The 50,859-nt window shown below is 37.4% G+C and overlaps 1 protein-coding gene, 1 long non-coding RNA gene and 2 other non-coding genes across 6 annotated transcripts; 1 reads left to right on the top strand and 3 right to left on the bottom strand.

Moving 5' to 3' along the window:
• Positions 1-4,187: 4,187 nt before the first annotated feature.
• Positions 4,188-5,366, bottom strand: LOC116735174 (uncharacterized). Its single transcript, XR_004342338.1, has 4 exons — positions 5,269-5,366; positions 4,685-4,724; positions 4,450-4,491; positions 4,188-4,292 (listed from the first exon to the last, which is right to left on the bottom strand). It is a non-coding gene; the product is annotated as an uncharacterized LOC116735174 (long non-coding RNA).
• On the bottom strand, positions 4,556-4,647 carry LOC116736315 (small nucleolar RNA SNORD88). Its single transcript, XR_004342525.1, has one exon. It is a non-coding gene; the product is annotated as a small nucleolar RNA SNORD88 (small nucleolar RNA).
• Positions 4,794-4,884, bottom strand: LOC116736316 (small nucleolar RNA SNORD88). Its single transcript, XR_004342526.1, has one exon. It is a non-coding gene; the product is annotated as a small nucleolar RNA SNORD88 (small nucleolar RNA).
• Positions 5,367-8,784: 3,418 nt separating the features above from the next.
• On the top strand, positions 8,785-31,928 carry LOC116735157 (protein kinase C and casein kinase substrate in neurons protein 3). Of its 3 annotated transcripts, XM_032586815.1 has the most exons (11): positions 8,785-8,972; positions 9,119-9,349; positions 15,150-15,217; positions 21,360-21,516; positions 21,589-21,824; positions 24,808-24,963; positions 25,951-26,126; positions 27,124-27,244; positions 27,332-27,402; positions 28,153-28,232; positions 29,161-31,928. In XM_032586815.1, the coding sequence occupies exons 3-11, from the start codon at positions 15,158-15,160 to the stop codon at positions 29,268-29,270; spliced, it is 1,167 nt and encodes a 388-aa protein (XP_032442706.1). In that variant the 5' UTR covers positions 8,785-8,972; positions 9,119-9,349; positions 15,150-15,157; the 3' UTR covers positions 29,271-31,928. The 3 variants fall into 3 exon arrangements, with proteins under 3 accessions (XP_032442706.1, XP_032442705.1, XP_032442707.1); XM_032586814.1 differs by lacking the exon at positions 9,119-9,349 and having other exon boundaries at positions 8,786-8,972; XM_032586816.1 differs by lacking the exons at positions 8,785-8,972; positions 9,119-9,349 and adding an exon at positions 13,553-13,763.
• Positions 31,929-50,859: the final 18,931 nt, after the last annotated feature.

Raw genomic sequence — 50,859 nt, 5'->3', positions numbered from 1 at the left:
GCAGAATAGGTCACCTTTAAGAACTTGGTAAAGTCCAGGTTGTTTTTTTATACTTCCTGATCCATTAAACTCAATAATCAAATGAGGTTGTACTTTCTTCTGACAACAGCTTCCTCATCTTTCCGAGGAGTCCAGGGAGCAGACCGGTGTCTTCGCTGTGTGTGTGTGTGTGTGTGTGTGTGTGTGTGTGGGGGTGTGTGTGTGTGTGTGCGTGTGTGTGTGTGTGTTTATCTGGTTGCGATTGGTCACGTCTTGTTTTTTACCTCATCACCGGCAGGGCTCTGTCCTTACTATGGATCCTGTGTGCATTTTTTGTTTTTTTCCATAATAGCTCTTTGTCATCCTTTAGCGACGTACGTTCAGACTGGTCACTGTATCACAAATTTGTAGCAAAAATAAGTGCCCAGACCTACATCATAAAAAGAATAAATGGCTAAAAAAAAAATATAAATATATATATATATGCACACAGTCAGGCACCCATGTTACTGTTATCCATGCCTGCATGCATACACCAACATGTAGATAAACACAAGCACTCTGTGTTTGTGTCAGAGTTTATTTAACACCTTATATATGTAAAGACGCAGAGATCCGAGACGCACCTGAGGACAGATTGTGCTCTGGATCCAAGAGAACGCGAAGAGAAATCTTTTTCTTCCGGAGAACAACTCTGCTCAGACCTTCTGGGACGAGGGACACTTGAAAGGAGACGGGAGGGGTAAAAGAAAAACTGCCATTATCTCCGTCTTTTCCCTCCCGGTCCTCCCTGCTCCTTCCTGGAGTGGCCTTTCTCCCCCCTCCCTCCCAACGGCGAAACCCAAGAGAGAGAAACGCTCAAATCAAATTTTAATACTACGATTGTTCTTACAGTTTTTAAACGGGGAAACACTGGAACTGCTGTTGATATGAAGAGATTTGTTGCTACTGCTTATCGTTACTATCATCGTCCTTACTGTTATTCCGGTTTCTTCCTGCCTCAGGTGGTTGGGTGTTGTGGAGACGCTGAATCCTCTACATTGTTTTAAAGTGAAAAGAAGCCTCGCGGACATAAGGTGAAGCACATCGATGGATATATTTTCCCTTTATTATGTTAACATGGTAACTTTAAAAGCCTCAAACTTTACTTTTCTCCTTCAAAGTTTATTCAGATGCTGTATCGATGTAGCAACTGTTACTCTGGGGAAGCCCAGAACATATCAGTGATAGAAGTTTAGTATATCTAGCCCCTGTTATAAGATCTGTGTGTGCCATGTTTTTCATTTTACTTCTCCATCAGCTTTCATGGCACATTAACCTCTGAGATGGAATATAAGGGCTCTCTCATGACTTCACGCTTTCACTTCTTTCACTGCTGCTTTCCGAGTCCGAGAACACATCGATACATCCCATACGGGAGTTGCTCTCCCCTCTGCTGTCTTTGAGTCTGGTTTTGCAGGGAAAAAAAAAAACTGTTTTCATGCATCTTGTTGCACATATTTTCACTCTGTCGATGTGAAATTTGCAAATGGTGATTCATTTTTGTATCTGCAGAAGGTCAGGGGGGAGATTATCTTAGAATGCATAAGGAAATAGCAATAAGGACGATGAAAATAATGGTCATTAAACAGTTTAAGATGTAAAAAAAAAAGTCTCAAAAGTTCTACAGAATCTCTGTCTTCCAAATAATGTTTATCATGAAGATGTATTTATTTAACTGTTCTGCTTTCTATACAGTTTGACCCGTTCTCTGCATCTTCCACTGTTAATGATCCAAGCTCCGCTCTGGTCGTTCTCTTTGCTCACGTGTGTCGGTGCGATCACAGTGAATTATTTCTGTCATTTTTTGCATCAGTAACACCTTACAAGGAAATTTGAGTAGCAATGTGTAATACAGGCCAGAACTTTGGTGGTACCAACAGGAAGCTCCTACTGTTCTTAGAGGTCACTTAAAGGGCGCCTGTAGGTGAAGTACCAACGTGGAATCAGCTAAATTATCAACAGCAGATTCAACGGCAAGATTTTAAACCTATAAAAACTTCCAGGGAGGGGGTACCATTGGGCACCTACAGATTACTTAAGGGGAATCTCTAGCCAGTTTTTCTAAAATCCAATCCTTAGCCCCCCGTGCGCTGAATGTTTTAGATGTGTCTCTGTTCCAGAACAGCCGATTCAAACAATTGAACGACCTCTTCTGCAGGCATCAAGTGCTGCAGAGGCCTGTTAATCACCCACGGATTCAAGCCAGGTGTGTGGCAGAAGGGAAATACCTAAAACAATGCAAGGCAGTGGGCCACTGCTCTAGGTTATTCATTGGGAACTTGTGGAGTTCTTACAAGTCACCTTATGGCTGTATTCATGAGGTATCTGTGGAGTTCATTGGGGTTATCTTATAACTACTTACAGGGAACCTACAAGGTACTGGGAGAGGGTACCAGTAAGGTCCAGATATGCATAGTACACCTATAAGTTACTTAAGGATGTTTATTGGGAATCTATGGACTGCTTACAAGTCACCTTATGGGATAATTACATGGTGCCTGATGAGTTCATTGGGGTTTCCTTGAAACTACTTCTAGGGAACCTGTAAGGTACTTAGAGATGGTACCTGTGAGATCCAGATACTCATAGGGCACCTATAAGTTACGTTGGGGGAAACCTGTAGGGTGTTTATTGGAAACCTATGGAGTGCTTACAAGTCACCTTATGGGGGTAATTATGACGTGTCTGTTGAGTTTATATGGGTTGCCATGGGGCCTGTGAGGTTATTTAAAAGGTCCTTATTTAGTACCAAATAAAGTTATAGGGTTTCACCTTGTGTTAAATCATTTCATTCTCTCTTCTATAAGTAATTAGATATTAGTGTTGCAGCTTGTTTTGGTTTTTATTAATAAAATGTAATGCTGACCTTACATTTCAATGAAAAGTATCTTAGAAACTATCTCTACCACCCCTATTAGTACCCTGGAGGTTCTCATTGTATTACATGTTGCTACCAGCGTTTCTTAGTGAAGGTAAAAGTTTTTATTAACTATTCAACAGCCAGATGTTTCTATCAGATCCACAAAATGTTCACGTAGTGTAAATTTAGTAAAACAGGAACTCATCTCTCTTCTTTTGTGACTCTTGAGAAAAATATTCTGGACCTTTTTTTTCTGGATTTCTTATTTAAAACTGAGTGAGTGGCTCACACATCAGCTGTCAGGGGTTAAAGGTCACAATCTGAGGTGAATCGGTCCGACTCTATAGAAAGCATTTCTTTTCCTTTAAGAGATCTTTAAAAAAATGAGTATGAACTGAAGAAAGGTATCTTACAGAATATATATATGTATATGTGATATGCATATACACACATTCATATAAATATATATGAATTTCAAATGTTTTAAGAGATAATAAATTGTTAGAATTATAATAAAGATAAACAAAGCTCTAGTTTATGGTGGTTTATGTTCCTGTGAAGAAAAATTTTGCTTTTCAGGTTTGTCTTCAACCTTGCAGATACAGATAAGCCTGAAACATTTTTATCTGTGATAATTTGAGTTATTTACAGAAAAACATCCGACTTCTGAAGTGTCATCAGTAAATAAATGGACATTCATACGAAGTGTGGAGTACTGAGCAGGTAATCTGCAAGTTTGGGTAAGAATATGAAATAAGATGAAGGAAAAACATTTTATGCGTAAAATTCTTAAGGAACAAATTTGTGTATATATATTTTTCACAAAGTGACACTTATTTCTAGTAACCTGCCTTTAGATCAGTTTTTCTTCTCAGTTTGGAATAAATGTACTTTTACTTTTCAATCCCAAACAAAAAATATTCATCCTTGACAAAAAAAAATTTTATCCTAAAAATTGAAACAGAAGGGCGGTTCTTTAAAAACATGTTTTCAATGGTGGATATTTCTCTAAAATTATAAGTCTTATTTTCAGAATGTCGTGCGACGTTTGCAGCTCTTATGTTTTATTTGGCTGGTCTGAGAGTAAAAAAAAATTACTTTAGGTTGTAGTTTGCAGAAATACTTTGTTCTGTAAAAGACATTTAATTCTCAAAAATTTAAAATGTAATTAAACTGGTCTCCAGGCTACAATCTTAAAAGATGTCTGTCCAGCTCTAGTCAACTATTTCTGAATTTAATAAGTTCCCATCAGGTTTAAATCTAAATTTTTAACTCAACTTTGAAGGATACATAATCACACACAAAATTTCAAATCCAAGTTTTATTTGTTAACTGCAATTATATACATATCAAGTAAAACTGAAAGAAATGTGGCGTAACTTGGTGAGGAAGTCTGCAGGAATCTTAGTGTCTGAAAAGAAAAGATGCAGCAAAATTAACTTTCATGATTCGACAGGGAAGCAGATAAAATCATTTGAATATTGTTTCTTCAGACTCTGTCTTGTTACAGAGCCCAGTGCAAACATCACAAGAAATCACAGAAATTTAACATGGATTTTAACACAAACCTCTTCAATTACTCGTCTGTCTGTTTCCAAGTGATCCACACCCTAAAAATAAAAAGAAAAGTGTAAGTTTGAGATTGTAATCATTAGGAGGACGTCATGAAGTCGTTTTCTCCTCAGAAACTCTGGCTTGTCAAGGCCAAAGATGCACTTCTGTCTCCATACAGACTCAGAGCCCAGTGCAAGTCATCAGGGGAAAAGCTTTTAGATTCTCATTGGACTTGAATGTTTGACCCACCTAGAAGAGTCCATCTTCATTTAAGTCATTTCTGCATTACCTACAAATGAAAAGGATAGAGTTAACTCTATGATGCATGATCACTTAAGCTCAACAAGGTTTAGCTTTTATTTTCCTCAGAAACTCTGGCTTGTCAAGGCCAAAGATGCACTTTGTCTCCATACAGACTCAGAGCCCAGTGCAAGTCATCACAGGAGGGTAATTTAAAGCTAACACACACTAAAAATCGCTCGCGTTTAACTGGCACTTTGAGCATAGCATCCTAGCCGCTTATGCTAAACACGTGGCGTGAGCTCCACGTGGTTGAAAACCAGTCTCCATAGAAAAACAGTCAAATTTTATATTTGACTGTTTTCATAGCGCGTAGTATAAACTCTGTGAGGTAGAGATTGGTAAATTCACATAAAGACTTAAACAAGTTAAATTCGGCTCACAATTTATCCACCGAAGCATTTAGATTTCGGGAAATATATTACAAAATAAGCCAATTTACAAATGATGAGTGACAACTGGAGATAAGCTAAAATTTGTAATCTTACAGTGAATATTGTATAATATTTCTGATAGAAGTAACGTTAACTCACCTCCTCATCGAAAAGTGAACCGTTCCCCTACGCTTCACTAACGGTTACTGACCGGTCATAACGGAGGCTGCGCAGTTTGACTACTGGCAGCAACGTAACTTCCGCTTTACTTCCCCCTGGTGGACGGGAGGAGGAATAAGAGTTACCGTTAAAAATTAAACGGAAATACTATTTGTGAATTTCCACTTAGTTCTATTAATTTGAAATCAATAAAAACATACAGCTCCAGCCTCCTGTAACTAATTGAATAAAGACAGAGGAGTCTATATAAATAACAAAACGTTTTGATGTATATATTTGTTATACATTTATTTATGTGAATTTATAGTATATATATTTAGAAAATTTTAAATAAAATTGCAACAAATATACAAAAAAATCGAATCACATCTTGTGGATATTGTTTAACTATTTTGATTTTAAACAAACAAAACCAAATTACTAAATTACTGCTACTAATTAACATTTTTACTTTGTATGTTATCTATTTTATTTGTGCATTTATTTTTTGGAACCAGGGGAAATTAAATAACTATTCTCATAGGATGTCATGCTACATCACAAGTCTGGTCGTTTTTCATTTTTAGCCAAAGCTATTAGGACCAAGGAGCTGCAGGTAGCAGTGACAGATATCTAATTTTACAGCAAATAAAAAGAAACAAATGTAAAAAAACAACAACAAAAAAACCCACAACTATCTAAACGGTTGAATTTTTATTTTCTTTAAAAAAAATAGAACATTTATGCATAATTTATACATTTATAACACAATGCCCTGCGTCTAAACACTGGACGTGTTTATATGTGAAGTTACTTTCTCTGATCACCAGAGGGCGCGCTCTCCCGCTCCAATATAAAATCATATTCAGTAAATTAGAAGATGCTTCTGATGAGGCTCGTTAGCTTGATTAAAAGTACCTTTGGAAAATTACATTTAATAAGGTATTAAAACTACTTTTCATTAAACCCACATTTCTGTATTGAAATGTTTTTTTTTTAATTAGTCTGCTGTAATATACTAATTATAATGTCATGTTTTTACATCGGAAAATCAACGTAATTTCCAGGAATAAAGGCTTAAAACATCAGTTTGTGTGGTATAAACTTAATGAATTAAGCTACTGAAATAAATTCAAATTTATTGATTATGAGCGTATATTAGAATAATTAACATTAAACTCTTTGTGTAGAGAATTGAATGTTCTATATTATGATGTTAGTGAACATGTCTGATTTCTGGGTCCCTCAAGCCAAAACCATGTTGGTTTAAGTGAAGGCTCTGAATCACGCTGGTATGTGTCAGTGGTTGCTTATCTCCTGTGATGGACTGCTGTCCTCTTCAGGATGAATTAAATCTACTTGTCAGAGTGACTCCAACATCAGGACAATGTGACATCTGTACGACCAACATGCCGGGCTGCTGCAGCGAAAACCACCTGGCGTCTTAACAATCCTTTCAGCAGAAACTGGCTTGCTCTGCACTGCTCCTTTCCCCAAAACATATCTGTATTCTTAGAAAAACACAGAGCTGTTCTTGTGAAATCACATATTTAATCAGGATTACGTACTTTCAGTTTACTGTGGCCTTCATCCAAGTTTTAAGAATAATATCCCCTCAAATCCCTCATTGAAATATGGATTATCATTAATTGTAATTTTAATAAGATGAAGAAAAAAGTTTTTGCAGGTTAGTCCTGGAGTTTGAAAGTAATTTGTGACTTCCTTTAAGGAGATGATGATCCAAATAAACACAGAAATGCCCAAAAAGTAATAATAATAATAATAACAATTCAACGTTTTTGCATGACTCGGGATTCGGCATGTAAACCCCAATCGATTAATTAATAAAGTCCGCTTAGATTTTTTTCCCCAGCGTTGTAGTTTGGCCTCCGTCCAGCAGAGGGCGCCGCTGGTCATCCTTAAAGCGGTGCCGTTTGATTCAGAAACGAAGATGGCGGCGATTTCCAAGAGCGCAAAGAGAAACGGTCCAAACGGAGTCCGATGTGGGATGTAAGATTCACTTTATCCGTTAATGTTACGAAATATTAAACACTCGACCAGCTGCGGAGTTGCCGTCAACTTCTCAACCATAACTTACAGATTTGCTACGAAGGTGTGAACGTTTAAACAAAAAACGGAGGATATAAAGCAGAAAAACTATAACGTGATAGACAGACATGACGTCAATAGGCAGGGTTGATTTTAAGGGCTGTTTAACTTTAATCAGCTGAAATATCCACATTTTTCTGTTTATTTCGTCAGTATTTAACCCTTTCAATCATAGTGGTCACTACAGTGGACAGCTATCTAAAAGCCATTTTCTTGTGCTTCCTGTGGATTTTTATGTTATAAATGCACACAGACCACTGAAGTGGACACTAATGCATCATAAAATATACCATCAACTACTGGCCATCAGCTGCAAATGCAAGAAATTATTTTTGTTAAATACAATATGGCCGACAGACAAAAAAGCATGAGAACCGACCCGGTCCCTCCTTCTATTGTAGACGACTCTTGCAAGTAAAACAAATATTGTGACATCAGATAACCCCTAAGGAACAATACTACTGATGTATTTTTCAAATAACAACTTTGTATTTGGACAAAATTACAATTCATCACATAAAAAAAAATATATATATTTTTACAAAAAAAATGTTCCTACCTTTTTTTATGCCTTAAGAAAAAAATTTTTAAAAATGGAAAAAAAATTCTGACACAAAGGATCATAATTCATGCATCAAAGGGTTAACACAGCTGACACAAAATGTTTAAATATAATGTACTATTTAAAAATTCTTTATCTTCTACGTTGTTAAGAGCACTATATCAACTCGTTAATCAATAACTTTCCATTTTTAAACAATATTTAGTGAACTGAAATGACAGAAAAGAAGCACATGGGTGCCAGTAAGTGTGGAGGACAGAGTAAATTTCACATTTTGACATTTTTTCTCCAGCCTCATGTTGTCATTTCCTTCTACTGTCCTTCCAGAGTTGATTACAGGTTTCCTGAGAGCAGGTTGAGCAGCTGCGTGCGAGCTCTGCAACACACACCTATCTAGTTATTTACCTGGCATGCCCTGGCAGGTGGAAATGTCATGACTAATTGCCACAAAGTCAGAAATATGTGAGTGTGTGCAGTTGTTTCACTTTAAAGCTTCTCAGAAGTATATATTTATATACGAAAAGCAGACGTAACATCCAGCTGTGAAGGCTGGCCTTCCTAAAAATCCCAGAGGAATGTGGATGAGAGAGGGAGTAAGGGGGTAAACTAAAGCACAGATGTGTATTTTTGCTGGTGCACATTCAAAAACTAAATCTAGTTTGGTGAATCAGCTTATTTCAGACACCCAAAGTTCACTAAATCATAGAGACAACCTCCAACAAGTGGTGACGTCCAAAGAACAGGAGAAAAACCTTTCTACAGCTGTGTTGGTGAGAAAAGGAGGAGATAGGTTTAGTAAAATGGGGGAGGGAAGAGAAGAAGAGAGGAGGAGGGAAAGAACATTGACATTAACAGTGGGGCAAAGAAAGGGGAAGAGCAGCAGCAGCGTTCTGGACGGGTGGAAAATCAGCGCTGGAGAGGGTTAAGAGGAGGAGTTGGACAAAGACAAGACAGCGTGGAGAAGCTTTCAGAGACTAACTGGAGAAGAAGAAGGAAAAAAAGCGAATCGGGAACGTCTGCTTTGCTGAAAGAGGTAAAGAGCTCTGATGGTTTTCATTTAGAAGGGATCTCCTGGAATGACGAGGCTCCTGTTTCTGCTCCCGGTCCATTTGTTGCTATATATTTCCTGCATGCAACGTGTGTGTGTGTGTGTGTGTGTGTGTGTGTTTCTGTCTTGAGTTATGCGTGACAGATGAAACGAGGACAGAGGGAGGGAACGAAAGTGTGAGCCAGGATTCAAAAGGGGGGGAAGACTTTGCTCTGCTTGGAGCTTCATATGGACTTTGACAACTCCAAAGATCTCAAGAAACTCAAATGTCTGGATCCATAATGGACATTTGAAGAAAAGAAATAGTAGGAAATCAAATTCCTTTTCTGGGAATGCAAAAAGTGAGGATTAAAAAGTCAGGGGTAAGTCATAAACCTTCATTGTACTGAAACAGCATGAAGATTTATTGAGGTTTCTGCAGTGAAAGAATGAAAACTCCAAACATGGTTATGTTTATGCTCAAAAGTTACCAGGATCATGGAATCTGGGTCAGTTCCCTCCTCCTGCAGGATCTTTAATCTCCCAAAAGAAGCGATGAAGTTCTGTTTATAAGAGTTTGACACCAATTTAAGGAGAAAGTTCTTCTTTAATGCTTCTGAAAAGCTGCGTCAAACTTTGCAGAATAGTTGGACGTAATTGGTAGAGGAAGACAAAGGGGCAGAACTCCACGACCTTTGGGTTCTCCTGGGAACCGCGCTATGCCCCGATGAGAGGCGGCCAACGTTGGGAAAGCATTCAGGAAGTGAAGGTCAGGGGTTAAAAGGCAGCCTGCTCGTTATTTCTGTGATCTCCTGCAGCTTTCTGTGTTGTGTAACCCCCCACCCCGGCGGCGGAGAAGATTGAGCCTCAACGGAGGAGCATGTGATGTCCCGTGAACAAGCAAGACGTGGAGGGAAATCATTGGATCTAATTGTGCGCCTGAAGAGGAGAGATGGTTGCAGGGAGGAAAAAACTGACGTCTCTGTCTGGGTGGAGTTCAGCTTCACCAGCAGCTGTGGGTTAGAAACACCAGAAGGCATAACGACTGCTTGCTCTAATATTAAACTGAGAAAAGGTTCTGTTTTCATATGAGGACAAAGTCACACCCTGCAGACCACAACACAAGACAGCCCTGTTCTTCAAAACAACCTTCTGTATCAAAAATATGTGACCAAACATGAACTATAACATGCATAATATGAACTTACTTTATTATTTATGCAATAATGCTGGTAAAAACCTCAACTACCACGGTGACTTGCTGTCACTAAGGTCATAGGACAGTGGACACGATCTCAGTTGATGGAATTTAGGTTACGTTCACACAGCAGGCAAATGCGACCCAAATCCAACTTTTTTATCGGAGTCTGAACGGCACAAATCCGATTCGTCCCACTTCCATATGTGGAACTAAATTGGATACGTGTCCGATTGTTTTCAAAATGTTAGCATCCTGAACAATTGTGGCATTTTATCTGACTTTTACATTATTGATGTGAGACATTCGTCATAATTCTGCACTGGAAGAAGCAAGATGCAGTAAGTCCAGACGTAAATGTTGGCTGAAAATCAAAAATTAAGTCCGCTTTAATCAAACTCTCGTTTGTTTGCCGAAAAAATCCAGCATACACATGGGGAGATGTGAAAGAGCAATCAAACTCTGATGCAGACAAAAAAAGTGAACTCTAGTGCAAATGTATACATCAACTGGACTCCAAAAGCAGGAAGTGGATCACAGTGCAGGGCGTTCTGGGTAAATACAACTAAACAAACATGAGAGTCTATCGCTAGCGGGAGAAATGGCTAGTAGACTTTAACAAAAGACAAAAGAGAAATTCTACAACCTCTAAAATCTGACTCTTCTCCTTTTTAGTTTACATTTCCTGAAGAAGGAAATTGAACTTGGTGTCTTCAGAGGTTTTTGTGTCATTTCCTTCTGCAGTTCTTGGCGAGGTTTTTCAAAGGCTTTGATTCGTTTGACTCGGTGTGAAAGAGAACCACAGCAGCTGAAAATGTAACATGTTGGAAATTTGGGACCCAATGGAACCAAGTCTACTGGACTGTCAGGTGTGAAAACACATTTAGTGTCATGGTTTTGGATTGTGAGAGGAGTACCTGGAGAGAATCCACACAACCACGGAGACCGCATACAAACTCCAAGCAGAAAGATCCCATGGCGCCACCATGCAGCTCAGATTCAAAGAAAAAATAACAATTTGCCTTTGTAATAATACGATCATGTTTGACATTTTTGCTTCAGATCTTTGTGTCAATACAAAAGTAATGCAAGAACTTGGCTATAAAACCATGAGAATCGAATACCGATCCATCACTTATTGAGGTACATCATACTGAAAGATACTATATTTTACTTTTTTACCCACTAAAGAACAACAAAAGCTAAGGGGCAACCTTTGATATCGGAGAAAATATCGCAAAAGCACCAATGGGTTCCATGCAGGTCTTTCTATAAAAACACCTTTATGAAGATGAAGGATGTTTAAACCAGATTCACAAAGGTTGGAGTTGCGTTCTAAAACCTTTTACCATCTGAGAATGTGTCTGCATTGGAGAAATCAAGATTCTCTTGTTGTTTGCCAAAGTTGTTGTTGTGCAATAACTGCAAGAAAGAAAATGAAACTGCTTTTTAAATGTAATCTACAAGAATCTTAGAGAACTTTGACGGAAAATGTGTTTAGTGAGTGTGAATTACTTCCACTTTACAGTGCAACACCTCTGTTGTTGCCACTTGTTGCATGTTTCTATTCCAAGTAGTTCCCCAACTTGTCCTACCACTAAGCTACATTTTTAAATGTTTAACCTAATTTCTCTATCTTCAGGCTGCAAATACACCATATACACTGCTCAAAAAAATAAAGGGAACACTTAAACAACACAATATAACTCCAAGTAAATCAAACTTCTGTGAAATCAAACTGTCCACTTAGGAAGCAACACTGATTGACAATCAATTTCACCTGCTGTTGTGCAAATGGAATAGGCAACAGGTGGAAATTATTGGCAATTAGCAAGACACACTCAATAAAGGAGTGGTTCTGCAGTTGGGACCACAGACCACTTCTCAGTACCTATGCTGTCTGGCTGATGTTTTGGTCAGTTTTGAATGTTGGTGGTGCTTTCACACTCGTGGTAGCATGAGACGGAGTCCACAACCTACACAAGTGGCTCAGGTAGTGCAGCTCATCCAGGATGGCACATCAATGCGAGCTGTGGCAAGAAGGTTTGCTGTGTCTGTCAGCGTAGTGTCCAGAGGCTGGAGGCGCTACCAGGAGACAGGCCAGTACACCAGGAGACGTGGAGGAGGCCGTAGGAGGGCAACAACCCAGCAGCAGGACCGCTACCTCCGCCTTTGTGCAAGAAGGAACAGGAGGAGCACTGCCAGAGCCCTGCAAAATGACCTCCAGCAGGCCACAAATGTGCATGTGTCTGCACAAATGGTTAGAAACCGACTCCATGAGGATGGTATGAGGGCCCGACGTCCACAGATGGGGGTTGTGCTCACAGCCCAACACCGTGCAGGACGCTTGGCATTTGCCAGAGAACACCAGGATTGGCAAATTCGCCACTGGCGCCTTGTGCTCTTCACAGATGAAAGCAGGTTCACACTGAGCACATGTGACAGACGTGACAGAGTCTGGAGACGCCGTGGAGAGCGGTCTGCTGCCTGCAACATCCTTCAGCATGACCGGTTTGGCAGTGGGTCAGTAATGGTGTGGGGTGGCATTTCTTTGGAGGGCCGCACAGCCCTCCATGTGCTCACCAGAGGTAGCCTGACTGCCATTAGGTACCGAGATGAGATCCTCAGACCCCTTGTGAGACCATATGCTGGTGCGGTTGGCCCTGGGTTCCTCCTAATGCAGGACAATGCTAGACCTCATGTGGCTGGAGTGTGTCAGCAGTTCCTGCAAGATGAAGGCATTGAAGCTATGGACTGGCCAGCCCGTTCCCCAGACCTGAATCCGATTGAGCACATCTGGGACATCATGTCTCGCTCCATCCACCAACGTCATGTTGCACCACAGACTGTCCAGGAGTTGGCGGATGCTTTAGTCCAGGTCTGGGAGGAGATCCCTCAGGAGACCATCCGCCACCTCATCAGGAGCATGCCCAGGCGTTGTAGGGAGGTCATACAGGCACGTGGAGGCCACACGCAATACTGAGCCTCATTTTGACTTGTTTTAAGGACATTACATTAAAGTTGGATCAGCGTGTAATGTTATTTCACTTTAATTTTGTGTGTGGCTCCAAATCCAGGCCTCCATTGGTTAATAAATTTGATTTCCATTGATGATTTTTGTGTGATTTTGTTGTCAGCACATTCAACTTTGTACAGAACAAAGTATTCAATGAGAATATTTCTTTCATTCAGATCTAGGATGTGTTATTTGAGTGTTCCCTTTATTTTTTTGAGCAGTGTAGGAGCAAAAACTGTTTATTTCTGTTTGTAGAAGATGCATGTGCATGAAGAGTTCAGTCATAGCCCCAATTTATTTTCGGATGGCTCATGTTGCAAAGCTGGGAATGCTGGGAGGCTCCGTCTCAGTGTAGTCGTCAGAGCTCATTATTAGCAGCCTCCCATTTACTGTAAAACTCGCCCCGAGGTTCAAATTTACAACGCAAATCATCTTCCAGCAGCGGCTCCAGCTCTTTATCTTGCACACAGAACCTCCACTATACAACTCGGGAACTGACATGTGTTGTAGCAGCTGCGTTTCCTCATATCGGCCCCGACGGAGAGCAATGGTCTGAAAGCTGGATTTCTGATTTCCTGGTGAAGTAAGAAATGGAGCTCTACCAGCTGACGGTCTTTGCTTTGAATAATTGCTTAAAGTTTTAGAGTTGCATTTAGAAAATGTTGGAGAAACGCAGCTGTATGGCACTGGCAGTAGCTTTTGTCTTCTAATTTCACAGGAGTTAAACTGCAGTATTTCTGCTGTGGCGGTAGAAAAACGAGTAGTGGCCAATAAAGTTTTACTGGTAGGGAAACCAGTAGGTTCCATGACTCATTAGTCAATGACTTAACACAGTATGTCAGTCTGACACATGTCGACTTGGGTGAGGGTTTGCAAATCTACACAGTCAAAAAATTAACAGCAATAATTTGGGTTATTTAGTCATAAGAGAGGAAAGTGGTTAATATTTTTTAAAGACTTATTTTCACCATGTTATTTATTCATTTATAAATGTCATAGTTTCAAACTAAATGTTTAATTATAAACAAACAGCTAAACAATTAGCTCGCTAGCCAAATATTTAGCTAATAGGACAACTCACTTGCCGATAACCTGGAAGTGGACTATCAAAATAAGAGGGGTGTCTTTCGAACTTCCTGCTGCTCAGCGGCCGCATGTTAGTGTTGCTGTAGACGTCAGTAATGTCATTAAAACTGGTCATTTTGTGTTTTAAGCTGAAATATTATATATGACGAGAGGAAAAGAAACGATTACATGAGCAACTATAGAAGTGAATCAGCCACGCCAGCAGAAGTTACCCCGCTTTTATTTTGAAAGTTGTAGTTCACTTCGGTTATCGGTAGCTGAATTTAGCATTAGCTAAATATTTAGCTCTGCGCTGAATACTTATCTGAGTTAAACATGTAGTTTGTAAATTAAATATTTAGCTTACACGTTAAGTACTAAGTTTGAAAATGTGACGTTTATAAATGAATGATTAACATGGTGACTGAAAAATAAAAAATAAAAATGTTCTGTTATGACAAGCTAAGTATCTCAAAGCTATTTTTTGTCTAACTTTGCAAATTGGAGAATAATGGCATTTTTCTTACAAGTTGGACAATGTGTTACTCATTTGTCTTTTTTTAACTAACAAACTATTGAACTAGTTGTGTAATTTACCAATTTATGATGCCACGTACTGATCTACCAGGCAGAAATTATGGTTGGTGTCAAGGACATTAAATAAATACGGTTATAAAGCTACATATTAAATGTTAAAAATATCAAAATAAAGACAATTACAATTATTTAAAAGTACTCCCTGTTTTATTTTGTCGTAGCTATATGAAGCAGTTTTATATAAAATGTTCCTCTGTGGGCAGTTAAGCTGTTTCTTTTTTTTTTTTTTTCCAGAATCAGCTTGCAGATAAACATGCAGAATGACAACACAGTCAGAACTAATCGAGATGCCTTTTTACTTTCCCAGAGAACACGATGTCGACGTCCTCATCAGAAAACAATCCCGAGGATGTCAACCATCGCAGCTTCTGGATGGTATGTGCAGTGTGTGTGTGTGTGTGTGTGCGTGCGTGTGTGGGTGTGGGTGTGAGGGTACCGGGAGATATGGCTTCCCTTTCTCAGTCTGAAGGCTGTGTTTCTTCCAGTCAAAACAGAACAAATAGTTTTGTTGCTCAGGGAGCAGACCTTCAGAAATGAGGCGTTATCTCCATTTTTAAATGTCATCAGTAACCTGTAGGCTTTCAGAACTGCCTTAATTAGAAGTTTTTTAATGATTATTTTTGGCAAATCTTGTCTTGTGCATTCTTACAGCAGTGCTGCATATTTAAACAGGACTTTATTTTCACCGTTTTCTACACAAAAAGGTGAAAGTTACACACTTGAATTAGTTCATCACAGCGCATTTTCATAAAACATATATATAATTTTTAATATCCAACAAAAATAACTCTAGTTAATACAGTTTTGATATTATGGCAGCTTTTCTTTGCTTTATAAATGATCTAAACCGAGGATGTTCAAAAAGGGTGCGGGAGCCTTTTGCGGCCCCTGTACTGATTTTGTGCGGTGCCCTTGACCACAATCCAAGATTGAATTAAATAAATTCTGCTTTCAAAAAATGCTGGATGCAACACGAAGTTATCATCTTTTCCCAGCTTTTTAATTTCCTTCTGTTATCACAGTAACTAAGATCACATCTGCACTCTAAAATACACCTTGGTGCACCCAAATCTGCTTTTAATTGCTGTATTAAAACTTGGCTAAGAACAGAAAGTGTTTTCAATGAAGACTGACCTAGATTCTGTTTTTATAGCCAAAATTTTTTATTTTTTTCTATCAAGTACAGAATAATAATCAGACAGTATGCCATTTATTTAGTAACAGAAAAAAATCTGATTATTTGTTTAATTTAAAATAGTTCAGGCTTAGTTTGTAGTTGAGTAAAAAATGATTTCATAGTCTGTGTTTTGATTTTAAAAATATTTTTTTCACTCATAAATTAGAGTTGAAAATTTATTTTGATTTCTGTGACGAAAAGTAATGGTTCCCCTTTTAAATCAGAAATTATCCAATGCTAAGCACATTTTTTTGTAAGCTGTGTTCAGTTTTACTGATACTCAAGAAATCCCCCAATCAGAATCAGAACCTCTCTGAACGCATGAAGTAGGTCAAGAAACCTCAAAAAACAACACATCCCCCAAAAAACAGATGAGAAACAACGTCGACATCTATCAGTTTAGAAATGTTTGCAGAGTTATTTCTGAATATTTGAGACTCCAGAGAACCGCAGTGAGAGAAAATATGAAACGGTTAATATCAATGTTTGTGATTAAAACATAGAAATGGGACAAAAAGAGAGCACTCTAAGACCAAAACCATCGCAGAACAAAAACAGCACAAAGGCCCGTCAAACTGTTAACAAAACAATTTTGCTTAATAGTCACCAAAAACTTTCAGAAGAATGGTCTCCAGACCGATGAGACACAGGTTGACCCTATTTTAGAAAGTATGTGTCCCATTGCGACTTTTGTAAAAATTAACAACATTTCAGGAACAAACAACATACCAACAGCCAAACCGCGTCTGCTTTACTGCTTCAGGACCTGGACGACTTCCTGTAGTTTATGGATATTCAGCTCTCTACCAGAAAACCCTGGAGGAAAATATCCAGCCATCAGTTTCTGAGCCTGAACTCAAGTTCATTTTGGTTATTCAGAACCACCTTAAAATGTTTCACAAAGAATAACGAGATTTCAAGTGTTCTAGTCAAAGTCTGGGTTTACATCCAATTGGTGACCAATTATGCTTCCTAAAACAAGTCAGATTAGGTCAAAGGTCGGAACAAATTGTGTTCATTACATTGTTTTTTGTACAAAATCATTCTTGGATAATGAGATTTCTATCTGCTCAGTTCAGAATGGGCTGTTTTAGGGTGTCTAATCACTTCAAATCAAAATGAGCTGCTGCTGGCCACGCCCCCAACTCAACGTTTACACTTACGTGAAAATGGCTGCAAACAGATGTACAATTATACAAACGTACATCTTTGAAAAGCATTAGTAGCGCCTCCTGTACAACCAACAAGAAAGCAGCAAATGGTTTCTGGATGGTACGTCAACAACAAAACTCTTGTCTTTTCCAGCAGCCATTGTACAGCAGTAAAACCACCTGACCAAACATGCTGGAGCTCTGCTTGGGTTGCTAGGTAACGTGTGGAACTCTCGTCATAAAACAGCTGAGCTGTTGTTTTTTCTGTGCTGGGTTGATTTTAGAAGCAGTTGAGACCCAAAGGGAAGAAAGAAAGTTAACTTTGCATAATAGTTCTCCTTTAAGTCGGCCATTTAGGCTTGCAAATCTTCTATTATGGCTGAATTGAAACAATTTTGGCCAAAAAACAGATACAATTTTTCCACAGTGGTGTAAAACACAAAACTAATACAAAAGCTTATCAGGTTTAGGGGGTAATTACTTTTTGACATGATCTGAAACGTTTTGGAAAACGAAGGAAATCTAAACCATGTCATATATTTAAACCAGTTTGTAACTGAGCGTGGGTGAATATTGAGGGTTTGGCCTGGTTTCTGCTGCTTTTTACTGGGATCACTGGGGCTGCCCCACTTTGATCTCTCTCCTCCTGTAATTTAGGAAGGCTCCCGTTGGGTTTTTGTGTTTCCAGACCACTTCCCGTCTGTGTCGTCCTGCTGCCACGCTTTACGGCCGCCTGTCAGTACGCTGCAAATGTGAAACAAAGTAGAGCAAGTTTGCAAAATCACTCAACCTTAAGCAGGTTTGGAAAGTGTTTAGTGTTATTCAAACTAAAATCATCCCTGGTTGCTATGTTTTGTTTTTGTTTCAAATTATCCTGATCTTCAAGATTTTTACATTTATTTTTAGATTTCCTTAGAAATCTAAAAATAAGCAGCTGTTTTTTTTCTTCTTAATTTAAGCATATCTTTTGTGGATGTTATTGTGGAACATAACTCCAAATTTACATAAATTACATCTATTTTCAAGATTTTTTCAAAATATTCAAAGGAAAAGGTAGCTGTGGAAGGGGTGTCAAAACTGCTGAGTCAAGAAAATAAAAATAAAGCTAAAATCAGGAAATTTAGTCCAGTTTTTTATTTGTTTGTGTTTTTTGTAGGGAAAGGATGTTATTCAATTTATTTCCAAAACTTTGACCAAATTCTTTACAAATATTCTTATTTCTTTCAGTCACTTTCTTTGAGTAGTTGGTATATTTTGCCAAGTTAATAAATTAAATAAAAGCTAATTTAGCTGTTTTTTCAGCGAACATGGGGGTTCACTGTAGTCTCTGTCAAAATAAAATGAAACTAAAACACAATGCCTACTTCTTTCTCTGAATGAAAATACCAAAAATAACACAGGTTGGCAGGTTTTACGGGGTTTTTTTTTAAACCTTTTTATATCTGCTCTAAAAAGTTATTTAATCTTTATTTCACCGGGAACATCAAATTGAGATTAAAAATCTCTTAAGAAAATCCTGACTTACAGAACAATCACAGCAAAACCAAAACAAATTAAAACCGTTATAAATAAATTAAAATATTCCTCAGTTAAAACATTTACAGACAAATTATTACTTCTCAAAATCAGCAAGAACAGACTTAAAAACATTTAGAGGCAACAACACCTTTAAGTTCATGTAATTCTGCAACTGGAAGCTTTAAAGATTTCTTTCCAAGTTCAGTTTGGACTTTAGGCACAGAGAGTACAAAAATAAATGCAATAAGTATAGAAATGAAATATTTCGAGCCGTAAAATATGTAATTTTTATTCCCCTCTGGTTGCTGTCACTTGTACACAATATGCAACATTTTGTTATCCTGCAGTTCTCTGAAATGCAAGCTAGTACATTTCTTGACTTTAAAAAGTTAATTTTTCAGACAATATTTTGAGGAAAATCAATAATCACAATCATTACCACAAGAACCTGCAGTACTGTAAGTTTGAATGCTGTGTTGTATATTTTATGTAAAAACAAGGAGTGTAATTCGACACGCATGGTCGTCTTTGTTGGCTGCAGTAGAATTAGATCTGCCTCAGAGATCGGCCAACTGGGTCTCTGCAGCGCTGCTGTTGGCCTCAGACCGGATTCCTCAGCTGTTTCTGCTTAATGCACAGACGAAAAAGAAAAGGAGAGTTGCTGGAAACCACAACAGACGCAAAGAAAAAGAAAGGATAAATGAGGGGAAAAAGAGAGGGAAGAGGAGGGCATAGATGCGAAAGACCCCAAATGGTTTCAATTAAGGCGTAAAAACGACGCTATAACACAACTTGCTAAATTAGAGCTTTGAGTGTTGACTATAAAATACAATAAGGAAGGACTAGTGTAGTAAAGAGAGTAGAGTGTCTTTGATTAAATCCATATCTTCGCAGACACATTGAGGATTATTTACATGCCTGGAATTCAATATGGCTGCTATTATTAGCTGTAGGCCAACGTGTTCAGCTCCACCGAGAGGCGCAGCGTCACCGGTGTGATTAGGAACATCTGTTTAACCGGCGTGGCAGTCAGACGAACCGGCTCACGCGTGTTCCCCGTCGGTATTTACACGCAGCGCGATGATTTAACAAACAGTGACATCGCGCGATTTGAGGTGTCGTTTTAACCAGCTGTCGACTCGTGTCAGCCGCTGAAAGAGTCTGACAGGAAGTGAAGAGCGCAGCGGAGCCGGAGCTGGCGGCGGCTGCCAGGAAAATAGCAGATATTTCCAAATTCCACATCTACAAACAGGCGTATGTGTTATTGCGCTCAGGGCTGGGTCACACGGTTTGCTCCTTTGTATGGTCAGTTCACCACAGGAAATGGGGTCAAATGTCACTTGACTAAAATGGTTTGTAATTTTTGTTAATATAAAGCAGGGGTCCCCAAAGTCGGTCCTCGAGGGCCGGCGTCCTGCATGTTTTAGTTCTCTCTCTGGTTGTAACAACCTTTTCAGCAGGTCAATGTTCTTCTGAGGCCTCTAATGAGCCATCATTGGATCCAGGTGCGTTAAACCAGGGAGAGACTAAAACATGCAGGATGGCCCTCGAGGACCCACTTTGGGCCCCCATGATATAAAGTATTAAAGTTTCCTGTTTCCTGAAGGGTCTTCAGGTGAGCTTCTCTTATCTGTGCAGATTGAGCTAATTTTAGGTTAGTTTAGCTTAATTTTAGCTAAACCAGACAAATTTAGCTTAGTTTAATTTAGCTGACCTTAAGTTATTTATCTTATTTGATCTTAGCTTATTTTAGATTTGGTTGTCGTATGTTTTGTTTATCTGTCTTAATCAGATAAACAAAGGTTAGTTTAGCTGATTTTAGCTTAGCTTATTTTGGTTTAGCGGATTTTCCCTGAGCTTATTTGTCTGCTCTTCAGTTATTTTATCTTTTTTTCTTCAGTCATCAGTTGTTTTCCAAGTTGATCTTAGTTTAGCTTAGGTGATTTAATCTTATTCTGGGTTATTTAGTATGGCTGATTTTAGCTTAGCTAAATTTGGTTTAGCAGATTTAGCTTATTTTATTTTATCTGACCTTAAGTAATTTTTTTACAGTATGTTTTTGTTAATTTTAGCTTATTTTAGGTTTGTGTGCTGTAGGTAGGGTTGATTAGTTTAGCTTAATTTAATTTGTCTGATCTTATTTTCCCTGTAATAACCATAAAATACTTTAATTTATCTTAATTTCTCAGAGTTTACCTTGTTTAAATTTATTTTAATTTGACTTTGTTTATTTTAATGGCATTGATCTTATTTCAGTTTGTCTTATATCAGCATAGAATTGCTTGGTTTGTTTTTGTTGTAGCCTTATTAAAAGAAAAAAAAAACCCCAGAAAGTTTCCATTTGTTTGAGTCATCAATTGTTGTCCAAGATGAGACGAACCAAAATAAAATATTGTAAGCTAAAATAATATAATAATAATGATAAGCTAACATAATACAAGCCAAAGTTCAGGTAAAATAAAGTAAAAATAAGATGAACAAATTTTTTATAGTAGCTAATTTAAGCAACAATCTGAAACTGTTTTATGTTTTGGATCTTTGTTGATATACAAATTTCATAAAAACTAATTGTTGCATTTTAATCTAATGGATTTGGTAGACGAAATTCGCCACTGCAGTTTGAGTTGACGTCCATTCAGCCTTCCCTCTTCCTCTTTCTGCATCGTGACAGCCTGGGAACTATCATCCCACCGTGAAGCGCACAGAAGATTCCTTCCAGGCCTGCAACGACATCGTGGCGTGTTTCCAGGAGAGAGCCCGCGTGGAGAGGCAGTACGCCCAGCAGCTCGACGAATGGAGCAACAAGTGGAAACCAGTCGTGGACTCCAGTTAGTGTTGCCTCTGCAAAGCAAATAATGAATGCATGAAAGGAAAGCTAAACCCTCCTGCTCCTCCGTTAGGTCCTCTGTATGGGTCGCTGCTGAAGGCTTGGCAGTGCTTCCTGTCGTCTGCCGACCGGCTGGCCTCGTTACACGCCTCCATCTGTCGCTCCCTGGTGTCGGAAGACGCAGACCGGGTCAGAACCTGGCAGAAGGACACCTTTCACAAGAAGTTATTTGGAGGCTTCAAGGAGTCCCAGGACATTGAGACCGGGTTTGCACGCGCTCAGAAGCCCTGGGCGAAACGGCTTAAGAAGGTAAAATTGAATTCAAATTTAAACTGGGCCCATTTTTTTACAATATAGTTTGTAATAGTTGGAGATGGGTAGAGTAGTCAAAAATCTTAGCAAATGAAAGATGGCCATTCAAATAGAAGTAACTTATTTTAGATCTTTTACATGCTAAAATCTACTAAAATCTGTAGAACAATTACTAAGAAATACTTCAAAATTTTTCTTAATTTAATATTAATTAAATACAAAATATTAAGGCTTTACGTCAAACAATTTGTTTCCTAAAAGATCATTGAGGTAAGTTTGTCTTATCTGTGCAGGTTTAACTTATTTTAGGTTAGCTTAGCTTAATTTAGTTTAGCAGATTTTAGCTTAGCTTATTTTATCTGATCTTAAGTAATTTTATTAGCTTGTCTTAGTTGATCTTAGCTTACTTTAGTTTCTGTGCTGCAGTCTGGGTGGATTTATATATTTATATATACATAGGATATTTATGTTAATTTTCATTTAGCTTAGTTTAGCTGATTTTAACTTATTTTATCTGACCTTAAGTCGTTTATTGCAGTTTGTCTTAGTAGATCTGAACTTTTTATAACTTTGTGTTCTGTACACTGGATTGATTTATCTTATTTAAAAGGATTTGATTTTGTTGTAGGTTGGCTTAGCTGATTTTAGCTGAGTGTAGCTTAGCTTGGATGATATTAGCTGAGTTTTTAGCTACGCTTAATTTATCTGATATTAATTTACCTGAAACAACCATAAATTACCTCCTCAAACCTATTATTACTCAAGTAAAAGTAAAAAGTACAGAATAGTAAAAATACTCCTAAAACCAAATTTTATCAAAAACTTTACTCAAGTAAATGTAACTAGTTACTACCAACTCTGCTAATAGTGTTGTTTTACATGTAATAATTATTATTATTTTCTTCCTGCTTGAATTATTGCATTTAGGTTTGATCCATGAGGTTAAAACCGACATTTATTAATTGCTTTAGTTTGCAGCTCATGTTGTTAAGCATATAATGAATTTAATCTTTTATATTTGCTCTGTAATCATTCTTGAGCTGTGTCACCATGAGCTTGGCCTTTTAAAAAAGTTGACCTTTGCAATGTATCATTAAAACCTCCCTGCTGATGTAAATGACATTTCTTGTTAACGGATTATGTTTATGTATTAATTACCTCTCAAATCATGTAGTTTTCTCTTTCAGTGGGCATAAGAACATTGAATGTGTCCTTTGTGAAGCGATTTCTCTTTCCCATTTATTTTCTCTCCGATAAATATAAGTGTATATAGATCTCTGCTGAAAAGAGGAGTCGTTTTAATATTTCTTTTTTCCAAAAAGAAAACAAGCAACCATGTTTTTACATTTGTGATTAAGTTGTTTCTTTAGACTTTAAGTCCAGCTAGCATTCACATATAAGACCCGTATGAATAAGAAATCCACTGAAAAACGAGCCTTGATGAAATTGTCTATTGTTAACAAAGTTATTCCACAGTTATTGCTGTGATGTTTTATAACTTTGGGCTAAAAAGTGGCATCCCTGTACTTTTTAAATATGTTTATACACGTCTAGAATAAAGGAAACACAAGTGGCATCCTTAAAAAATCTTAAATTTGTCTAAAATTAAGGACATAAATATTTTGAATTTATTACAAAAATCTAGGTTGACACATTCATCACAGCTCTTGAATTTTGTCGCAGCAGAACAACTTAGTCTCAAATATTCTATGTAATTTATTTTCTGTCAGGCAAACATTTGATTTGTGTCAAATCTTCATAATGTTTTTTGGCTCAATACTACCACTAGTTGCTAATATACTCCTACTAGTTAGGTAGCAATCATAGTTGCAATCTCATTCTTGGTCATATTTTTTAATTTTACTGGTTTTCTACTCTAGCTAGCTTTTTTGCGTAAGTGCAAATTTATGGGTAGTTTGTTGGATGACGTTGGTTTTCGTCACGGGCTCTCTCCTGTTAACTCCATACGAGGCTAGGTGCGTTCGGTGCAAAAATACTCAAACTTTTAACGCACTACATTACGTTAAGATCCCTCAAAAATCCTCTAAATTTATAGTTTTTTCAGCCTTAAATTTTATTCAAGGTTTTTTCAAAAATGGCTTAAATAGTCTTAAATTAGATTTTCTGAAACCTGGGGGTGCGACGCAAAAAAAGTGCAGTGCCTTCAGCATAATGAAAAATATATGTAAAAGATGTTGCCAAAGGAAACTGGGCCGAGTCCAGAGCCTTGAGGAACACCCTTGATACATGACGTACATGTACAGGTCCACACAATTCCTTCCACCAAAACGACTACATTGTCATTACAGAAATCTCTTGCAACAACTATTGTAAAATAACTGTAATTTGTAGCCATACTCACTGGTTTTCCAGCTAGCTAGCTTTTTGTGTCATGAGTCAGTGCAGATTTACTGGCTGGATGATGTTTGTTTTCACCACTGGCTCACTTCTGTTGTTAACTTTGTTCTGTTGTTAACTTTTCAGCTTGTCTCTACGTTACAGTAGCATCCCTCAACAAGACCCCAAACTTATTGTTTTTTCAGCCTTCAGTTTTGTGTAAGGTGGCGTTAAAAGTCTTACACGAAACTTGCAGATGTCCTGTAAGCGGTTCTGATGTGATGCAAAAAGAGAGCAGTGTCATCAGCATAATGACAAATGTATCTAAAAGATGAAGGATTCTGGGCCGAGTTTAGAGCCTTGACCCATAAAGAACGTGTGAAAAGTAGAGTCTCAGGTCCTTACAGTTCCTTCCACCAAGGATTTAAAGCCTCAATGAATCTGGTTGTAGAAACTTATGATTGCAGAAATCGATCTCTTGCAACTGTTATTGTAAAATAACTTCAATTTGTAGTAATATTTTTTTTAATTTTACAGGTTTTCTTGGCTACATTGGCTTCTCTTCTAATAAAAGTTATGCTTTCATATCTTATGTAACAATTATGTGACCAAATGATCTGGTTTTTGTTTTTTTTCCCCACAGCTGGACAAAGCTAGGAGGGCGTACCATAAGGTGAGCCGTAAGGAGCACGCCACTAAGGAGAGAGACTTTCACGCTCAGGGAAACCCAGATGTTTCTATTGACAAGCAGAAAAAGATCCAAGAGGAGCGAGAACTGGCTCAGCAGGAGGCCGAGAAGGTGAGTAACGTTCATCATCCCCTTTCTTTTTACTTTAAATTTAATTTAAAATGTGATTCATCGCCATCTGTTCTACTCGTTTGCCTCCTAACTTCAAAACTCAGAGTCCTTGTGTGGTGTTAAATACACACTGTAATTTTTTGTGAAGACTGACGCGATTAAAGCTGCGGAAGGACAGCAGGTTGTCCATTAATTTCACAGACGGGGGTTCAACCGGGAGCTCCCACTCGGCAATAAAAACGGCTCATAACAGCAAATCAAGTGCTCCAAAACAAGGGCTAATGGCTGAATGGGGGGCAACATGTAAACAGTTTTTGTCTGTAATGGCAGTAAAAGTCGAGTCTCTTCTCTTTAATTAGTTGGTGCTTAAAGTTTTTTAAAATTTTTATTTTTTTTTACCCTTTTCCAAACCATAAAACTTTAATCTGAGATTAAAATGTTTGTCTTTCTGTTATTGTACCACTGACTCACTACTTTTAAAGCTGCACTAGCATGAATGGTGTGCCTGTATTTTATCTTTATTTTATTTTTTCTTAATGTTTTAAAATCATATTTACAGTTAAAACATTTAAGGTTTGCCTGAAAAGACATCTGAGTGTTTACAACACTACAGAAAAAAACAAATGTTAAAATAAAACATTTTTAGCCTGCAACTAAGGATTATTTGAGTAATTGATTATTCTGACCATTAATTTGATAAGAAAAACTATTGTAAATTTTTTCTTTAACCACTTACGCATTTTTATACAATAAATTGCCAAATGTACAATAATTTAATTTATAATTGATAAAATTTATATAGTCTTTGTATAATTTTTGCTGCTCTGAAAATGTTATTCTTTTAGCAAATTACCTTTTTTTGAGTCTTTATACTCCAGTTAACGATTAATCAGTTACTAAATGAGCTGACGACTATTTCAATAATCGATTAATCATGATTAATCGTTTCAGTTACATGTAGTTGTTGCTGCTTTGGCTGAATCTTAGGTCCGCGCTCGCTATGAGAAAGTCCTGGAGGAGGTGAACCGCTACGTTCCTCGCTACATGGAGGAGATGGAGTCCGTTTTCGACCAATCCCAGGACGAGGAGCGGAGGAGGATCGTGTTCCTCAAAGAAGCCCTCCTGTCCATCCACAAACACCTGGACGTCACCACCAACGAGAGGTGAGCTGCTCTCGCTCCGGCTGCTGCTCAGACAGGCGACCCGATGATGAGGCCCGAATGGTTTTCATTACTGAGCTTTATTCAGCACTCACTGGTCAAAATAAAAAAAATAAAGCACATCAAGATGCTGAAATGACACGCTAACATATGCTAACAGGTCAGACACAACATTTAAATAATCACATAATTTTATTTATTCAAATAAAATTTGTTGTATGATGTAGATATGTTTTATTGTGTAAAATAATTTTTTTTTATTAACTCAAAGTCTGTGCTGTGTTTAAAGAAAAGCTGCAAACGACCCATAGTAGTGCACTGCTAAACAGGAAGTGCTAACTCAGTGACTTTCTGTTTCCTGATTTTCAAAATAAAACTAAATAAACAATGTAAAAATATCTGAAGGCGTATTAGGGCCGCAATAAGAACATTTTAAAAACTTGAGGATTAAGACATAATAAGATTTCTAGAAATATGATATTCTCATAACTTTATTCTCATTATTTCTAACTTATTATTAGAAAACTGACTTTATTCTCTAAATATTATGACTTTATTCTCATGACTATCCTTGTATTACTTTGACTTTATTCTCATATCATGACTTTATACTCGTACAACTCTATTCTTGGAAATGTTGACTTTATTGTCATTATTTTGACTTTATTGTGGTAATTTTCTGCAGTCACTGTGTTGCGTCTGGTTCTCCGATGTGTCAAACATCTAGTTGTGATTTATCTGTTTTTGTTTCTCCACGGTTTGTTCATGACTTTAGATCAAACTCAACGCTGATTAAAAAATTGTTCCACTTCATGTTATTGCCTAAGTGTTTCTCAGTGACTCCAAGTCTCTTAATGGGGAATCACAGATAAAACAGCCATTTAATTACTTTTCAAACATCTATCACAGCTGCAGGGCGAGAATAGGGGAGATGGGAGACACGACATCGACTTAAGGCTTTTTAATTTCTGTTTTACGATGATCCATTTTTCCCGCTCAGTGTTGTTGCCGTGTACAGTGAGCTGCACAACACCCTGATGGGCATCGACGACCAAGAGGACCTCCGCTGGTGGAAAAACACTCACGGACCCGGCATGCCGACCGACTGGCCTCATTTCCAGGTGTTTCATCCGCTCCAACGTTTGTGTGTTTTGGAGCAAAGTTCAGTTCTGTGGCTTTAAATGAAACTTTGTTCAAATCTTTCAAAGGATTATTCACCCGAGAAGAAAAGCAAAAAGGGGAAGAAGAAGGTGGAAAAGAAAGGAACAATAGAGAAGAGGTTAGTGGGTCTGTAGGGGGTCATGGACAGGATTCAGCTGTTTGGTCTCTTCCTGGCAGAAATGACAGAGTTCAGTCAAACTGGTTGGTTTCCTGGTGTTTAATTTAATCCAGACTTTTCTCTAATCCCGTTCAGATCGGGTCGACCATAATGTTCCCTTACTTTATTTATACCAAAACCAGTTTGGACGTTTGAGTTCAGTCGTTTAGCTGCTGAATAAAATGAAAAGGTGTAATTTAAACACAGCTCTGATTTTATTCACTTTGGGGGAGGGATGGATGGATGGATGGATGGATGGATGGATGGATGGATGGATGGATGGATGGATGGATGAATGGATTGATTATGAATGGATGAAAAGCTTGATGAATGGATGAATGGATTAGTTGGTGAATAGATGAATGGATTGGTTGGTGAATGGATGAAAAGCTTGATGGTGAATGGATGAAAAGCTTGATGGTGAATGGATGAAAAGCTTGATGAATGGATTGGTTGGTGAATGGATGAAAAGCTTGATGGTGAATGGATGAAAGGCTTGATGAATGGATTGGTTGGTGAATGGATGAAAAGCTTGATGGTGAATGGATGAAAGGCTTGATGAATGGATTGGTTGGTGAATGGATGAAAAGCTTGATGGTGAATGGATGAAAGGCTTGATGAATGGATTGGGGTATAGATGGATGTAAATTTCTGCCTGTGTTTTCCTCCATGTTGTTGTTGTGATCAAACTTTGTGTTTGTTCCTGTTCAGTGTGATGATTGGCGGCGTGAAAGTGAGAGCTCTGTACGATTATGTTGGTCAGGAGACGGATGAACTCTCCTTTAAAGCAGGTAAACATGCAGCAACAAGCAGCATCAGCTTCATTCTCCACGTTTCACACAAACAGCAGATGTGTTACTGATTTATACATTATTCATTGGCAAACCTTCAAGCTTTTTAGATGAGGCTCTGGGTGAGCCACAAAATTCAAAAAGAACTAATTATTTTATTGATTTTTATATATATATATATATAAATGTGAAAATTTTAAGGTTCTACAAGATTCTTCTTGTAGTAGTTTAAAGCAACATTAAGTCAGTTTATTGTATTTCAGCGACTTTCAAAATGGCGACTTGGCTGCTGCTCTTCTTACGAACTTGTTAACTTTCATATTTAGCTAAATGTCAGTTTAGCTTAAACTCACAAAAGAATATGAATATTTAGCTTCTAACAAAATATTTAAATATATAATATGTAGTTTTAAGCTAAATATTTAGTATTTAGCTTCAAAGTGAATATTTAATTCGCAAGCCAGATTTTTAGTTTGAAGCTAAATATTTAGCCCGTTAATTAAATATTTAGTTTGAAACTGTGACATTAATAAATGAGTTCAATGTCCTATTTCTCAAAAGGACTTTGGAAAATAAATCTAATTTTTTCTCTTATAAAAGGCTGAATAATCCAAATTATTGTTGCTAATCTTTGACTACACCTTTAGATGGAAAGAATTTGAGGCTCATTTAACAAAAGCTGTAACTTTTCAGTGACTTCAGTGTAAAACGAAGCAAAGCTATTTATTCATAATCAACATATTTTTTACTAAAACTGTGGTAAGCATCCATTTTCAGTCTTTTCTATTTAATCTGACGCCTCTAAATAAAATCAAGTGGAACATAGGTGCAAAGTTTCCCTTTAGCACCAGATTTATTAAATAAATCCATAAAAATTAAAAAAGCAGTCCAGAATATGTGAGAGTAAAAAGTTTCTTTGTCTCTGCAGGTGAGGAGTTTCTGAAGATCGAGGATGAGGACGATCAGGGTTGGTGTCGGGGAAAGAAGGACGAAGGCTGGGAGGGGCTTTACCCAGCGAACTACGTAGAGGTCGTATAGTTTCCACAAACAGGATGGATATGGGTAAAAAACCCGGTGCTGCGTCTGGTTCTGATCAGAAACATTTAAAAAATCCATTAAAGATTAAAACCGAGATGTTTTCCAAACACGAAAACCTTTTTGACCTATTTTGACAAACAGATTTTACGTTTTCTTTAACCTCCTGAAGAATTTTAATGAATGTTTTAAGACAAAAATACAAGCAAGCGATCCCTTTATGTAACCATGACAACTATATGCTGGAGTATAAAGTCACGCTAATGTTTGGCATTGAAGCTACAATACAAGACTGAGATTTTATTTTATTTTTTTCATGTTGCTTTTAAAACTCAAGCAGCTGCAGAAGTGAAGGTGAAAATCGTTACAAATGTTTGCAGCCTCCAGGTAAAATAAACACAGAGCTCTTCAATGAAGTGACACTAAAAATGTCTTAATTTGTCTGTTTTAATACTTACAGTGAGTTTCACCTCCACTTTTCCACTTCGCTGCTTGAAAGGGAACAATCACATAAACCAGAGTCAATTATTGCAGCTTCTCTCTGCTTTTCGGAGCTTTATATGAACTCTGATCGCTTTATTTCTCCATAACGTCTCCAGATCAGCAGCCACGGCAGATTTCTACAGTAATCTGAGGAATAATTACAAACATTTTTATGTTTCCAAAGACTTTTAGGAGAAAATAAACTAAATTTATGCAAAGATGCTGTTCAGCCTTCTTCTTCATACATGGTGTTATTCTGTCTGCTATAATAAATTACACTTTTGGACTAAATCCTAATTAATGGCGACACATTGTGGTTTTCTGCACTTGGAGTTAATCACATGTTCCAAAGGGAGTTTAGATCTTTCTTGACATAAATCAGAAATTTAAACATCTGAATCTTTTAGAAGCTTTATTGTGCATTCTGTCCTTGCACTTCCAGCAGAATATGTTGGTTTTCTTGGATTACATTTTCTTAGGTTTCTGCAGGAACACCCCCACTGTTCTGATAAAAAATCTCCTTCAGTGCAGCTAAACATTTCAGCACGAAAGTTTTAAAGATCTGAGAGTCTTTTCTAGAAGGAACTTCATTCATGTTTGTCTTTAATGCCGATTAATTGGGATTAATCAATTACATATTAATCGTCAACATTCAAAAAAGGTCATTTACTGAAAAAACAAACACTCACAGCAGTAATTAACCCAAAACTGTACAAAATATATAAACATTTTGCACATAAGATTAAAAACAACTTTGTCTGTAAATGCGTTTTACCCAAAACTCCTCATAGTTTTAGCTTCACTCGGTTCAAATTCACTAAGAGATTGTTGTATTATTGCATTTTAGGCAATAAAATCTCTTTCTTTATTTAATCAGTGAGTTGAATTGTTTATTCATTTCTACTATTGGATAAAAAAGATTTAAGTTGTTTAATAAAAATCTGTAGACTGTTCCATTTTTAAAACCAGAAGAATCATCAGAATAATCGATTACTAAAATAACCGTTAGTTACAGGCCTAATTGCAATCAAACAAATCAGCCTAAGTGCTAATAGTGACCTGTGTTGTCTACTGCTGCTTTGACCTTAATTAAATCAAATTAAATTAGCGAAACTCAACATTTCTGCATCGCCTCGACTGTAATGCAAGTCGAGTGAAAAGCCAAATTAAACGTTTTGATCTTTGTTGCCATGTTAAAAGTGTAGATGAAACCTGAAGCTCAGGCTCTCTGGACTATTTTCAACCATGAACAGTAAAGTTTGACGTTCAGTCTTCAAATTGCTCCAACAACCCGGCAGGACCTGCTTAACCATCACCGCTTATCTTCGTAGAAAAGAAGCTGAATGTGTCGCCTACTGTCTGCAAACAGTTAATCGTCGCCATGACATCAGATTAACGGCCATATTTCTGGCTTTTTCTTCACTGCAAAAACGCAAAATATTACCAAGTATTTTAGATATTTTGGTATCAAGTGGAGGCCAAACGTTGAAAGCATTTCATTTTATTTAATTTTTTTAATTGGTAAAAATTGGAGACAGGACTTTGTATTATTTCTCATCAGGAGTGGATTTGGTCATGTACTCTGCAAAAACACATAATCTTACCAAGTATTTTTGTTCTGGCTTTTCATCCAAATCTCTTAGTATGCTTGAAAGAAGACAATAAACTCACAAGTAACTTTTCAGCAAGATATAAGAGATTGTTTAAAATCAATAATTCCATAATATCAATGAAAATACATTTAATTGGCAGATTATTTAACTTATAACAAGACATTTCTCTCGTGTTATAAATGAAATAATCTGCCAATTGAACTAGTGCTTTTTAATCAATACTAAGGTTTTTTTTATTAAAACAAGCTCATTTATTGCTCAAAAGTTACTTGTGAGTTTCGTATTTCTCGTTTAAGAGATTTGCACTAGTAAAATACTTTAAGATTTTTTCTTTTTCTTTTTTTTTACAGTGTTAAAGATTAAGATAACATTTCAGACTTTCTGTAAAACGGAACAATCTTTACCAAAGTAAGGAAATGCCTTTCATTAAAAGCTTCCTTTGCCTTGCTTAGCTACTCCTCTCTATATATATATACATGTTTGTACTTTTATCTGTGTCATGTGAGAATTATACATTTGTAAACTCTTCGTGTCTTTTGGAAATAAACTCCGATGCTAAAAACAGCAGCAGGTGTGTTCATTTTGTGTGTGTGTGACAGCATCACGGCGTCGGCCCCCTCAGGATCCGCCGCCTGTGTTCGTCACAGACAGACGATCTCACGGATCCAGACGTCAGCAGAGCAACCTGCCACGCTGGTGTTCAGGTGAGCCGAAGTGACATCACTTCCAGCAAAAGAAAGAAATGCAGGAGAGCTTGTTGTTTTGGTTCGGAGAAATGGAGATGATTTCCCCCTGGAAGGGATTTTCACACTTGAAGACATTTTTTGTTGCTGTTTTTTCACTACACGGTTTCAGGTAAAAGAGGAATGAACATAGAAACTCGTGTTCATTGGAATGTATTTTTAATTAGGGCTGGACGATGTTAGTGTAGCACAATACAAGTGTTTCATATCAGTAATTAACTTTTTTTGTTTTAAATATCTGAAAAGCAGCCAAACTGATTGTGACCTTTCCTGTTTTGTCATATTTTCACTCCACACTGTTTCTTTTAACTGATTTATAAGCAGATAAACTGCTGCTACGCAAGTTACTCAACAGGTTGTTGCTAGGTAACCACAGAGTGACTAAGTTGCTAGGTAACCAGAAGAAAGCAAGTGAGTTGGTTGATTCCACCAGCCTAGCTTAGCTGGCAGTGAGAGTCGGCTAAAGTCTTTCCTCTGCCTACATCCCCCAGAATGCTTTGTTTCTGGCTTGAAGTTTATTGAAATTTCATTCTATAAAAATTGATATTGATCAGTTGTATCATCATATATATTGCTATTGATTTATTGTCCAGCGTTATGCTCAATTGTTATAAGGTGGAATGATCCTTACCACAAAAATTAGTAACGTATTTTTGTAGGAAAATCCGTAATATAAGTTTATTTTTTTATATTTGGCTAAAATTAAGTCAAAAGTTCTCAAGAGCAAAATATATATATATATTAAAAATTTGTGTCACAGAGACGTAGATTGTGATCAACAATGTGGGGACGCAATATTTAAGTTAAACTTAGAATGATTTTTATGTGGAAAAATCCGTAAGTGAAAAAGGTTTCGCATTATAGAAAGAAAAGCTTACAGGTATGAACTCGATTTAAATAAACGGAATTAGAACAAAATTTTAATCAGTCTTTCTTTGAAAAGCTTTGATGTTTAGCCATGTCTAGTAAATTAATAAAGATTTCAGTGCACCAAAATTACTTTTCATTAAAAGACAGAACAGATGTGGTTTCTTTTACTACGAAAGCTTTAGTTATATATATATTTTTAAAAAACCTAAAGTACAAGTTACTTTTCTGCAAGATATTGGAGGTTGTCGATAATTCTTCAATGTTGGTATAAAAAAAAGTACCACTCCTAATAGCAGATTGTTTTACGTATACCAAGACATTTTTCTCATGTTATAAATGAAATAATCTCAACTCAACCTTTACACTGGGATGTGAAAATGGCTGCAAACAGGTGCACGATTATACAACTCGAAAAGCAGAAATAGGGCCTCCCGCACAACCAACAAGAATGCAGGAAGTGGTTTCTGGATGGTAAGTCAACAACAAAGCACTTGTCTTCTCCAGCACAGCGGTTAAACCAGCTGACCAAACTTTGGACCTCGGCTTGGATTGCTAGGTAACAAATCGTGAGGTTTTTGAAACTGCTCATTTTCCAGACAGCAGAAAACAGCTGGGTGGTTTTTCTTTTTTAGAAGCAGTTGAGACCTAAATGGAAGTATAAAAATGTGCAAAATGTGAATTTTGCAAAATGGTTCCCCCTTTAAGTTTGTAAAAATGTTTATTCCACACGTAGAAGCATATATCTACATTGGATAGCTAATTTTAATGGAATAAATAATGTTCCTTTTAAGGAGATCACCATTTATCTTACTTCCAGCAAGCAGAAGAACATTTCTGAGGGATGACGAACCAAATTTTGTCCCTCTGCAGTGAAGCTCTGCCAGCTGAAGACGTCTGGGTTTTATTTTGGCTTTTATCCACGGATCAGGTTATTTCCATAGTGATCATCTTTAAAGAAGCGCTGCTTCGTTTTTTTTTGTTTTTTTTAGAGAAGCGATTGCTCCTGATGCTTTGATGAATATCAAAGCAAAAACAGGCCAAGATGAGATGAGAAGAATAAGTCATGAGATTTTATTTGGCAGCCTCAGCGCTCGGCCACTTAGACGCAAAGCCTGTAATTGGTGATGCAGAAAGTTGGTCTGAATCCAGAACTCGGTCTCTTTTTTCTCCAATACATTACTGAGAGCTGAAGGCGAGCTTTCTGCTCCGGCTGGTTAACAAGGAAACAAGAAAATGCCAAGTGCATCCCCAATAGGAACAGACGTCTGCAGTTAAAATCATAACATTTGCTGTAAATAAACCACTTTTCAATGCAAACTGGTGATGCTCTCCGCTCATTAACTCTTCCTCACTCTATTGTGGAGGCAGAATGTAAACACGCCATTACCAGGCTCCTGTTTGTCCCTGGAAATAATGAGAGAAAGACCGTGCATGCCAATAGCCGCGTTATATTCAATTAGATGCCACTTAGCTGTAGATATTTCATAGCTGATTTCATCGAGGTCAACATGTGGACGCCCACTCTCTGACCAGAACCCCATTGGTGACGCACAACTTTACACAAGTTTTTAAAGCTATTCATAAAAACTTTCTTCAAAATTGTACGACGGAGTATTAGGGCCATACTAAGAAAATAATAATAATAATAAAGGAATAAAATTTCGAGAATAATTTCTAAAATTAAGAGAATAAAGTTGAAATAATGCAAAAAGTCATAATATCACCTGAATAAAGTCTTGACTTTATTCTCTTAATATTATGAACAATAATTATTTATTTTTTCTCTTACAAAGTGTCTGAGTGTCCTAAAATGCGTTTTATATGTTTGTATCATTCTTTTATTTTATGACTTTATTATCATAATTTTATTTAATTTAGAGAGTGTTTGGGGATGCAGGTTTAATTAATTAATTTGTGTATTTTAGTACACAAATTACCTTGCATTTTTATTTATTGCCATTTTCTCCGACTCTGCAATGTAAAAACATTTAATTTCTCTCTGGGGTTTTTCAGGTATTTTAAATAGAAAAGGGAGAAAATGTAGAGATGCTAAAACCTTAAACTTCTGCTGTCCAACTTTTAGCTCTTTAGAACTAGCATGCTAACTGATTTAGCAATCAGCACAGTTGATTTTAAAGTGTTTACCCCGTTGTAGTCGGTTCAATTGGGGGCCAAAAGTGTAATATTTGTTACATTTTCAGTTGCTGCGGTTTGTTTTCACACTGCATTGTCAAACTAACCAAATCCATAGAAAAAGCTGTTCCCCTCCTCGCCTGTGGGGGCGCTGCACCAAGAACCACTGAAGGAAACAACACAAAAACCTCAGAAGAAGCGCAACTTCGTCGTAGTTGTCACAGAGAGAAATTTTTTTGTTTGTTTATAGTTAATGCCATTTTCTTTGTAAATACTATAATTATAACTTCCTTGTTGTATTACTTACATACTGTATGTTGGTGGACTTGTGTTTTGCACCAATTCGTGATTATTTACGCAGCACATGGAGAGATGAATGCTAGCTGAGGCTACCGACAGCAGCCAGAGGAACCTCAGCTTGGATTTAAGCTTTAAAAACGGACGATACGGACAATAACATCTCCTAAATGTTTGGGCAGAAGGCGCACAAGGTATGTTTATATATTTTATTCTGTATGTAAGCTTTATTTTGGTGGTAAATGTTAAATTAGCTGCTCCTGTTATGTGGTAATAAACCTTCACTTGATTCAGGTTCGTTGAGCCATTGAAGTATCTAACACGTGTAGGTGTCTGATTTTTCTTACCACTGCTTTTCACTGCAAAAACATAAAAATCTTACCACGTATCTTACAAGTACCTTTTCAGTATTATAGGAGCTTTTTTAAAAAAGTAAATAATATTGAATATAGACCAGATTATTTCACTTAAAGCATGGGGGAAATTACTTACTATAAGTAAAATAATCTCCCACTGTAACTAGTACTTTTGTAAATCAATATTAAGAAACTATGGACTTAAAACAAGCTCCTACATCTTTACTTGGGACTTTTGTCTTATTTCAAGTTTGCTAAAGTATTTGCACTAAAAACTAGACCAAAAATACTTGGTTAGACTTTGTATTTTTGCAGTGTAGCTGAATGTTTAGAATCAATCAGAATTTAGATGAGATTGTTGACTGTATGGTAATTTATTTTTCTTTAGGACTTTTATTTTTGTGTTTTTATAATGTGAAGTTATTTGACCTGCCTTGTTGCTGAAATGTGCTATACAAATAAACGTAATTAATTAGCTTAGATTAGAGCATATCCATGTGTTCCAATGGTCCAGTCAAAGTCCAAACCTAAATCTAATTAAAGAATTGTAAAGAAAGCAGCAAAATGTGGTTTTAAAAATGTACCTAAATTAAGTTTATTGCAGTTTATTTCAAACAAACTGTCTTTTGTTTGACTATCATAACTTTGTGTTTGTATTTGAAGTACGTGTGAAAAAGCTGAATAAGTATTCAGTATTTCTGCAATGCACTGCAAAAACCCAACATTATATGAAGTATTTTTGTCTAGTTTCCAATGCAAATCTCTTAGTACTTGAAATAAGACAAAACTAACTTAGAAGCAACTTTTCAGCAAGATATAGCAATATTTGAGTCAGTAATTCTTTCCAGTTTTTAAAAAGAACTCGTTCCACTGGAAGATTATTTAACTTAAAATATGGTAAGACTGTCTTGTTATAAGTGAAATAATCTGTCATTGACTTAAAACAAGCTCCTATAGCTTTCTGAAAAGTCAGTTGTATGTTAGTTTTGTCTTATTGCAAGAATAATAAGCTATTTGCACAAGAAACTAGACAAGCATACTCAGTAAGACTTTGTGTTTTTGGAGTGCTGGTCCACGTTTCCCTGCTCCTGAAGGAGGAGCTACCGGTGATCCTCAGCAGAGGGAGCTAAAAGATCAGCGCCACAGACTCCAGCAGGCCTGACTGAGGGGAGAGACGTTTCCGCCAGCAGCATGATGTAAAAAAAAAAACAACCTCTTCATACCCTCGTCTTTTGCGTGGTGACAGGCAGAACTTGGGGTTGCCATGGTGAGCAGCTTGTGCGACGGGTCATAATTAATAGAGCCACAGAACTCGGTTCCGTGACTCATTACATTTCGAGAAGTTAATGAGGAAATCACATAGATCCCCAGGGGCAAATGACTGCATATGTGGATAATGTGGACATTTAATAAATGTTTAAAATTATACTAGCAGGTGATTAGTTCTGTCTGCTGTTGCAGCAGCTGCCTCTGAAGGACTGCCTGTGTTTGTGTTGAAGGTAAGACGAAACCTTCTGGCAAGAGTCACGCAGCAAGCAAACATTTTCTTAGGTAAGTCCTCTCACTCTGCGCACAGGAATATTTACATTTTTTAGAGCTGCAAATAACAATTAGTTTAATTTAATTTGATTTTTAAAGGTTTTGTTGACTCTAGTGGCCTTTATTTGAAAGTAGTTCAACAGGAAACAGGGTAATGAGAGAAGGGGAAGACATGCAGCAAATGTCGCCAGGCCAGGAATCGAACCCGCGACCACCGCCACAAGGACTTAGGCCTTAATACGTGGGTCGTGCTTTGCCCCTGCGCCACCACAGCACCCCGCAATTAGTTTAATTATCAATTAATCTGTTAATTATTTTAACGATTAACATTTATTCTGACGATTGTTTATTATTGTGAATAATTGATTATTCTGACAATTAATTGATTAATCAGATTTTGTAAAAATTCCATATTTTTCATTTAACCGCTAAAGCCGTTCTCATACAATATTAGAAATTAATTAAAAGATGCAGATGAATAAATAATTCTATTACATTTATTCAAATAAATTCTAACAAAAAAACCAACATTTTCTTGCATAATATATAGCAAAGGATGCATCTGCAGTTAAAAAAAATTATATCTAAAATTGCAGAATGTTGCCTAATAAGTAGAGCTGTAGATAATTATTTTAGTAATTATTTATTTTGATGATTAATCAAATGAAAACATTTGGCACATTCTGCAGATTCTTTGTTTAACTTCGTAAGCTCATTTTATGCAATCTTAGAAATGCATGAGGGAAAGCAAATAAACATTTGAACAAATTTTTAATTAAGAAAATACGACAGTATAGCATTGCTTTAGTGTGAAAAGCTCAGTCCATTCTGCTCTGTTCACTATTTCTTGGATTAACTGATTAATAACTGAATGCAAAAGGTGCATAATAATAGATTTTCTTTTTCACAGGTTGTCCCAGGTGAAGCCAAGACTACGCCACTTGAGCAAAGTTATATTCTGGGCAGAATATATTCACAAAGAAGGTTTTTATATCTTAAATAAAAAACTTATATATTTTTGTACAGTTTTGGTTTAATTAAAGCTCCATGGGTGTTCTTCCAGCAAATTATCTGTTTTTGAGTCATTTCAGTTAACAGCTAATCGATTACTAAATCAGTTGACGATTATTTCAATAATCGATTAATCATGATTAATTCGATTAATCGTTTAAGCCCTTTATCTTTTTTTATCCAAGCCAACTTGTTTCTTTCACATTTGGTTCTGGGGACGACCCAGTCAGAGCTGCAGTCCAGTAGCAGCCAGACTTATTGATTTCCTGATAGGAAGAAGCAGAACAGCCACCAATTTGTCCTCAGGATCTCTGGAAAATTCTGATAGTTGTTTACGACTGAACCTTCTGGAGAGAGAAAATCTCCCTGGAAATGCAGAGGCAATAACTGCAATGGTGAAGGAAACCTGAAGCACAGAGCAGAGATTTATTTAGCATCCAGTCCACGGATCACCAATAAGTCTTCAACAATAAGGCTTCATGACAGCATCGCGGCTGGAGTGAAGTCAGTTTAACTGATGGTGTTTTAGGGTCATGAACTCGATCATGTTTAGGTCTGCAGTTTTACTCCAGTCCAGTAGGTGGCGATATTTCGCTGGTTTGTTCACTGAGAAAAGAAGACAGGAAGTTTTTTTTAATGGAATTATTTACTTGAGTAAAATAGGTTTGTGAGAAATTAAGATAAATGAAAGTTATCTATGGTAAAATAAAATCAGATAAATTAAGCTAAGCTATAAAATCAGCTAATACAACCTAGAATCAGAGCAAATCAGCTAAACTAAGATAAATCAACGCAGCATACAGCACACAAAGCTACAATAAGTCAAGATCAACAAGACAAACTAATAAAATTACTTAAGATCAGACAAAATAAGCTAAGCTAAAATTGTCTAAGCTAAATCAAGCTAAGCTAAAATAGACGCAGACATCCTAGAATAAATTCAAATCAGCTAAACCAAAGTAAATCAACCCAGCCTACAGCACACAAAACTACTGTAGACTAACGAGACAAACTGTAACAAAACAACTTAAAATTAGATAAAGTAAGCTAAGCTAAAATCTGCTAAGCTAAGCTAATCTAAAATAAGCCCTACCTGCACATTTATGACAAGCTCACCTGAATGACCCCTAAGGAAATAAACTTTGTTCGATCAAAATGCTTAATATTTTGTATTAATAAGTATTTCAAACTATTCTTAATGGTTGTAAAAGTTTTAGTAGCCACAAAAGGTCAAGGTCACTGTATGTAGTTAGCCTTTTAAAATGCCAAAATGTCTACATAACTTTTATATTTTGGTCCATTTGATGATGTATTTTTAAATATTACGTGATTGATGTTCTGAACAGTTAATCAGTACTTGCTTAGCCTTTTTACCAAATACTTTTTTACTCTTGAGTAATTTCTTTGATGGCTAATTTTTACTTTTACTTGAGTAAAAATATGTTGAAGTTGTGCTACTCTGGAGGGCAGTTTTTGGATACTCTACCTTGAGAAATGGATGGAAGTATTGATTGAGAAAATAATGAAAGTGTTCATCTGAAAGCATTTACTCTCAACACACGTTTCTTCGCGTCAAGCTAATTGTGTATTACTAAGCTGGACTGCAGTGGACAAAGCCAGAATATGTCAGAAGACAAAATGCATGGCGGTCAAAACGACTGCCAGATGGACATGAATTATGCCTCAAGATCCAGAGTGCAGCGGCCAAAAGTCTTCCGCACCAAGCAACAGGGTCATCATGTCATCCAACTCTCGGGGGTTTCTGGTTGTGTAAGCATGCTTTTCATTTTAAACTGTCCAAAAAAAAAAGAAAAGAAACAGCAATCAAGAAAATGGTTATTCTCCCATTTCAATTAGCCTAATTAAAGTGGGGTCAGCGGGCTACTCAGAAGAATGACGAGCGCTCTACGCTACGGGGTGTACTTGTAGGTGTGTGGGTGTGTGGGGGGGTGTGTGTGTGTGTGTGTGTGAGAGGGAGAGAGTGAAAGGCTCTCTGAGGGGTTCAGCTGGAACACTGCATCAGCAGTCAGAATGAGAAATTAACCATTTGCTTTCTTGCCTCCGCTGCCTGAAGCGCACACACAATCTGGTCAGCAAACCTTCTGCCAGAAAAGATTCAGAGCCACTCAGCACCCATTCACATCTGCGATTATTGGTCAATAACTGATCAGGAACTCGCATAAAACATTTGAAAAGCAAGTAAATATATGTCCGAATGCTTCCTCAGACATTCTGGTCTATTTTTATCCCACACAGGTGGAGCGGACTCTGGCAATGAGGGGGTTAACTTTCGGTTCAGCCTGACGGTGAGAGCCAGATGGTCATGTAGAGCACTAACGGCGACATGGGTCTACACAGCTCCCTCTGCTGGAACACGGATACACGCACACAGCCCCATCTGTATGCACACCCGCCTCATTTGCATGCAAACGCACGCATGAACATCCCTTGAAGAAAACGCCGCCTGTGATTCCCGGGTCGTTTAACTATTCCCTCGTTCCTCACAACCTCCAGCTTCTTCCCTCACGTCTCTGCGTTCGTTTACCTCCGTCTCAGTCTGACGGGCAGAGTTAATTGGCAGCCGTCTAATTGCCGCTCATTAGCTTGAGTAACCAAACATGAGATGCAACAAACAAACCTTTTCTCTCTGCTCTGATTTTTGAAACAATTCCCATTTCTAGTTCCTTTCACTCGCTCGTCCGTGTAAAGTTTTTGTTTACTGCTTCATTTTCCCTTCTGTTGCTTTCTTGAAGTCACAACATGAAAACATCAGACACAAAAAAGTGAAAAAAAAGCCTTAAGTTATTTTTTATTCTAAACTCAGATGAACAGAAAAGCTCAACAGATTATTAATCATAAACATAACAAAACACATCTGACTTTAAGGATGTTTTCACTCCTGACTTTGACTGGGGACCAAAATCGCAACATTTGTAACATTTTCAGCTGGTGTGGTTTGTTTTCTTATGAGAAATTTATCGCAATAACTGATAAATGATACGATAAATGTCCAGCCTTAGGTGTTACAGAAATATAAAGCTGTGCTATGGATGTATATATTCTGAGAGACGTTGCAGTGCTTCGCAATCTAAGCTAATTAAATTATATAAATGTTGAATAAAAGTGGCCCCAGAGTCGCACCTTGAGGAACCCCTGATATGATCCCTGATGATTCAGATTTTTAACTTCCAAACAAACTCATTTCTAATGTGCTTTTTTGGTACGTCCGTCATAAAGAAACGTGATTTGTGTCACTAACCTGTATTTTCGAATTAATGATGCTTTCATTGACGAAACACTGGAGAAAATAGTAACTATTAATCGCGACTGTAAGGACAGTTTCAGGGAGTTTGAAGCATCATTGATTGGAATTTATTGTGACAACAATAAAACTCTTAAGAAGTTTATCATGATAAATTATATACGATACAATAAATATTCACCTTAAGGTGACACAGAAATGTAAAATTTCTCCTTTGTGTGTGTAGATATATTAAGAGATGTAGTGTTTCATAATCTAAACCTGTGAAATTATATAAACATTGAATAGAAGTGGACCTAGAACATCGCCTAGAGGAACCCCACTTCTGATTCATGTTGCTTCAGGTAATATACTCACTTGTAACATGCTTCTTTAGGACACCTGTCATAAAAAACTGAATTTTCAAACTTATTGGCATTTCTTGATGCTTTCATTGATGAAACACTGTAAAAACTAGGAACTATTAATCCTGACTGTAAGGAGAGTTTCAAGGAGTTTTTAGCATCATTGGAATTTATTGTGACAACGGTAAATCAAAATTCATAAGAAATTTATCACGATAAATGATAAACAATACGATAAATGTCCAACCCTAGGTGTCACAGAAATATAAAGTTGTGTGTAATGCGCTTAGATATTCTAAGAGACGTTGTAGTGCTCCGTAATCTAGGCCAATTAAATTCTACAAATGTTGAATAAAAATGGCCCAAGTACGGTGCCTTGAGGAACCCCTAATATGATTCTTGATTCAGGTCTTTATCTTCCAAATGACAAAAAGTCACCCAGTTCTGTCAAAGAAGATCTGATCCAGTTTAATACAGTCCTGGGCAATCCTGGCCATTTTGCTATCCGTCAGTCAGAATCCTATGATTAGCTAGCTACGTCAAACGCAGCACAGAAACTCAGTAAAATGAAGAAGAAATGACTGGAAAGCATTAAAAATGTAATTTTACCTTTCCAATGGGTGAGAAGTGGGTCTGTTATTAACTGCTATTAGAACTGAAGAAGGGTGTGTTTATTTTTTAAAATGTTTTGCATCTTTTTTGCATGTGATCAACACGTGCAGAAAGACTCGCGGGGAGACGCACGCGTGTGAATTTTTTTCTCTAGAAAAGAAACCCCTCATAACGCATTCAAACTCACACCCACATGTACAGACACGCACAGAGGCTGGCATCAGCACAGGCCAGCCTCTTCGCCCACGCCCTGTTGGCATTGGCAGGTTCCTCTATATTTGGGTAGCGCCCCTCCCATGAGTCGAGCTTTCTCTCTCACCCCCCCGTTCCCCATTTAATCTATCTTAGAACAACCTCGGGGGTTTAATTTCTCTCAAGGCAAAGTGCTCTGCTGGCATGGCAGCCGAATCCATACAAGAGGAGTGCATCAAGCTTTAATGTGGACATCTCAACGGTGGGGCAGTTTAGTCAAAGTGACATGAAATATAGACCAAAGCGTGTCACTGCTGAACAAAAAAAATTAGTCTAGGCCGGCTGCTGTCCTCTGGGGACGCAGACTCAAGATTGGAAAGAGCGAGACGGAAAAACTCACACCGACACAAACAGTGTGATACTGCCAAGTAATTATTGTAGTAATTCTTAGAAATTATTTTTCAATCAAGAGAGAGTCTCTAAATTATTAGATTAATTAGCTGGTTCCTGCAGCGCCGAGGGACAGGATGGGATGAGACACGACAGAGTAGGTTATAAAACGGTAATAAAAAAAAAAGTGTCTCTCTGAATACTGCTACAATCAGCTGCAACAACATTCAGTGAGTCAGACCTTTTTTTTCCCAAATGCACAAACCTGCATATCTATAGCCAAGACGGAGAACGTCCAGCCAGAAGAGATTCATGCAGCACTCGGCTCCTTCCAGGGTTTCTGCCATGCCAATCATTAATTAAATGAAGTGGAGGAAAGTGTTGTACAGTTCAGGTGATTTACAGGTGCATGAAAGCTTGACAGTCAATGTAAATCCAAAGAAAGGGAGCCAACGCTCACGTTTGAAGGGAACTATGATACAATCCTGTGCAATAGTTTCGGTCCATTGCCGTGGTAACAAGTTGTCAGACCAACCAGAGACGCTGAAAGTTTAAAGAAAAATGTTTGTAAATTCATATGTAATTCGACTTTCTGGATAATTTTTTCCTGCGTTTCCATTAAGAATGTGCGCAAAACGTTTTCGATGTTCTGGTAATGTAAAAACAACAACAATGTTACAATTGCGGTGTTTGAATTAAATAAGAAACAGAATAAAAATCACACAAGAATAAGTTTCTTCATGTGATAAGTAATGAAAAATCATGTAAACAATTACAGTAGATGTTAATATTTCATCCATGGCAGGAATGTGCAGAGGACATCGGAAGAGACGTCAGCGTTGTTCCAAAAGTCGAAGATTTAAGGTTTTTTTTCTTGAAAATTTGTGAGATTAAGCTTAGAATTTCTGAGTTTTTATTAGCAAATTTTAAACTTTTCAATTTCAGAAATTTCCAAGTTTTTTTTAGAAAATTTTCAAGTTTTTTTTTCTAGAACATTTCCGAGAGTGGCCTCAAAATTTGAGATTTTACTCGCAAATTTTTGACTTTTCAAACTTAAACATTTCCAAGTTTTTTTCTAATAAATGTTCAGCTTTTGGAGCTCAGAGATTTCCACTTTTTAAAAATAAAATAAAATTTCTGACATTAATCTCAAAATTTGTATTTTTTTCCTCACAAATGTCCGAGTTTTTATAGATTTCAAAGATTATTCCGAAAATTTCTGACTTGTTTTGGCAAATGTTTGACTTTTCAAGCTCTGAAAATTTAAAATTAGCATTTCTGAGAGTAAACTCAAAATTTTAGATTTTTCTTGCAAATCTTTGACTTTTCAAACTTTTCAAACATTTTAAAGTTTTTTTTTTCTCATTTTTATGAGATAAATCCCAAACAATAATTGTGTAGGACAAATTTTCAACTTTTGGAGCTCGGGAAACTTTCACGATTAATCTCAAAATTTTAGTTTGTTTTTGGCAGAAATGTACACTTATTTTTTAATCTACAATGGCCCTAATACGTCGTCATAATTGAAAGACGTGCCTGTAGAAAACGTAGAGATGGCACAAACTTTCAGCTTTTAGAAATATGACACCTGGCAGTGGCTTTCATCCATCATTTTCCCAGTGTTGTCTTTTCTGTTTTGGACTAAGTAGGAGAACTTTCTGCTACATCAGAACATAGAAAATGAAAATGCAGATCCGCAAATTGAAAAATAATCCTCATAACATCCCATCAAGTTCGGAGGAAAGTGATAAATCCCTCAGCTCTTGGGTTCAGTCAGTTTCTGTTTGATTTGGTAAAGGAATCTTGTTCATCAGGGTAAAGGAGCGGCGCTGGTGAACTGGTTAGCCCTGTCACCTTGCAGCGAGACGACTCCTGGTTCCGACCCGCTGTCTGTCTCTGTTTGTTAGTGTGATGGACTGGCAGCCTGTCAAGGATGAACGCTGCTTCTTCCCCAGCAGTCTTAGAGAAGCATGGAGGCTCGTTACTGCAGCAGGGATTCATGGGCTTGGAGATCTTGTTGATGGACTCTAAATAAAGTTGAAAATGTAGAATAAACAAACACCTGATAACAGCTGTGCATCTTTGGAAATAAGAGTTGTTTCCAAAGGTTGAGGTAAGCATCAAGAAACGATCTTCGATAAATTAGTTCTATTAGAAATAATGGCTGACTGCATACATTCTCATTATTGCATTCTGCTTCAGTTGGTCTGGTATTAGTTCATTATGAGTCCATTTCTGTGTTCTGCAAGGAACGATTCTGTCTTTAAATGAATATAATATATATATATTGAAATATAATCATACCAAATATGGGGATGTGTGGTTGTGCTACTTAATACTTCTCTCCTATAAAGACAGAGTTTCTGCGTTTCCATTGGCTGTATAACTGCACAATTTGACATTTTGAAAATAAATTCGCTTAATAGAAACGCCAAATTGGGAAAATAGTTTTTGCGCTAGGTCGTATTGAAATTGGCTTATTTCACAACACTGTGATGGAAAAATTTTTTTTGCATCACACAGGATGTTGCTGCTGGCAGAAACCACAAAGATGACAGGAAGTAGTTGGAGGATGTTGGCACGGCATGTTTTTAATTACTTATTGGGTGAACAAACTTGTTCATGTGTGATTTTAATCATATTCCTTATTTAGCAGAAACACCGTAATTACGAAATTGTTATTTTTTATTTTTATTTTTTACAGTAGCTGAATATTGACAAAGTTTTGCACACATTTGCAATGGAAACTCAACTACTAACTGCAGTTTTGGGAGGGAGACCTATTGGCTTTGTTCCCTCCAGACCAGTGGTCCCCAACCACTGGTCCACCAATTGGTATCGGGCCGCGCAAGAACTAATGAACTACTTCCGGATCTTTTATTTTGAAAATCCTAAACCGGATTTTACCGGTTACGTCTTGCAGCAAAATTGCGAAGGGCTGACCTGTCCGCGCGACTATAAAAAGGTTGGGTACCGCTGCCCCAGACTCTGTACTTTAGGTTGCATTCACACCAGCCATGTTTGATTTGCTTCAATCAAACTCTCGTTTGTTTGCTGAGAAAGTTCGGTTCGTTTGGGAAGGTGTGAACGCCTAATCGGTTCTTTTGTGAACCAAAAAAGTGAACCGTGGTTCACCTACAAACCTTGGTGTGAGTTTGGCTAAAGTGAACTCTGGTGTTGTTTGAATCTATATGTGAATGCCTAGTGAACCAGAGACCCCTCCAAAAGCAGGAAGTAGACTACAGCGCAGGGCATTCTGGGTAAATACAACCAAAACAAACGTGAGAGTCTAGCGCTAGTGGGAGAAATGATCCGTAGTCTTTTACTGACGACAAAAAAGAAATCCTATAACCACTAAAACCTGATGCTACTCCAATTTTGTTTACATTTCACGAAGAAGGAAGTTGCGCTCAGTGTCTTCTTCATCATCTTGTTTCCTTCAGTGGTTATTGGTGCAGCGCCCCCACAGGCGAGGAGGGGAACAGGTTTCTCAAAAGGTTTGGTTCATTTGACTTAGTTCAGTGTGAAAGAGAACCAGGGCAGCTGAAAATGTAACAAATGTTGCAACTTTGGTCTCAGATTGAACCGAGTCTAACGGACTGCCAGGTGTGAAAACTCCCATACATTATCTATACTTGGCTATTCTTACTTGGTCGTAGGTGTTTAATGCCTATTTCCAGCAATAATCGGATTGTTCTGTAGCTTTTTCCCAGTCAAACAACATGCATGCTGGGTTATTTAGCTAAATATTCATCCACACTATATCAATGAAAGCCCTTTAATCTGAATTCATCCCTATTGCTGACAAAGCAGCTGGACTCTGATGATCTTACACTCATTCACTCTCACTCCCTGTGACCCCAGAACTTGACCTTTGGAGACTCTCCATGTTGCACCAGTGCAAACTGCTCCAAGCAACATAATTGGAAAAAATCTGGTGAGCATGACTGAATTGACCTTACTGATTTTTAGCTGGAGGGGTCCTCGGCCGCAGGCCCCGTTACCGTGGCGATCACAACAAAAGGAAAAGACAAGAAAAGCGGAGAGACATTCGGTTGGGATTCTCTGCCGGGAAGTTAAAGTGTGTGAAGCCATCCGCTGATGGTCGCGTGGGCGTCACGACAAAGAAAATGAAAAGCAGCAGAGAGAGAGAGAGAGAGAGATGTAGTCATAAAGAGAAAGACGAGGAGAAGTGGGCGATCAATCCTATGAGGGAGTTGTTATGGAAACAAACGTTCATGATGAGTCTGATGATGATCAGAGGCGACTTTTGGAGGGAAATACATGAAGAAGTCAACTCACGACGTTATGTGTGAAGCTTAATTTACACTGAAACGGGCAGCAGTTCCACTCCCAGGAAGGAGGAGAAGAAACCCTGTAATAATAAATAATTAAAGGCAGTTTCATAAATGAAATGGCCTCTCTGAGCTGCTGTTTACTGCTGAACGCCACGGCTACTTTCGCAATAAGCTCTAATTATATTAGCGAAAATATTTTGTCTCTGATAGAATCACCGGCAGCAAACATAAGCAGCGCATCTCATTCTGCTGTGACTTTGCGTTTTCGTCTCCACAAAAGAAGTCATGCATTTATCTGCTGAAGAATGGAGCCAAATGCAAGATGAGAAACAAAGATTGTTGCTCTGGAGTCGGAGCGGCAGCTTAAACGTGATGGCTGAAATTAAAGCTGTAAACACCTCCGATAATAAACCACTGGGCTGCAGGATGATGACATTTCAGCTTTACTTAAAGTGAGGAACTTCCTGACTCACAAAGATGGAGAAAACACTGCAAAACCACAAAATCCTACCAAGTATTTTTGTCCAGTGCAATTATCTTTGTACACTTGAAATAATACAAAACTAACAAGTCACTTTTCAGCAAAAAATATGAGCTTGCATTAAGTGAATAATTTCTTAATATTTGTGGAAGATCTAGTTCCATTATTTCACTTACATCATGGGAAAAAAGTTTTAAGTGAAATAATCTGCCAATGGAATAAAATAAGGTCATATTTATTGCTGATAAGTTACTTGCAAGTTAGTTTTGTCTTATTTCAATGTACTAAGATTTTTGCTATAGGAACTAGACCAAAAATAAATGGTTGGATTTTATGTTTTTGCAGTGTAATGCTCCATTTTTTTCTTTTTCTATCCTGGAAAATTACAATTTCTGGTTGTCAGGAAGTTCTGAAAAGCCTCTAAATTAGTGAAGTCTTAGTTACAAAATGTAACCAAGTATTACATTTGGTTATAGTGGCCCACATGGCAAAAAGTAGGTCAAAAAGTTTTGGCCCACTTTCACATCAAGTTGAAAATTATTCAAAAATAAAAAATAAATAGACATTCCTGGTACTTTATTTTTATTTGCTCAATTACAAACTAAGAAATATGGAGTCAAAAAATAAAATAAAAAGTATCTACAAACATGAACATTTCATATCTACATGCTAGCATTATGTTGCACACTCGAACAAAAGGGATGTCGAGACATGCGGTGGTTGTAAATTTCCTTTCCTTTTCTTTTTTTCTGAAAATACAACCAACATTCATAAATCAGACGTGCGTCACACTATGGCTGCTATGTTCTACTGAGCTTCTTCAACACAGAAACTTAGGACCCAAGGCTGCCCTAAGCGCCTGTTCAAAACTGATCCCTTTCTAAACTCATTTCACTCTCAGCCAGAATAGTTACCAACATACATATGAATGTTCAGCTTAACATGGACAATGAAACACAGTGCTTTTTACTAACAAAACAAAATATTCATAGGAAAGAGAATAGAATCATATTTTAATGGAAGGGGAGCGGGGCGTTTCTTGATCTAGAGTCCCCAACAACTGGTCCTCCACAATTAGCTCAGATTATAACAAACAACAAGATAAATTGTCACGTTATGCAGACGATACACAGATTTACATGAAAGGGTCACTTTGTGACTTTGAACCCTTTAAAGCGTAAATCAGATCCATAGAACAAATACTGTTTAACTTGTTTATTTATCCACACAGAAACAATGTTAAAGATTTTAATTAACCTTTTAGTCAGCCAGGGTATAGCAAAAAATGCTAATTTCCACCCTTATTTAACAGATTATAAATTGCTGAAAGCCAGTTTGGTATTTAATTAAATACATGTCTGTTAAGTTATTATTCAGATCTCACCAAAACCAAGCAAACCAAACTAGAAAGCAACAGTTCATAAAACAATTTATTTGCTTTCATCAATAAAGTACAAATCTGTTTATTTAGCAGCCATGTTTTTGCCAAATGTGCAAATGTTTTGTAACTAAGACATGTTATAATCTCATTTCATCATAACCTTCTTTAGCTGAATGAAAACAAACCCAAAGTAATTATTTTTAGACTAAAGGAGGAAGCTGTCAGCACACAGCTTCAGTTTTTACAGCGATTGACTCTGACCTGAACTTTCAGAGACACATAAAGACGATTACAAACTCAGTCAAATAGAGAATATTTCCAGGACTAAAATTACTAATGTCACAGCAAGAAATTTAAAAACTCATCCATATCAACAACATCATCCCAAGTATCGTTCCAGTTTTCTCTTCCCTGAACCCAGCCAGTCCAGGCAGATGGCCGCCCTCCTGGTGGTTTCCTCCTATGTCAGAAAAAAATTGTCTTCATGTTTCTGTCGCCATCAGGTGCTTGTAAGGTCATCACCTCACAAAGTCGCCTGTGATCGCACGCGTTTTGTTTTGGTATTATGCAAATAACGCTGAAGTTAGATTTAATGGTAGGCAGGTTTTGATATCAACTGCAGGACTTGATTTAGATTTTCTCAAACGTTTCGTGTTGAAGCCTGAAAATGTCTTTTTCTCCGATGCACACGTCTCAACATGCATGCAGCAGTGCAACATGGAGAGGGACAGAAAAGCAGGAATAGAAAGTGCTGTGACACAGAGTTTGCCACCGCCCTGTAAATCTGGTCTCTCCTGCTCGTGCTGGTGAGAACATAAACTTAGCGACCTGTGGCTAACTGCCTGTTCCTTTCAGCAAACACACGACGAAGAGAACAGAGTCTTCCTTCTTGCCTCCAACTACAGCAGAGAGATACAAGCCTCGTCTTCTCCTGGTCAGGCTGATGCTCTTCTCCACCGCAACAACATGGCTGATTCATAGCTGCGGGTTGAAGGGTTTACAGTCGGCAGGCGGAGACAGACAGCCAAACATGTTGAACCTCAGTTGTTTCTAAACCTGTTAAAATTACATCAAATTTAAAGGTAGCCTGCTATGTTTACTTGAATAGATTAGGATTTATGGTCCACACAAAACATGTTCATGAAATTTTTTGCATAAAATCATCCTTGGGTATTAAGATTTTAGTCTGGTCAGTTGTGTCTATTTTGAACTCTTTCACAATGAGCAGGTTTAGGACTGTCCATATATCCCCAATCATTCTGTTTTATGGCGTCTTGTCACTTTAAATCCAAATAAGCCGCTGCTGGCCACACCCCCCAACTCAACGTTTACACTCGCACGTTAAAATCGCAAACAGGTACGGAATTATATAACCATACATCTTTGAAAATTTAAATTCAGTCCAATTCACAAATACTTCACTGATCCCAAAGGGAAATTAAAATTTGTTGTACCTCAGATCTCCTGTAGCAGTCTGTATTACATGAAATTTGAAGAAGCTTCTGACTAAAGACAGGCTCATGAAGAAGATGGTCAGACTTTTCCATAATTTTCTTGATTTCATGTAAAATCTTTCAGAACCTGAAC

The sequence above is a fragment of the Xiphophorus hellerii genome, chromosome 16, assembly GCF_003331165.1.
Source record: "Xiphophorus hellerii strain 12219 chromosome 16, Xiphophorus_hellerii-4.1, whole genome shotgun sequence".
NCBI classification, from domain to species: domain Eukaryota; kingdom Metazoa; phylum Chordata; class Actinopteri; order Cyprinodontiformes; family Poeciliidae; genus Xiphophorus; species Xiphophorus hellerii.
This window is presented reverse-complemented; position numbering and strand designations above follow the sequence as displayed.

Coding starts and splice junctions, on each gene's coding strand:
- LOC116735157 (XM_032586815.1), top strand. CDS start 15,158: ATGTCGACGTCCTCATCAGAAAACAATCCCGAGGATGTCAACCATCGC. Junction 26,127..27,123: donor GACGTCACCACCAACGAGAG/GTGAGCTGCTCT, acceptor TTTCCCGCTCAG/TGTTGTTGCCGTGTACAGTG. Junction 27,403..28,152: donor AAAGGAACAATAGAGAAGAG/GTTAGTGGGTCT, acceptor GTTCCTGTTCAG/TGTGATGATTGGCGGCGTGA.